The sequence below is a fragment of the Cnephaeus nilssonii genome (assembly GCF_951640355.1).
Source record: "Cnephaeus nilssonii genome assembly, chromosome: 15".
NCBI classification, from domain to species: domain Eukaryota; kingdom Metazoa; phylum Chordata; class Mammalia; order Chiroptera; family Vespertilionidae; genus Cnephaeus; species Cnephaeus nilssonii.
In genome coordinates this window covers 53647711-53717983 of record NC_137086.1, presented here as the reverse complement: position 1 = coordinate 53717983, position 70273 = coordinate 53647711, and the positions used below count along the sequence as shown (strand labels likewise).

Here is a 70273-nt window from a genome sequence, read left to right as displayed (position 1 = left end):
CCCAGCAAGTTGGAGGCAGGAGACAGCAGCCTGGGCTGCAGGCAAGTCCCTCCCCGCGGGCGGAGGCAGGCTCGCCAGCGGCTGGGACCTGCACCACCAGGCCCTTTGGGAGGAGCGCTTCAGGGCCGGGAAGAGAGACCCAAGGGAACCCCACACTCAAGAGACTGGTCAGGGTCTTCCAGGGGTCACCCACACTCTGAGCACGGAACCCTCTGTGGACACAGCTCACATTACTCAGGGCCTGGGCCTCCCACAGCGAAGTCATGGTAACCGCCTTCAGCCTGCCCTTCGCAATCACTGCTCTGCAAATCCAAAAGCTCCGAAGACCAAGCGTGTGTGTCCACGCACGTGTGTCATTTGTGGGGCTAAGTCTGACCTGAACAGAACTCACTTGGTGACTCGAACTGACACTTAATCTTAAGCTGTGCTTATCCCATTTACTGGGACTATTCATACATCGCATGAATGAATATTTATCTCAATGTGTTTGATTACAGGGAACCGCCCACCACCCACCCTACTGGTGGGGAGTTACATAATAAACACCATAGCACTATATTCCTTTTCTAATCACCCTTTAAAAAAAAACAACAACTTAAAAACTTCCTGGCCCCAGGGGTTTCAGATAAAAAGCGATGGATCAATGAAAACCACAAACCAAAAAGACAGAGACAGGAATGTCAGTGGCAATGATTGGGGTGGTTTTTATGCATTCCTAACAGTGACACACCCATCCTGGAGGCCGTCATATTGGGAACAGCTTCTAGATGTAAGAGTGACTTTGGTATTTAAATATATGGATGCTCAGAAAGTCCAAGCCACAGCAATCAGACAAGAAGAAGAAATAAAAGGCATCCAGATTGGAAAGGAAGAAGTAAAACTGTCATTATTTGCCGATGACATGATACCATATAGAGAGAACCCTGAAGATTCCACACAAAAAAACTATTGGAACTTATACGTGAATTCAAAGAAAGTAACAGGACATAAAAATAATATTCAGAAATCAGTTGAATCTTTATACATCAATCACAAACTAGCAGAAAGAAAAATTAGCCCTAGCTGGTTTGACTCAGTGGATAGAGAGTCAGCCTGCAAACTGAAGGGTCCCGGGTTCGATTCCAGTCAAGGGCACATGTCTGGGTTGTGGGTTCAGTCCCCAGTAGGGGTTTTGCAGGAAGCAGCAGATCAATGATTCTCTCTCATCATTGATGTTTCTATCTCTCTCCCTCTTTCTTCATCTCTGAAATCAATAAAAAAATATTTTAAAAGAAAGAGAAATTAAGTAAATAGTCGCATTTACAATTGCATAAAGAAAATACCTAGGAATAAATTTAAGCAAGGAGGTGAAAGACCTGTACTCAGAAAATTATGACATTAAAAAAAAAAAAGAAAATGAAGAAGATACAAATAAATAGAAGCATATACCATGCTCATGGATAGGAAGATTAACATTCTTAAGATGTCTATTCTATCCAAAGCAATCTATAGATTCCATGCAATCCCTATAAAAATACCAGTGGCATTTTCCCCAAAACTAGAACAAATAATTCTAAAGTTTGTATGGCACCACAAAGGACCCGGAATAGGCACAGCCATCTTGAGAAAGAACAAAGTGGGAGGTATTACACTACCTGATATCAAACTATACTACAAGCTGCCGAAGCCGGTTTGGCTCAGTGGATAGAGCGTCGGCCTGCGGACTGAAAGGTCCCAGGTTCGATTCCGGTCAAGGGCATGTACCTTGGTTGCGGGCACATCCCCGGTGGGGGGTGCGCAAGAGGCGGCTGATCGATGTTTCTCTCTCATCGATGTTTCTAACTCTCTATCCCACTCCCTTCCTCTCTGTAAAAGAATCAATAAAATATATTAAAAAAAACTATACTACAAGCTATATTAATCAAAACAGCATGGTGTTTGCATAAAAACAGACACACAGATCAATTGAATAGAAGAGAGAGCCCAGAAATAAATCCATGCCTATATGGTCAATTAAATTGTGACAAAAGAAGCAACAAAACACAGTGAGTATAAAGACAGTCTCTTCAATAAATGGTGTTGGGAAAACTAGACAGTTAAGTGCAAAAAAGTGAAACTAGACCACTTCCTTATACCATATGCAAGAATAAACTCAAAATGGATTAAAAACTTAAATGTAAGACCCCAAACCATAAAACTCCTAGGAAAAAACAGGCAGTAACCTCTCTGACATTGCTCTTAATTATATTTTGTTGGATATGTCTCTTTGGGCAAGGGGGAAAAAACAAACAAATGGGACCACATCAAGCTAAAAAGTTTTTGCACAGCAAAGGAAACCATCACCAAAATAAAAAGACAGCCTACCAAATGGAAGGAGATATTTGCCAATGGTACATCCGATACATCCAAAATATATAAAGAGCTTTTACAACTTAACACCAAAAAAGGAAAACAATCCAATTTAAAATTGGGCAGAGGACTTGAATAGACATTTCTCCAATGAGGACATACAGATGGCCAATGGACATGAAAATATGTTCAAGGTCAAGAATCATCAAAGAAATGCAAATTAAAATCACAAGGAGATATCACCTCACACCTGTCATGAGTGGACCTAGAGGGTGTTATGCTAAGTGAAATAAGTCAGACAGAGAAAAATAAAATACCATATGATTTCACTTACATGTGGAATCTAAAGAGTAAAACAAACAAACAAAACAGAAACAGGCTCATAGGCACAGAGAACAAACTGTTGGTTGCCAAAAGGGAGAGGTTTGGGGGGCTGGTGAAAAGGTAAAGGGATTAAGAAGCACAAATAGGTAATTACCAAATAGTCATGGGGATATAAAGTACAGCATAGGGAATATATATCCTATATAATAAAAGCCTAATATGCTAATTAGACTGAACAGCAGAACGACCATCCGGACGACCTTCCGGACAAAGCTGGGGCTGTGAGGGCCGAGGCAGCTGTGAGGGCTGAGCCCCTTACACGATTTCGTGCATGGGGCCTCTAGTATAGTCAATAAGAGTGTAATAACTGTATGGTGTTAGGTGGGTACTAGACTTATCACGGATCGCTTAAGAAGTGATGTAATTGTCTAACCATTAGGCTATGCGCCTGAAATAAATATAATATTGAATGCCAACTGTAATTGAAAAGTAAAAATAAACGTAAAATCACTTTTTTTAAAAAAAAAAGCATGATGCCAACCAGGCTTGAGAAACATGGAGAGAAGTATAACTGAGTGCTCCTCACCGTCACCAAGGAGAAGGCTTTCTGCGTGCACTGTTGCTGCCCTCCGCGAGGCACCTGTTCCCAGCATAGCCCTCCGACCTGCAGCGCCTCTTCTCCAAGAGAACCGAATCAAACACCTTGCCCGGCACGACCAGATGTTAGATGCCACGTGGAGGATAAAGTGAACGAAGATACAGGAGAGGAGCCGATTCCAGGTTTCTTACGTGTCTGTGGGAATTTTGCAAAACGTATTGGAAAAATCAACCCTGGTGAAAATCCACTGATTAAAAACTTAATCTTCAGCCACAAGATGGAATGAAGCTCTGGCATGGGCTACCACATGTATGAATTTGAAGACAGTATGCTAAGTGAAATAAGCCAGACAAAAGAGGACGAATATTGTATGATGCTACTTGTATGAGGTACCTAGAAAGTAGAAACAGAGACAGAAGGTAATAAAAGCGTAATATGCAAATTGACGGAATGGTGGAATGACCGGTCGCTATGACACGCACTGACCACCAGGAGGCAGATCCTCAACGCAGGAGCTGCCCCCTGGTGGTCAGTGCACTCCCACAGGGGGAGCGCTGCTCAGCCAGAAGCTGGGTTCACGGCTGGCGAGCCCAGTGGGAGCCTCTCCTGCCTCCACTACAGGCAGGAGGTAAGGAGCGAGGGGTCCCAGACTGCGAGAACCCCGGACTGTGAGAGGGATGTCTGACTGCTGGCTTAGGCCCAATCCCCGGCAGGAGGACATCCCCTCGAGAGTTCCCAGACTGTGAGAGGGTGAAGGCCGGGCTGAGGGACCCCCGCTCAGTGCACGAATCTCGTGCACTGGGCCTCTAGTTTGAAAATAAGAGCCCTGAACCAAGGAGACACCCAACCCCAAGACCAGCAGCGTAGAGACAGCACAGTGTGGAGGGCGCAGGGAGCAGCAGGGCTTGGCAGCAGAGGAACCACCAGTTCCCCGTGGGCACCATCTCCTGGCCCGCTGCTCAGCGTCCCCCTCCTCTCCAGTTATTGGTGAGCAGTGACACCAGAATGCTGATGGTCACATAGATTTGAGTCTATATTTGTGGATGGATGTCATGTCCCAATGTAAGGTCACCACACTAAAACAGATTCTTTTGTTGAGTCCTGAGTTTAAACAAGAGGGAGGACCCCTCCTGCTGATGACCTGGGTCAGGTGACCCTTACCACGCTGTCAAGACTGGGATTCTGCTGCTCAGAGAGGGTGCTATCAGGAAACCCCCAGGCCCATCCCTCTTATAGACTTCTGTCCAAGTGAGGCTTGGTTCTGTCTGGATGTGTGACCCGTGACTGTCGTCAGGGAGAAGTGACAGTATTCAACAGCCCATGAGAAGATGGGGTGCGTCCACCTCTGTTCCTGAGGTGGGCAGATCCCAAGAAGGAAGGGACATTGGAGGATGGATGCAGCTCGATGGACGCAGCTCACGGGGAGGAGAGCAGGAGTCAAAGGCAGACCAAAGGCAGCTCTGGTTCTCTGAGGCTGGAGTCAAGAGCTCGTCCCTGCCGAAACCGGTTTGGCTCAGTGGATAGAGCATCGGCCTGTGGACTCAAGGGTCCCAGGTTCGATTCCGGTCAAGGGCATGTACCTTGGTTGCGGGCACATCCCTAGTAGGGGGTGTGCAAGAGGCAGCTGATCCCATGTTTCTCTCTCATCGATGTTTCTAACTCTCTATCCCTCTCTCTTCCTCTCTGTAAAACATCAATAAAATATATTTAAAAATAAATAAATAAATAAAATAAAGAGCTTGTCCCTGTGGTTTGCAGAGTCAGCCCTATGTGCAGGCAGGGAGAGTGGCAACCAGCACGGTGGGACCTCTTGGATGTGGGGGAATCCCCACCACCTGCAACACCCATTAGCCTCACTCTGACAAACTCCTTCGGGGCACGTAACCACTCAGGGACCTGACTAAGGAGGGTAGCACCTGTTAAATGTACGAAGCAACATCTCATTTTGCAGGGTGTATTTGTTAGGACAAAATCTGGCTGTTGTGTTGTGACAGAGATCCAAAGCGTCCCACATTTCATTCTCATCATGGCACACAGAGGAAATGGTAACAACTGTGTAGCTCAGCGGGGTGAAAGCATAGGCTGCGAGTGTGCAAAGGCCGCTGGCCCAGGGTTGGAGGCGATCAGTAGCTTCACACACCGGTAACCCTTTTACACACATCTGGGAGGCCCCACATTGGCTGGGAAGTTCTGGCTTAATTAATACAGATGCTTCTTTTCCTCTCATATGGAAGAGTGATGAGTTGTTAGTTGACTCTGCCCCATGAAGCCATCAAGGGCCCAGACCCCGTCCATGTGGTTGCTCCTGCATCTCTAGCATTTTGTCCTCACCTGCAAGATCCAAGATGACACACCACACATCCACCTTCAATCCAGAGAGAGGGTAAAGGGCAAGGGAAGTCCCCTTCATCCTGTTAAGTTGTCTATTGCTGCACAACAAATTACCCCAAAACTCAGTGGCTTAAACATTTATTATCTCGGTTTCTGTGAGTCAGGAAGTCAGAGGTTGCTGTCAAGATGTCCGTGGGGGCTACAGTCATCTGAAGGCTAGACCGGGCCTAAGGGTTTGCTTCCAAAATGTCACACTCACCTGGCTGTTGGCAGGAAGCCTTAGTTCCTTGCCACATGGGCCTCTCCATAGGGCCGCTTGATTGCCCTCATGACATGGCAGCTGGCTTCCCCAGAGTGGATAACGAGAGAGAAGCCAACTGCTTCTTCTGTCCTAAGCTCAGATGTCACACACAATGACATCATTCTATTCATGAGAAGCAAGTCCCTCAGTGTGGCGTCAACTTAAGGGAGGGGAATTAGGCTTCACCTTCAATGAAAGAAAGGGCGTCCAAGAATCTGTGGACCTATATAAAACCACCACAGTGCATACAGGAAGTTGTACACATCCCTCTTCTGCTTGAACCCCGGTGGCTGGGACTCAGGCACATGACCACATAGTCCACAGAGGACTGGGATATATTGTCTTTACTGTAGTGGCTGTAAACACCCAACTAAAAATCCGTGATCTCTTAGTAGGAGAGAGAAATCGGGAATGAATAAAGTTTCCGCTTTAGAAAAAACAAAAATGAAGATATGCTAGGAGGGAAAATAATCCTGTGGGATATAATTTACATTCTAGGAGAGGAAAAACATGTTTCCCATCACAGGCATCCTTTAAGATACTCATGACATACGGGTGAGTGAAAAACACAGCTGAGTAACAGCATGATCCCATTTAAGACAATGTATGTACACACATCTCAGCGGGTGTGGAGGCAGTGGTGACTGGAAGGGTGTTCGCCAGCACAATAACTGGTTACCTCCAGGTGGCTGAATTACTGGTGATCTTTTCATGCATTTCTATGTCACTTTTCCATATAATCCCCTGTTTTTCCCCAAACAGAAAAAGCTTTAAAAATATTTCTTCCTGATAAAAATTATGAACAACAAATACTTATCTATCAACAAGTGAATCTAAAAATCAAGTGAATAAGAAATCTGATGAACAGAATAAACTGGTGAATATAATAGAATCAGGGGCATAGAAAGGGAGTGGACTGACAATCCTCGGCGGGGGGGGGGAAGGGAGGTTGGGGGTGCGGGAAGAGACTGGACAAAAATCGTACACCTATGGATGAGGACAGTGGGGCGGGGGGGGGGTGTGGGGTAAGGGCAGAGGGTGGGGTGGGAACCGGGTGGAGGGGAGCTATGGGGGGAAAAAAGAGGAACAATTGTAATAATCTGAACAATAAAGATTTATTTTTAAAAATATTTCTTCCTATCCTTTCCAATCAACCCACTTCCCCAAGCTGGGCTAGAGAAGGAGGGTTGGTGAGGAATCCCTGAGCGTCCTACAGTGAGTCTTGCTGGTGAGTCTGTTAGCTCTGAGGCAAGCCAAGGGCAGGGCAGGCAGGAGGGGCAGGGCCAGGGGCCTGGTTAGACAGTCAGGATGTGCCACAACCTCATGGCACGAAGTCACAGCTGGGACCATGGGGGGCGGTCCTGCCAGGAATCATGAGAACAGAAGTCAGAGGCTGGAGAGTCAGGCCAGGAGCGGCCAAGGTGTGGTGCCCGGGGGGATGTGCCAGAGTCTGGACAAAGTCACATCTGGGCTGAGGACAGTGCTCCTGGTTCAAACAAGCCCCAAGGTCGAGGAGGAGGAGAGATTCCAGGAAGTGATGGGAGCCAGTGCGGGTTCAAAGGACCCAGGTGCCCGGCCAGGCACACGGCTGGGCAGGAGAGCCGCCTGACTGCAGCCCCAGTGCAGCCGTGATGCTGCTGGGAAGCACTGCCTCCTGCCCTGGGCGATGGGGCATCTTGCCTGCCGGCTCTGATCGAGTCTTGAGAAAGGCCGAGACTGGGCTGAGGAGGACCCACTGGAGTGATGGGTTAGTGACGCCTGGGTTGTAACCTGAGTGCCATCGTTCCGACTGCTCATCCTTTCCCATAGGCTTCGCTCTCACCTTCCCTGCCTGCCTCCCATCCTAAGAAAGAACTACCCACAATCCCCCCTTTTCTCTTTGGTTGATTCGCTGTTGGCGTTTCTATTTACAGAGAGCCTTTTGATGTAGCTGTCATCAAAACGTGCACCCTAATTGTGAATGCTTTTTCCACTTGGCATGACAGCACCAAGATTTTCTGATGATTGTTTCTAAGTATCTTTTCTTTTTTAAGTAACACCAGTGTATTGTAGAAAACACAGAGAACCAACAGGGGGAAATAACATTAAAACATCTTTAGTTCCAAAACACATGGGGACCCCAGGGCGTGCCAGGCAGTGCAAACCAGTGTGCTCGCTCTGGAGCGACCGCTTCGGAGCCTCCATAAATAGAATTACCTGGGATTTGCTTTTAAGAAATGAAGATGCCCTCTACAAACTCGTAAGGGAAGATCAGCTGTGTCTCCCCCCAGCCCCCGCCCCCCGCAAAAAAAGACCAACACACTTTCACAGAAATAGAAATTCAAGTGGTCCATAAACAAGAAACATGTTCTTCTCTAATTAGTCAGGAAAACGAACCTTGAAACAATGAGAGGCCTTCCCCTCCCGCAGCACACTGGCCAGAATTCAAGTGCGGTGACATCCAGCACAAGTGGGGAAATGGGCATAATTGCTACAACCTCTTGGAAAAATAATCTTGAGAAATAATCTAGAGTTGTTTATTAAAGTTAAAAATACTTGGTATGAACATTTGACAGAACAGCCTGACTTCCAGGATCTACTCTACAAAAATAAAAACACCAGAACATGAAAATGTCCGTACAGGGACATCGATGGGGGAAGCCACTCGTTTGCTCAACGAATATTTGTTGATCGACTCCCATGTGCCCGGGCACTGTTCTAGACACCAGGGAGACAGTGAGCAAAACAACCAAAAACCCCTGACCCCGTGGATCCAGAGGAAGGAGATACTCAGTGAACAAATGGATGTATTTAAAAGACATAGCATGCCAGTGGGTGCTGAGAACTATGGAGAAAAAGAAAGCGAGGAAGAGAGAGAGAGAAAGTGGGGTGGGGTGGGGGTTGCAATTTAAAGGAGAGTCATCAGGGAAGGCCTCACCGAAAAGGTGGCATTTGATCAAAGAACTGAAGGTGAGGACAACTCATGGGGATAGAGCATTCCAGGTGGAGGAACAGCCAATGCAAAGGCCTAGAGGCAGGCTGGGTGTGGGGTGTCCATGAACCACACAGGGGACCGGAGTAGGCAGCGAGGTCAGAGAGATGACGGGGCAAGGGGTGCAGGCCTTGGGGGGTCTTTCTAAGGATGTGGCTTTACTCTGGGTGGGATCCAGCCATCTCTCGGATGCAGACATGCATTTGGAAATCAACAGCCTACAGAGGGCAGGTCACCCTGAGTGAGGAAGGAGAGAGAAGAACAGAGACCCAAGGACCGAGCCCCGGGGCATGTCAACAAGCAGCGGGGGGCGACCAGGGAGACTGAACTCTGGCTCAGGGAGCGGGACGGGCTGGGCCAACTGTGCCCAGAGGTGGAGTCATGGGGACTAGGATGACTGCGGACTTAGCAACATGGCCATCCCGAAGGAGAACGGCTGGAAGCGGCAGCGCTGGGAGGGGAAGGGCTCCGATCCCTGAGGGTGGGCACCTGGACCAGCCCCTCGGGGCGGGAAGTGGGACGACCCCGGAGAGCAAAGGAGGAGCATGCGGGCAGCAGCTGACAGACCGATGAGCAGTTGCAGCCGGCAGCTGGGCTTCCCCGGAGAACAATGGGGTACCCTGTGTCCTTGAGCTCCCCAGGAGGCGCCTGTCACCAGGGCCAGGAGGAAAGCAAGTCCCCACGGTCATTAAGTCTCATCAACAGCAAGGAGGCGCTTGCCAAGCCGATGCCGGCCCTGCCTCTGAGGAAGCGTCCAGGCAGCAGAGACAGCGCTGGCTCCTGGGGAAAGCACGCGGGGGCGGGCGTGGAGGAGGAAATGAGTCCCAACCCAGGGCCTGGCCAGAGGAAGGCCACAGCCCTGGGAGGGGCCCGCGGGCCTGGGGAGAGGACAGGCCAGCTGAGGCCAGTCCTGAGTGAGAAAAGCAGATGGCACGAGATGCCTCTTCCTTCCCCCTGTGGGTGATGCCTAGCCGGGCAGGGCAGCCTCAACATGGTGAATTAAGAGTCAACACTCAGCAGCATTTGCACTCAGCCTGGTGTGAGTGATATTTTCTGGAGAGCTATTGCTATGGAGCTGGACGAGGCTTCAGCCATCCTGTCCTCTAACTGCATAGTTCACAAATGGAGAGACTGAGGCTCAGAGAGGGAGTGATTTACCCTGAGTCACACAGCCAGTGAGTGTCGGGCTGAGCAGCAGCGCCCAGGCCCCTGGCACCCGGGACAGCCCGCATGCCCAGGGCAGCCTGGGGGATGCTGCTGCCGCCTGAATCCACACCCGGAGACACCAGGCTGGGAGGGGAAGCAGGACCCAGGAGGGGCAAGGTGGGCTCGACAGAGGAAGGGAGAGCAGGGGGGCCTGGCTGGGAGGGCAGCGTGGGCTCTGTGGCAGGAAAGAGAGGTCCTGAGAACAGACTGGCCGGGCGGGAGAGGGAGCGGAGCTCTGTGAAGGCAGGTCTCACGGGGCTCTGCTCGGGGAGAGCGGACCGGCGGGGAGGGGTGAGCACCTCCACCTTGTGCTGCAGGGGGCACCTCCACCTCCACCCTGAGCACAGCTTTGGTGGAGAAGCTCAGTGCTCACGGGTTCCCTCCAACTCCCACTTCTTATTCAGTTTACAAACTGCAAACACTCGTCTACTTAATGCCTTTCTCCCTCACCCGAGTCTCCACTGGGCTCTGCAGGACCGCCTCTTGGCTGGGGTGGGACAGGCAGCCCCTCGCCCTGCAGCCCCTCCCCCAGGGCAGAGTGGATGCCTCAGTCCCGGGGGCTGTCCCTGCACCGGGGCCACAGCCAGAGGTGCACAGCCCCCTCCGGAGTGTAGACCGAGCCCGGAAGGTGGGGAGAGGCAGGTACCACCGCCATGAGGGGAGAGAGGGGGTGTCCTGGGAGGCCCACGGTGTATGGAGTTTGGACAAAGGTTAAAGGACCTTTAGTTGAAAGGCAGGTCTGCGTCTGGGGAGGTGGCCTATTCCCAGATTAGAAGGCTGAACACTCATTTATTTACCATTTCTCCAGAGATGCACTGTTGTTTTTGTTTTGTTTGACAACTCCAGAAGGTTTTTGCACCTTCGAATAATTATCTGGCTCAAAAGATAATCCGTAAGGAGGAGACTAAGCCGATCCAGCCAGAGCTGCTTTGGGGAGTTGTAACCTGAGCCCCGAGCCCAGCAAGCAGGCAGGGCAAGGCAGTCTGGGGCCCAGGTTGCAAATCGCTGTGAGGGGTCTTGGAGGTCACAGAGCCACTGTCAAGAGGGGTCACACACAGAGTTGAAGGTCAGGCCAAGCTGGCCCAGGCCTCCAGGTTCCCAGAGGGGCCCATGCTCGCCCCAGTCTCAGGGCTCTGGGCATCTCCCCACTTGCCTGTCCCAAGTCCTCCCCGGGAGAGGAGGGCTGCAGCCAGGCCCTCTGAAACGGGGGTGGGGACCCTGGGGGGCACACACCTCACCCCACTGTCCCCAGCAGGTCTGCTAGAAAGGGGTTTCTGTGGGAAGGGCTGACGGGAAGGGCTGGGAGGGAGGCGGGGGGAGGGTTAGGATGGGGGAGCACAGGTTGGGAACAGCCTGTCCAGATCCCTGGAGGAGGACAGGGCGCACCTGTGGGGCTGCCAGAAGGGGGCCAGGGCCTCTCGGGCAACTGCTCCCCTCAAGCTTGGCTGCTGTCCAGTGCTGTCATCAAAGCCAGGGAAGGCATCCCCGACAGATGTCACCAATACTGAGCTGTCAGTCATCCCCTCGGGGCCCCACAGCACAGCAGGGTCCTGTGTCCTGTGAGGGCTAGAGGCTCGCCCTTGCTTGCCCCCGGGGCAGACCACTGACCACCCCTCCTGGGTACCTTCCAGGTGGCTTCCCCCTCAGGCTTCTGCTTGGAGGCCAAGCAGGCCAGAGCCCTTCTGGCAGTGCCTGGGGCAACTGCCTGGGTAAGAAAATCCTGGCCTATCCCAAATCCAAGCATTTTAGCGGCTCCATACACCAGCGGTCCCCAGACCTGTTCCAGGGACCCTCCTTGGTGGCCCATGAGAGATCCGGGCATGAAATAAAGACTAAGCACCCTCCATCAACAGATGAATGTGCAAACCCAATGTTTATCCACACAATGAAACATTATTCAGCATAAAAATGAGAGCAAAGCTCTGAGACATGCTACACTGTGGCTAGACCTTGAAAGCAATATGCTTAGTGACATAAACCGACAGAGAAGGGAAAATATCGTGTAGAACAGGCAACTTCCTAGAGACAGAAAGTGGAATGGAGGCTACCAGGGGCTGGATGGAGGTGGGAATTTATTTTTTAATGGCTACAGAGTTTTTATTGGGGATAATGAATAGTTCGGGATATAGATAGTGGTGATGGTTACACAACGTTGTGAATGCATTTGATGCCACTGAATTGCATGCTTAAAAATGGTTAAAAGTATAAATGCTATGTTAGGTATACTTTACCACAATAACAATTTTTTTTTTTTTAAAGAATAAGTGCTGAAATAAGTTTGGGAGACAATCAGTTCTCACATTTGAGTGGGCCTTCTTACTGCAGGACTTTTCAGAGCCTTTACAAAAGGGAGATATTATGCGGTGGTCCCTGGTGGAGAGGATCATTGAACCCTTTGTTCTTAGGAGGCCTTCTCCTATTCATCTTAGAGCTCTTTATCACATTGCAATACTTGCCTTCCTAGGCTGCCTCTCACACATGGAAGAGGTATGAAAACTTTGTCAAACCCCTTGCCCTGATTTTTACTTAGAAAATAAAGTTCAGCATAGCTATCCCAAAGTGTACCCCAAAACTTGCTCTTTCGTTCTATTTTCCTCTCCAAAAAATGGAGATTTCTTTCCTGGTATTGGAAACGTTTTGAGTTCTTTATTTAAAAAAAAATAATAATAATAAAAAATAAAAGCCCAACCAGTATGGCTCTGTGGTTGAGCATCGACCTATGAGCCAGGAGGTCGCAGTTCGATTCCCGGTCAGGGCACGTGCCCAGGTTGCAAGGCTCGATCCCCAGGAGGGGACTTGATGGAGGCAGCCAACGATGATTCTCTCTCATCATTGATGTTTCTATCTCTCTCTCCCTTCCTCTATGAAATCAATAAAAATATTAAAAAAAAATAAAACAGAGAACTGGTGTTGCTGTTGTTTTAAAAGTGTGCGTGTAGCATGCATGTGCGTACGCGCAAAGGGAAATTCCCTGGGAACTTCCGGTGTGGAGTTGGGAAAGAAACCCAGAGGGCGAAGGCATGCTGTCTGTGGGCCAGATAGCTTTGAAGGTAGCTTGGGGTATGGGCTTGAAAGGGGCTCAATCAGGGGTCTCGGGGCTGGGGTGATGTGGCTGGTCCAGGGCCTGCGTCTCTCCTCCCTCTGCTGAGGGGGGTGAGTGCCCAGGCAGCTGCCGTGTTTGCTCATGACCTTTCCGGTGGGACCATATGCCACAGTCTCCTGTTTGCAGGCCTGGGTCTGAGGGTGCCCTGGAGTTGGGTAGGGGGTGTTAGAGTGAAAAAAGGAGACTGGACTCAATCCCAGCTATGGGACGACTTCGTGAGTCACAGCCCAGAAATGCAGTGTCAGGGAGTGGAGCCAGAGGGGAGGGTATTTTTAACTGCCGGAAACATGATGAACCTGTCAAAAATACATGAAATCCGCTAAATTAATTGGGAAGAAAATAGCAAGGTCTTATTTGTTTGTTTTGTGTGAGTGTAAACATTGTTTAATGGCCGTGTTCCCTTGAGCTGAAGCATCAGTCATAGGAGGCAGTGGAGAGAGAGATTATGAGTTCAGAGGACCCAAGAGATCAAAGCCAGAGATAAACATGGGGATACCAGCCCCTGAGAGTCCTCAGAGACCCGGGGCAATGCTGGGCTTCTCACTGGGTGGAGGGGGGATGATTTTATTTTGATACTAGAGGCTGGTGCACAAAATTTGTGCATTGGCGGGGGGAGGGTCCTTCAGCCCGGCCTGCACCCTCTCGAAATCCAGGACCCCTCAGGGGATGTCAGGTTGCTGGTTTAGGCCCGATCCTGCAGGGGACCACTGGCTCCTAACCGCTGGCCTGCCTGCCTGATTGCCCCTAACCACTTGCCTGCCTGCTTAATTGCCCCTAACCACCTCTGCCTCAGCTTCTACCACCGTGGCTTCGTCTGGAAGGACGTCTGGAATGATGTCCGGAAGGTCTTTCGGCTGTCTAGTCTAATTAAGATATTACGCTTTTATTATTATTCAATAATAAGAACAAGAGCATGTCGGACAGGAGGACAGGGGGACAGGCACCTGGGCCACCGCTGTTGGGGAAAACAGGGTCTCTGTCTGCCCAGGTTCTGGGCTTGAGAGCACTGGAGTTCCAGGGACACCAGAGGGCCGGGTGGGTGCAATGCAGAGGCAAGTTAGATTAAAAAGGAACCGTTTCTCTTTTTCCTGGTGCCTGGGAGGTAGTCAGCTGCTTCAGAGTGAAGCTGAACATCTTTTTTCCCAGCCTCTGGCTGCCAGAAACTCATTGAAATAGACAACGAACACAAACTTCCTACCTTTTAGGCACAGAAGTTGCAGCTGATGCTCTGGGTGAAGAATGGAAGGGTTATGTGGTTCAAATCAGTGGATCAGTGGTGGGAATGGCACACAAGGTTTCCCCATGAAGCAGGGGTCTTGACCCATGGCCCTGCCTGCCTGCAGCTAAAGGAGCATTTCTGCTATAGACCCAGGAGGACTGGAGAGAGAAAGCGCAAATCTGTTTGGCCGGCGGGGGGGGGGAGGGGGGGGCGGGGAGTGGCATTGTGGATGTCTGTCTCAGTGTTCTCAGTGGTCATTGTGAAAAAAGGGGACAGGGGGAGATGTTCCTGGTTTCCCCAATACCACTGTGCCTCGTCGCCTGGGGCCCAAAAGAACTAGCAGATCCGAAAACTTAGCAATCTCTAAAGAAGATGATGGCCTTGGCCAGTTTGGCTCAGTGGATAGAGCATTGGCCTGCGGACTGAAGGGTCCAGGGTTCGATTCTTGTCAAGGACACATGCCTGAGTTGCAGGCTCGATCTCCAGTAGGGGGCATGCAGGAGGCAGCCGATCCATGATTCTCTCTCATCATTCATGTTTCTCTCTCTCTCTCTCTCCCTTCCTCTCTGAAATCAATAGAAATATATTAAAGAAGAAGAAGAAGAAGAAGAAGAAGAAGAAGAAGAAGAAGAAGAAGAAGCAGCTGTGCGCCAATATGTTGTGAGAAAGCCCCTAAACAAAGAAGGTAAGAATCCTCGGACCAAAGCACCCGACATTCAGCATCCTGTTACTCCACGGGTCCTGCAGTGCAAACCCAAGTTGGTGTAACTTCTCTGAAGAAACAGCATAGTAAGAAGAACAAAGGAAGAGGCCGCAAAATATGCTGAACTTTGGGATAAGAGAATGAAGAGGCCAAAGAAAATTCCAGAAACAGACCAAGGGCCAGAGGCTGTCCTTTCTGAGAGCTTCTCCCTCTCAGCCTGAGTCCAGTCAAAAGTGAGCTTTTCTCAGAGTAACAAATAGATAAGAACAGACACGGGGTGGCGGGGTGGGGGTTGGGGGGAACTCCTTCATTGCAGCAACCAGTAGGGTTCAGAATCTGACTCCGTGGGCAGCCAGAGAAATGGAAACTGGGACATGCCTGAGGAAGGGGGGCTGCTAGGATGTGAGGCTGAGATTCAGCCAGTGCCCCCAGATGGCCAAACTGGAGGTCCCGGAGACTGGAAGGTGCTGAAGACACTGATAAAAGGATGGGACCATCGGCGACAGGTCCGACGGGTGGCTAAGGCGCCTGGACGTTGACCCGGAGGTGTGGGCCCAGGGAAGGGACTTCAGAAATAAACCTCTCTGTCAGCCACAGCGGAGGAAGTGTTGGGCAGGGACGCATGGGGGGCGGGGGGGCAGCTAGGAGGTGGCCACCCAGCCCCGGGAGCAATAATGAAGGGCCCTCCTGACACAGCCTCAGGCACGCCACGGTGGTGCCCAGGAGGTCCGCCTGAGGTGTCCCCACTGCAATTACTCCAGGCAGGGCAGCCCTGAGGCCAGGATGGCAGAGAGAGCGCCTCTTCCATTGATGAAGAGCGGCTGCCTGGAGCCCTGAGAAGAAGAACCGCCCCTGATGGGTGATGTCTGGGGTGGGAGGTGCGGGAGTGAGGCGGCGCTCATTCATATTCACTCTCAAGCACCCAATAAATGTTTACTCAGCACCGGCTACCTGCCAGGCACGGCCGCTTTGAAGCCATCCTCTTTGCAGGGCTCAGTTCTCCAGGGCTCAGCCACAGAAAGAGCAAAACGCCCCCCCCCCCACCCCCCGCCCGCCCAAACTCCGCTTCGCTCTGCACCTTCTCCCTCAGAGCTCCTCAGAGGCCTTGGGAAAGGCCTGTCCCGTTCTTCCAGGGTCTCGAACCAATTAGCTGCTTGGTAGTTATTTGTGGAAGAACATAAATGCATAAATCACCATATTTTCCACCTTTATTCATTAATTTACCAAAGTAACTAACATATACATTTTGCAAGACCTTTCCAAGGATTTGGAGGTGAATTATGCCCAATCTTTGCCCTCTAGGAGGTGCCATCTGAAGATTAAACACGTGCCCAGACACCTGTAAAACCGTCCCACTTTATAAATCCAAACTCCTCGGGGCACCTGGCTTCAGGAAGGCAGACACGCTTGTCTGGGGTCCAGGGGACCAGAGGGAATGTGCACGAGGTGAACACCCATGGGGCAAAGGGTGAGGCCAGCTGCCCCTCCCCCACCCATGCCAGCCCCAGCCCAGGCAGGGCCCTCCATGCTTCCCTGTCCCCCGGAGCCTCGAAACAGAACACAGCTGTGCAGGTGGGGTGGCAGCGAGAGGTCAGAGTGAGAATGGCAACACAGATCCCCTGAAAGGAAACACGCGGAGACGTCCGAGTCCTGCTCTCCAAAGGCCAGGCTCTTTGTCACCCCGGCTGCTGGCACCGCCCCCTTTGTAGCCCAGGAAGCCGCACGGAAGGAGCAGGGCAAGCGCAGTCGAGGCTCCAGCCCCGTCGCCGGCTTCCCATGCTGACCGCACGGCACCTGTCTCAGCCCAGTCCGCTGTGCCCACGGCTCTGTCCTATCGCGGGCACAGAGGGGCTCTGTCGGTTCCCCCAGCTCTGAGCACAGTCCCTGCCCATGGCTGTGCTATCCAGTTCTCAGCCCCGGGACCTGCCCACTCGTGCCTCCCTGGCTTGTGAGAAAGGGGAGATGGTGGTGGTGGTGGTGGTGGTGGGGTAACCAGGAAAAGAAATAGGTTAGCACTTGGAGGACATGGTGAGGTGGAGCGGGGGAGAAGGAGGTCCCAGGGCAGAATGGTGGGCCATGGGGACAGGAAGAAGTAGTGTGGGGAGATGGAATCCACCCAGGGCCCGGGCCAAGCCATGAGCCCCAAAAGGGACCCAAGGACTTATGGAACCCCCTTATCTTTCCTCCTGCCGAGAGGAGGCAGCATGGGTGCTGCAGGAACCAGGCACGCACACAGAAGTGCACACACAGGCCTCTCACGCAGGTCCCCAGGTCCCTGGAGAGGGTCCCCGTGCCCCTGTGGCTGGTGGCTGATGAGCCATCACTGCATTTGGGGCCAGGACCCAGAGCAAACGACAGAGCAAGGAGGGCGAGCAGAAAACAAACCTGCAGGTGGCTCTGGGACCAGGAACCCTCAGCCGGTGTGGGAATCCCTCACAGGGCCCCTGAAGGGTGCTCGTCAGCATGTTTATTTTGGGGAGGGTCTTCTTGTAGGGCTGCTTACAGAAAACTGTCTAGAGGCTGCTGATGAAATATTACCGTCTGTCTGTCTATACAGAAGCATGAGTTCTGTGAAGACAGGCGCTCCGTGGGGTCCATTTCGTTATCACCAGCACTCAGCCTATGGCGGCACGCCGCCGGTGGGCAATAGAGGCTTTGGTGTGAAAGGGAAGTGTGCAGTGAAGGCCATAAACAGGAAAGGAGTGGGCAGTGCAGGCCATGGGCTGTTTCTGGGTGGTAAGGCCGTGGGTCTGGTCCCCTGGCAGTGGGATGGGGGTACTCCCCCCACCCGTTAGTAACAGAGAGAGGGTCCCCTGGTGCCAAGTTTGATGCTGATTGGTCCCATGTCCTGCTTTCCTAGGAAGTGCCACAGGCATTACTCAGAGGTTCAGAGGGGCGGCTGGGTGGGGCTGTGACCTGTGTCTGGAGTCCCAGGGGGACTGACCTTCCTAACTGTGCCCTCTCAGCCCCCATTCCTGCCCACTCTGGCTGGCTGGCTCCCAGGAGCTGATGAAATTTGAATCTATCTGAAATGAAATTCCCTTACCTGGGAAGGTACATAAGTGCACGTACACACAAGAAGGTGTGTGAGTGTGTGTGTGTGTGTGTGTGTGTGTGTGTGTGTGTGTGTGTGTGTTCCGGGGACTCTGAGCAATCTTGGTCCCTGGGTTCTGCCCAGATATTGGTCCTTGCAAGGGGCCACGCAGGGGCCATGAGTGCAGGAGGAGGCTTCTCACCGTGTTTCACCCGCAGACACCCCAGCCCCAGCCCAGAAGCCCCCAGAGCAGACAGGAGAGGGAGACATGGGAGGGACAAGGGACAGAGGTGCATCCTGCATGAGCACAGCCTTCTTCCCTCTTCGCCTCCCTCCCCTTGGGCAGCCCTGCCCCACCCCACAGCCCTTCCACACCGTCCTGTCCTGGTTCTTAGTACCCTCTCCTGTCTGCAATGGGCCCTGATCGCCCTCTTAGGCACGCGTACTGGGATGAGGTGACGTGACAAGGCTACCCAAGGACTTTGAGCTGGGACCGACTGGGGGCTGGAAAGGGGTTAAGAGAATAGGATTTGGAGTGAGGCCACCCTGCTTTGAGAACCAGCTGTCACTGACGAGCCGTGTCTCCACGGGGCCTCAGTTTCCTCAACTATAAAATGGGATTGAAAGTACAGCCCCCACCTCATGCACTTGTGCTTTGGATTAAGTGAGGCACGAAGTGGGGCGAGCTCTCCACTTGTTCCTGCCAGGCCCCTGGTCATTAGTGCAGGCGGAGGCCATGGTGAGTGCCCCTCTGCCCCTTGCGCACGCACACACACGCGCACGCGCGCGCGCACACATACACACACACACACACACACACACACACACACACTGCCCACTTCCTGAAGGGCTCCCAATCTCTAGGCAGAGATCCACCTCTCCCCTCCTCCAGCGCGCCCCCCTCAACTCACCAGTCAGAGCCCTGCTCACCCACAGAGTCCACTCAACACAAGCAAGTGTTTTCTTTACACGTTGGGGCTTTTACTTCAATTTGAAGCAGATGGTTGAGCACAGATATGAACAGCTTTGGCCGTTTGAGCAAAGAAAGGAGAAGGCCTTGGCTTTAAACATGCCCCACTCCCCCACATACTGGCCCGTTCCGCTGGTCCCTTCCTCCCTCTGCCCCCTGCGTAACTAGTAAGAGAACACTGGCCTCCAAGCAGGCGCCATCTCGTTGGCCCGGCCAGGACGGCCGGCCATGGGCAGGGAGTGTTGGCTGGGGAGCAAAGACCCCCCCCCAGGCAGGTCACCTAGAGCAGGTCCCTGGGGTGGGGTATAGGGTGGTCAGTATTGCTTCTCTCCCCCCATTCCCCCTTCCCATGATGCTCAGTGCCCTAGGAGAGAAGCCTGGGCCCAGGAAACATTGAGAATCAGGGTCAGAGGCCTGGGCAGCCGGTTAGAGGGAGAGCAGGGGGCCAGGACCTCAGATCCCACTCCCGACAGGCACCCCAGCCGGCCTCTCACAGCCCCCAGGGGGCTTATCTTGAACCCCACTAGCTCAGGGCTCAGTGTAGAAAGAAGGGTCCAGGTCAGAAGCTCAGGTGCACCCAATGATCACCAAACGTCCATCCTTCCCATGAGTTCTGGTGGAACTGCTGACCCGTCTTTGGCTTGAGCCGGAAGGCGGGCACCAGGAGGGCACAGGACACAGGGCAGCAGTGTGGCTCTTCTCTGTGGGGCTTCCTCACCACGTCTTGTTCAGTGTCTCTGTGGTGTCTTTGGCAATGGATTGCTGCAGCCGGAAGGTGGGCCTCGGGCCCCAGGCAAGAGGGAGGCTGAGCTCTCCCCTCCCCGCCAGGCAGAGGGCAAAGTGCAGTCACTGTGGAGTGGCCAGGCGGGCGGGAGGGTGAGAGGGAGGCAGCGTGTTCCTGTCTGACCCTGAGAGGCAGTGGTCTGAGCATCGGGCGGCACCTTGAAGAAGACGAGGCTGGACTTGGCGAGCTCCCTTCTCCTCAGGCTCGACTGGAAAGAGGGCCCACAGCACGTCCTTGGTCCAGCGCAGGGCCAGTCACTCCTGAAAAAAAACACAGCCAACCGTCAGGAGCTGCCCCTATGCATTCTGACTTGTTTCCAGAGGCCGACCAGGACCAGCCCCCCAGCCCCTGCTCTCACTCAGTCATCACAGCGGCCCTGGTTGGGCCCAGGCAGGGGGCTGCAGAAAGTGGATGAGCCAGCATTTGGAGCCAGGACTGGCTGCCTCCAGGGGCTACATTGTCCCCTTACCCGTCCTCCACCACGGTGTCACCACCACCACCACATCACCACATCCACCATCACCACCACCACCACCATCATCACCACCACCACCACCACCACCATCACCATCAGAACCCCACCACCACCATCACCACCACCACCACCACAACCATCACCATCAGAACACCACCATCACCATCACCACCATCACCACATCCACCATCACCACCACCACCACCACCACCACCACCACCACCACCATCACCATGACCACCACGACCACGTCCACCACAACCACCACCATCACCACCACATCCACCACCACCACCATGACCACCACGACCACGTCCACCACAACCACCACCATCACCACCACATCCACCACCACCACCACCACCATCACCATCAGAACACCACCACCACCACCACAACCATCACCATCAGAACACCACCATCACCATCACCACCATCACCACATCCACCATCACCACCAACACCACCACCACCATCACCATGACCACCACGACCACGTCCACCACAACCACCACCATCACCACCACATCCACCACCACCACCACCATCACCACCACATCCACCACCACCACCACCACCACCATGACCACCACGACCATGTCCACCACAACCACCACATCACCACATCCACCACCACCACCACCACCATCACCACCGTCACCACCCTCACCACCATCACCCCAGCATTTCAGAGCCACTGCTGATTGTGCTGGTTTGGGGGAGTGGGCAAGGCTGCAGGGTTACAGGCAGCTCAGGGACTCCTGGTCCTGAGACCACAATGCCTGGTCACACCTCTGAGGGATGCCAGTCAGGCCTGCCCCCAGGAGGACGGTGTCCCGGCCCTTTCCCTGCCCTGGTCCACAGGAGCACCACACCAAGTGTCAGGGGTGGGCTACTTGCAGCCCCTCCTCCTGCAGCTGGATGACCTGAGATGAGTGACGTAACTCCTGTGAAATGACACAACTGGAACAGGTCGAGAATGTTCAAGCTTTCTCTTAAGCGTTAGAAGTAAGTCTGAGCCGTGGACCCTAACACAGAACACAGATCAACACGGTTCTGCTCTACCTGGAGCATCGGGGGAGGGGGACACATGGGGAGGGGCCCAGAGTCCTACTGCGTTCCCTCCAACACTGCATCCCTGGGCATCTCGAGAGCCTGGGGCGCTGAGGAGCATGACTTGAAAATCCCTAGGTTCGTCCACCTTCAAGGTCCTCACAGCCCTAACCCTCGGAAACTTCTCTGGGACCTGAACGTGGTGTTGCTTGCGAGAAAACTGGCCGGAGGGTGTGTCCTGCTCCCAGGAAAGGCCAGGAGACGGGGAAGGTCATGGGGCTGCTGGGGTTTTAGTGTTGGGGGAGGTCAGAGCTGGTGGGGAAGGCTCTGTGAGGGCCCCAAGTCCACCCCAAACATGCGAACGGGTAACGGTAGTCCCTTAACCCGGCCCAGCACGCCCTGAATAAAGCAGCTCCAAATACTTCTCTCCCGATTTGCAACAACCCTGACCAAACAGCTAAGCACTTCTTTTTGAAGCCAAACATCTGTCAGGCACCTCCAACGTGCCAGGGCACTTCCTCACATCCCCTCTCAGCGCCGGCCAGGCAACCCCGGCTCGGGCTCAGGGAAAGAAGCGCTAGAAGTTGGCAGCATCAGGATTTGAATCCAGATCGGCAGCGTTAATCCTGCCACACAGGGGCTGCTCCTGCTGAAACGGAGGCTCGGGGAGCCGGGAAGGAGCCAAACCACCAGGCTGGAGGGCCTGCAGACCCCAGTCCTGGGGCGCCCCGCTCAGCAGGCAGCCAGGGGGCGAGGCTGGGGCAAGGCTGAAAGTGGGGTCCAAGGAGGGCGAGGGAGCTAGGCCAGCAGGAGGGTGTGTCCTCCAGCAAACAGAGGCCGAGGAGGAGCAGGGGAAAGTGAGAGCGGGGAGCATCTTGATGTGGTGAGTCCTGGCTCACGTCCTCCCAGCCACTGCGGTGCGTGGCTGGCCCCAGCAGGAATCTGCTTTTTGTTACCCAGTCTGAGGAGGAGGATTAAGAAGCAGGAAAGGAAACCCGTGGGGATGGCACTGAGTCTGTGGTCCACGGGGTGATTTACAGCCCACGTCATCCTGGCGCTGGATGCCTGGGCGGGCCCCGCCGAGGACACCGGAGTTCCTTTCTTGTTCGGCTTGCCTGTGGTCTGGGGGAAGTCGTGGGGGGGGGAAGCGTGAAAGGCTGGGTTGGCTGGAATGGCCCCGGTCAGCCGGGGCCCAGCCCCAAGACCTCTACCAGCTCTCAGGCCCTACTGAAGCCAGGGCTGTCTCCCAAGAGCAAGGCAGAAGAGGTTACTCTGGCCAAGACCTGACCTTCAATTCCTGACCCCACCCTTCCCCTCGAGTCTACACCGGACCTGTGTTCCCACCACCCCGCTGGGCCCGGAACCCCAGCACATGCATCATCCGTCCCAGGAAGCCTTACGTCAGTTGGGGCGTGGTGGGAAGACGCCTGGGAGGCCTGAGGTGCCGGGACCTTCCCTGTGATGACCCAGCTGTGTGACCTTGGGGCATGACCTCCCTCTCTGTGCTTTCAGTCCTTCGCTTGTGCAGCAAGGGGGTTGTCTGTGGGTCTGCACTCCCCAGAGGGTGCTCTGTGGCACGCGAGCCAGGTGAGATGGATCTCATGAGTTTGGGAAACATCACAGACCTTGGCCCCTCCCGGAAGTTCCTATGTCCGCTAGCCTATGAAAGGCTCTGTGAAGTCCTGCAGTCGAGAAAGTCCTGTGGCTTTATTTACCCAGTGTTTTCCGAACTCATTCGCTTGATGATGCGATTGCAAGTGCATCATGAGGAGAAACTTACTCAGCCTTCTGGCAAAGTAAAGCTTCTTGAAGCCTACAAAAGGGCCCGGGGAAGTCTCAGGAACGGCAGTAAAGGGCTTGCAAGCCTCAGTCTGCAATCTGTGGGCCTCCCCTCCGGGTGCCCGCCCAGACCAGCACGAGGCCACTTGCGGGGACCTGCTTCTTTCCTGCCTGACTACCCGCTGGCCCAGGCTCTCAGCATCCCAACCCCAAACGCCGAGTAGAGACCTCGATTGGTGCAGCCTCAGTCCGATTTCTTCCCCTGGACCCATCAGCTCTGGCTGAGGAACGGGAGACAAACCTGCCTATGCCATCTCTTCAGAAGGAGCTGGGGGAGGAGGGATGCAGGGGGGTGAGTGTGTGCACATAAGTGAAAATACAGGGGAGTAGGCAGACAAACACTCCCCACTGTGTGACAATGATACCACAGACACCTGGCAGCATCCCCCCACCCGACCCCCGTGGGAGAAGCACAGCCTGGGAGGGCCTCTTCCATCCCTCCCCCTCTGCTGTCTGTGCTGTGGGCCAGGGCTCTGGGTACGGCTGGGTAAAGCTCTTGTCCTACAGAACCCCCTGCACCACAGCCCCTCACCAGGGAAGATGCCCTTCAAACACGGGCTCTGCTGCTGACACAAACTCTGAAAACGAGGCAGCCTCTCCGTCCCTTTCAGCTGGTCTGCCATGCTGAGTCGGACCCAGGCGGTTTGGTCAGTGAGGCAAAGGGGTTGAGTTTATCACACTCAGAAGTCATCTTTTCACTGGCTCGCTCGTTTGCGGTCAGAACATCAGCTCCCCGAGAACAGGGATGAGGTCAGTCGTGTTCGCTGCTGTAGTCTCAGTGCCCAACACACAGCAGCATCTCAATAAATATTTGTGAACAAGTGAAAAAATATTTCTAGTTGCAGGGATTTTATTTACTATAGCCTCCCCTCCTCCCTCCCCGCCCCCCCATTGATTTTTAGGGAGAGTAGAAGGAAGGGAAAGGGGAGAGGGAAAAATCGCTGTGAGAGAGACACATAGATCGGTTGCCTTCTGCACACATCTCGACCCAGGCAGGATCAGGCTTGCAACCCAGGTTGGAATGGCCCGGTCAACCGGGGCCCAGCCCTAAGACCTCTATCGAACCCGGACCCTCCCGTCTGCGGCCCGTAATCGAACCCGGACGCTCCCGTCTGCGGCCGATGCTCTAACCACTGAGCCACTGGTCAGGGCCACTGTAGCTTTTATATACCGCAGGGTGTGTTTCCTATTTCAAATATAACATTTGAGCATTTTTGTCAATGTGCCTGTGCTTTAGGGGAGCTTTTGGTAGTTACTGTGAATCCTGAAATAATTCTGCATCTTTTTTGCTCTTGTTCACTTCCAGTGTTTCGTTCCTGATTACAGCTCCTCTGCTCACTAAGCTTGCCTCTGGCTTTAGGTGGGTTGGTTTCCTCTCTTGATCACTTCAGTGTGCTGCAGGGTAATTTCACCACATTGGGGCATTACATAAAGACAATTATATCTGCTTTCTAAATAACTTTACCTTCTAAATTCATTTTCAGTCACTGGTGTCCACTTTATCTGCTTAACCATTTCCCACTATTTTCAAATTAGACATTTTCCTGTATTTAAGCAATTCGGACACAGCCTTCGACCTGCAAAAAAAGTTATCCAATGGGACTGAAATTCTGAAAGTTTTTTTTTAAATTGGTTTGTCCTAAAAAGAGAAGTCAGGTTTCACGTGTTATTTTAAAACTAAAATATGATAGACAAGCAAAGAGAACAAAGTATTTGTGGAGACCCACACTATAAAGCATTATTTCACCTTTCCCTTTTAAGTACACCAGCATGTGGGCTAGAAAGGGGGGTTCGTGTCCCATTCTGAATGCTGAACGCTGGGGTTTGTTCATCTTGGCCTCAGCGTCAGTGGGCTGTGGGGCCCTGGGCAGCTGGTTAGTCTTTCCAAGCCTCGGTTTCCTCATTGTTATTTTATTTTTTTAAATATGTGTTCATTGATTTCAGAGAGGAAGGGAGGAGGGAGAGATAGAAACATCAATGATGAGAGAGCATCATTGATCGGCTGCCTCCTGCACGCCCCCCACTGGGGACTGAGCTCGCAACCCGGGCATGTGCCCTTGACCGGAATCTAACCTGGACCCTTCAGTCTGCAGGTCGATGCTCTATCCACTGAGCCAAATCGGCTAGGGCTCGGTTTCCTCATTTTTAAATGAGCACAGTAGTAGTACCCACTCCTTCATATACAAAGAATCACGTTGACAATGGAGCTGTGCCCTGTCGGGCCTGGCGTACAGTGGAAGCGCCGGAACGCCCTGGCTTACTTTCCCGCAAAGAGCTGGCTCCTCAGTTTGACTAACTTGTATTTAAAAACATAGAATAGACAGGCTGAAAAGTCTCAAAGCAAGGAACCAGAAACAGTCACTTTGAACCAACTGCCATCTTGAGCGATTTGATGTCAACGTATTCTTTTTAAAAAATAAACACAATTTTAAAAATCGCATTAAGTCACCGATGAATGGATAACCAACGTGTGGTATACCACACAATGGAATATTACTTGGGCATAAAAAGGAAGGAAGTACCAACATACATGACAGAACAAGATAAGCCTTGAAAACAGCATGCTAAGTGAAAGGAGCCAGACACAAGAAACCACCTCTCTTTGATTCCATTCACATAAAACGTCTAGAACAGGGAACTCTACAGATGAGTGGTTGCCTGGGGTTGGGGCTGGGGGAGGAAGGCGGGAGGGAGTGATCGCTAAAGCAAAGGGTTTCTTTTTAGACGGATGAAAACGCTCTGAAATGGACTGCGGCAATAGTTGCACATTCTGTGAAAATACGAAAAACCACTGAATGGTATGTTTTAAATGGGTGAACTAATCTTGATAATAGCTGTTAAAATTTTTTAAATCTGCGTAAGTAGCACATGTTATAGAAAAATTAGAAACTACAGAAGAGTGAACAGAAAAAAAAAAAAATGAAATCACCTCAACCTCCCCATCAAGAGAAAACCACTGACAGCGTCGGGTGCCTCTTTCCCGCTGCGACATCGCCGATGCGGTGTTTTGTGAAAGTAGAATTATGCCGTGCAAACTGCGCCGTAAGCTGGTGTTTATATTCTCCCTAGCAGCCCATGCATCTTTCCATTTGGCAGATCTGCTTCCACATCTCCTCGGAGGGCCCGGCTTCGCTGAGGTTATTCTGGGCACAAGCGCAGGCCGGGGCGTCCAGCCTCCAAACTTCCCAGGGAACTGGAAGCAGGTACGACCAGGCCACCCCCAGCGCCTCCCGCCCCGCCTGGCCTGGGCGCCATGGGTGACAGGCAGGAAATTTATGAGCAGCTGGAGTTGGCTGCTGTGTGCCGAGGGCAGGAACATGGCGTGAATCAAGGATCACACTGTGTCCGGGCTGGGAGGGCCCGCGGAGGTCTCAGGCGTCTGCGAGTTGCGAAGTTATGGCCAGGGCCCCTGCTGAGCCAGGAGAATCTGCCTGGGGACCATGAATTGGGAGAAAAATTCATTTGCTCAACAAAGATTTATTGAGTTCCTCCTGGAAGCCAGCTCTGTGACAGGCACTGGGGCTCTAGTCCCTTTCCAGCGGGCGCTTTCAGCCCGGCTCCAGGGGGAAGCTGCAAACCACTGCTGCTGGTAAATGCTGTCGGGGCGCCCATCCCCCCATCTGTTCCGTTCCTCAGGCCGCTGACCAGCGGTGGCTGAGCTGGTGGGGATCCCGGCCGCCGCCGTGTGGAACAGCGGCCCGAGCTGCTCAGAGGCCTCCCTGCCCCGCACGCCCCAGCTTCCCAGGTTGGGCAGGGGTGGCTCTGGCAGGCCAAACCACTCATTCACTGAGGCCAGTGGGTATGCCCAGACCTCAGGGTCAGTCGATGTCATGCAGAAGGACTTTCCTTCCAGTGAGAAACTGCCACCATCAGACCACGCTGAGGATGATGAGAGCAGGTGACCCCGGGGCCCCTCGTGTGCCAAGGTGCTCGGAGGGAGCTGGGTCTTGGGTTTCCTGTCCGTGCGCAGCACGCACACCCGCACTGTCCTGGAGCCTCGCTTGGGGTTCCTGCCGCCCACTGACCGGAGAGCTCCAGGCGGAAGAGGTTTTGGTGGCTGTGCCCCCGCCGTCTCCCCGTCCAGGGCAGTGAGGGCCGGCTCCAGCCCAGCCTCTTAGCCCCTGGCTCCCACCTCCACGGCAGGTGGAGAAACTCCCCCTACATCCCTCTGTGCCACGAATCATGTGGAGCCACTGCCATCATTCCCTCGCTCACCCCACGGATCTCCAACCAGAGCTCCTGAGGGGTCTTCCACGCCCCTGTCCTCCCCCAGGCCTGGGAACAGCAGCGAGTGGCTCAGTGCTCAGAGCCACCGTCATTCGGGCACGGATCTTGCATTGCCTCCGCCCAACACCACGCTGCACCCCTTCGCACTTGTGGTCGCACACAGTCCCCCGGACGACCACTGCCGCTTTCGTTTTGCAGACTAGGAACTGGGGCCTGAGCGGCTTCCTGCCTCGCCCCAGGCCACCCTGCAGGGATGCAGCAGAGCCAGGCAAACCCGGACCCTGCAGAGTTCAGCTTCTTCACTGGCAAACGGGACTGGCAAGTCCCCAAACCATCCACCCAGCCGCCACCGTCCTGGGTTCTCAGAAAATCTCCGCCGTTGTCCCTTGGAGCCTAAGGGAAGGTGGCTGGCCCTGGGCGTCCTGGCGCTGGCAGGGCTGGGCCAGAGCTCACACGGAGCCCGCTAGGCTGCAAGGGGCCAGGGAGACCGAGGCCCCCGCCGTGCTGACTCCTTCCTGGGCTGCAGGCCACTCTCTCTGGCTGCCAATCTCTGTTCCTCTCCCCATGTTCTGCCTGTATGTCTCTGTGCCAACTCTCTCTTGGCACCTCCTGTGTTTATCTCTCCACGTCCATCAGCCTATCTGTCTTTCCTGGCCCCCCATCCACCCACAGCGCAGGGCACCGTGAGGGTCGAGCTGGCCCAGTGACGCCTGCGGCCCAGCTGCTGCAGCTTCCCATCTGCTTCCCATCCTGTGACGCTGTCCGGCCAATCCCACTTGGCTGCCCGCTGCTCTTCCAGACCCAGAAGCTCAAGGACCCATGACCTTGCCCAGAGCCAGAGGAGGCACCCAGGCTGGAGGGGAGCAGACAGCTGTGCAGACAGGGGGCCCGCCAGGTGAGGAAGGCCTGCTCCCTCCCGCCTCCACACCACACAGACACCCCACCCCCCCAGCCACAGTGTCCAGGGATCCCCATCAGGCCTGCCTCTTCAGGGCGGGGCTGCTCCCCATCACTCTTCTGCCCTCCCCAGGCCTCACCACAGAGTGACAGCAGGAGCGATGGGGCGCCAACCAGACAAGCCATTCATGCCAAAGTGCTGGCCGCCTGGTCTGTGCACAGACCACAGCGTGTCTCCCCAAGAGGAGTCTAGCTCTGGGTATTTCAAGATCAGTGGCGGCAACAATGGGGCGGCTGGGAGAGACCACAGGGTCCCTGGACAGCCCAAATAACATAATGATTTCTGCAAACAGTGTGAAAATGCAGCTTTAAGATGAGAAAAACACCCCCCTTCCCCCCCGCTAGCCCTGCCCATCACCCCTAAGCCCTGCACAGACTGACTCTGGAGCCAGCATGGGATTCAGCAGGAATGGGACGTCTCTGCTCGGGGGCTCTTGACTCACTACCACCCTGACCATTAGCGACAACACGAAAGTAGCTCCCAGATGCATAAGGGAGAGGCCACAACCGGGAAGAGAAACAGTTCTTCCGCCCGCACTCATGCACACACACACACACTCGCCACGCCCATGGGTGTGAGCATACGCAACTCAGCGCAGTGGTTACAGGTACCAGCTATGGCATCAGGCAGCCTCTGAATCCTGACTCCCCCATTCTGCCAGCTGTGTGACTTTGAGCAAGTTGCCTAACCTCTCTGTGCCTCCGTTTCTTGATCTATAAAATGGCAATAATAACCTTACTGCATGAGATAGTAAGCAAGATTAAGGAACACAGTGGCTACAAAGCCTAGCACTCAGCATTAGGCAGCCACATGTCAGAGCACACACGTGTGTGTGTGTGTGTGTCTGTGTTTACATGTGTGTCTCCCCCCCCCACCCCCATTTGCTCCTCAAGGCAGGCACTGTGTCCCACTTCAGAGTGCCAAGGCCCCACTCAGTACAGGGCACAGAGGAGTTGCCCGTTAGCTACTGTGGATGACAACTGGGAAACATTATTTCCTTGAGCTTCCATTATTCCAGGCATTTGGCAAATATCTTCTGAGTGTTTGGACCAAGCCAGGCTCCATTCAAAGCACGGGGGATCCTGCGGCGAGCAGAACACGCGGGGCCCTGGCCTCCCCACGCGGACATCCCAGGGGGAGCAAGTTTCCCTAAGGAAAGGAAGCCTGCCGTTTCCGTGCCAAACAGCGTGGGCAGGTCCTTTCCCAGTGACGGATGCACTTCCCTGCACTCTCCGCCAGATGTTACTGCATGTACTTTAGCTTCCTCTTGACAACTCAGGGTCAAGCCCCGAAGTGTCGGTCTACAGAAGGCTCTCCAGGTCCCTGAGACTTGTGGGGCCCTTTGCCCCGGCGCTCCATGGCCCCGAGTCCCTTGGCTCTTCTCAGCCTCTGGCGTGGCTCCGCGTGTTTTGCTGTTTCTTCCCAGACGATCAGGCCCCTGGCTGCGATTCTGGGTGCTGTCCCTGCACCTGCTCCAGGAGCTGGCCTCCCACGTCAATAGGTCGCGTCTGTTCAGCTGCTCTGACCTGAGACACCAGGGAGTCACGCTTGTAAGCACAGACTGCGAGCAGTAGGTCCCGACGGGCTCTCCTCGCCGGTGCGTCCGTGCTGTGTTCCAAAGGCCGGGGCCTTTGTTTGGTTCTCCAAGGGACCCGGCACCCAGAACACTGCCTGGCACGCAGCAAAAGCTATTAATTCTCAAATAAATGTGCGGGGCCTTCCTGCTTTCTTCACCTTCCTCTGCTCGTGTAACTGAAGAGACTGAACAAGTGACATGGGTGGGCAGTGAGGAGGACGTTAGAGGGGGTGGGTTTGCAGGTACAGCCCTGCAGGCCGCCCACCCTCGTCCTGTGTGTGTGGTGGGGGGGAGGGGGGCGGGGTGGCAGCAGCGTATCGCGGTCATGGAGGGGGCGGGTGGTTCTCAGCAATGCTGTGTAGCTGTGCTCCATCCGGGTGGGCTCACGGGCTGCCCCCATGGGCCCATCTCTAAGTGCTCCTGACCCCGGGGGAGAGGGACAAGCTCCGAACCCCTCGGAGACCTTCAGTCATCACCCAGCGTGCACCCCCTCCCACCTGGATGGGAACTCGGCCCACTGAAGGGGAGGTCCTCCATCGGATCCTGACAGACGGTGCTCACAGACGTGCCAGCACACCTGTGCAGGTATGTAACGCGCCTCTCCCTCCCTCTCTTCTCTCTCTCTCTCTCTCTCTCTCTCTCTCTCTCTCTCTCTCGGCAGACAGCAGAGGGGCAGAGGGGCAGAGTCGGTGTCCTTTGCCTGGCAACGGAATCAAGCCCTTGGTCAGCAGCCAGTCTGGTATTCACTCTCCACGTCTCTGGGTGGCGAAGGGGCATTCGGGGTCCCTCTGCCCACCTTCCCGACGGACCAGCCGTGCCCTCCGGGAAGCCCTCGGCCGGTGCTGCGCTCCTAGCTGACAAGCCCTTGCCTGGCCTGTTTCCTGGAGCCCTCTTCACCCGCAGACACCTTTTCCCGTTTTATGAACAACGTGGAGCTTGCAGCGGGCAAGTGCCTGAGGTTACAAGGCTCCCGGGTGGCTGGGCTGGGAGGCAGACCCAACCATCCCGGCTCCAGGCCCTGGACTGCCAGACACCCCCTGCCGCTCACACCTTCCCCTGCCGGGAGTGGAGGACGGTGAGGGTCTGGATTCAGGAGCCTGCCTGGACCCCATCCAGCCGCCAGCTGTGCGACCTGGGCGATCTGGGTCCCAGCCTGTTCATCTGGCCCCAGGGTCAGTGATGTGGGCCTGAGGAGGCTGCCACGGGAGTCGAGAGAATAACGGGCACGAACGGGCTCTGCAAACGGTGAGTGCTGGGCACAGGCACCAGGCTGCCGGCTCTCCACTGGCACTGGCGTGGCAGGGCTGCCGCGAGGGTGGGCAAGCTCGCGGAGGTGGGCTCTGCCATGGTGACGGAGGCGATGACACAGGGGAGGAAACCGCTTGTCCCGGGTGAGGGTCAACCCTCCAGGGATGAGCCACCTGACTGTGCACCCTGCCGCCTTCCCAGCCGAGAGACCTGCATGTCTTTCTCAGTTTCAGGAGGAGCCCCCGACTTCACGGAAGGTAGGGGATGTCCGGGCAGGACTCGCTGAACTGGTGAGCAGACGTGTTCTCTGCGGTGAGGCCCGCGCCCTGCCTTTGGGCGCCGCGTGAGGAAGAAGTGTGCGGGGCTCTGGCAGCCACTGTGCGGCCGTGAGGTGAGGACCGAGGGCCTGGGCCCAGGAAGCAGCCTCCTCCCTTCAGCCTTCCACGCAGTGAGGAACAGGGGCCCCTGGGAGTTGGAGCTGCAGCTGGAGGGTTTTCTGTGATACATGCAAAGCGTTCCTCACCGAGTCCAGGGAGAAAGGCACCGGCTTCCCGCACAGAGGTCTGGGCGAGCCCTGGCCCTCCTCTGGCTCCGTCCGGAAGCCCCGGGCTCGTCCTTCCCTAGAGTCTTCGCCGTCAGCACAGCACAGTCAGCCCCCACAGTGTGCATTTTAGTTGAAGGAACAGTGTGTGGTTATTTGGGGGCCCTACTGTGTGACGGGAGCTGGGACACAAAGATGAAAAGGCTCCCGGGCCAGCTCGAGAGGCAAGCCCCAGATAACACTGTGTAAGGAACGCAGTGTATTGGCCATAGCCCATCATATATCATGTAACAGGTCACCTACAAATATAATCTAATGTAACGATAGAACATGAACTCTAATGTATCACATAATGGAGTGTCTCATAATAGGACACTTTCTATCATGACTTCATAGTGGGTCATCTGATGCTCTCCTGAATTAGACGGGACACACCCCTGTGGGAAGCGCAGTGAGGGGGCCGTGCCATGGGGCCCCGGGAGGAGGCTGCGGTAGGGGTCAGGGAGGGCTTCCAGGAGCTGAGCCTTCCAGAATGAGCAGGAGTCAGCCAGACAGGGGAGAAGGCATGCCAGGCGGCAGGGGTGGCATGAGCACAGAGGTCATAAATAGCCCCTTTGCGCGAGGAGTTCCGTGTTGCTGGGGTGTAAATTGGGACACAGGGAATGACCGGCTGGAGCCAGGTCACTTGAGGAGGCGGGTCAGGTGTCCTATAAGGAAGTCCGGCCTCCACCCTCGGCCTGTGAGGAGCCCCTGAGGGTCCTGAGCAGGCCAGTGAGGCGGTGAGACCTGGCTCTCAGCAGAGCTTCTGGGAGGGCTCAGGTGGGGGCAGACGGGCAGAGGAGCACTGGGCACTGGGCCAGGCCCCGGGGGGCTGCAAATTCTGGGCGGAGCGTGGAGGGCCTTGATGGGGGAATGGGTCCTACTTTGCTTTCTAAAATATTTGTACCAGGAGCTGAGGAAGGCAAGGATTTGTACTTCCCCTAGAACCAGCTTTCTGGTTCACCGGGGCAGGTAGAAAGGGGACAACCTGCTCCCGGACAGGCGGGAGCCAGGACCTGCCGACGCCCCTGTCCCACGCCTCCCACTGTGCTGGGCCCAGCGGCTAAGGCCAGGCAGTGGGCAGGGCAGGCCCAATCACCCCTGTCTTCCTGCCCCCCCCCCCCATTTTCCTCTTGAACAGTGGTCCCCAACCTTTTTTTGGCCACGCCCCACCTAAGCATCTCTAAAATCCTGATGCCGCCCTTCCCCCGTGACGTATAATTCTTATTGTATTCAAAAAGTGAACTCCTATCCACGTGGAGGAAGCCTAGAAGGCCATTAGTGTGTCTAAACAAGCTTCCAAAGAACATGGCATCCATGAAAGAGAAGAACAAAAGAACAAAAGGACAGTGGAAGTACTGAGGAAGAAATCACTAACAGGTTGCTAAAAATAATAATAATATGAAGTGATAAGAAAAATAGCAAAGTTTCACCCAAAACATATAATAGAAAACTGAAATGCATAAATATGTCACAATATATATTTATATACTGTATGAGACCCCTAGAACCATAAGAAATGCAAAAAACAACTCATTCTCGAATTGCCCGCCCGCCCTTAAAAAATCAAACTGCCCCCCTGTGGGGCGTGTGCCCCACGTTGGGAACCACTGATCTAGAAGCAATTTCTGGCCACAGGGCCAACTCCACATCATCGCCAGGGGCCTGGGCCGGTGGCCACGCCTCTCCCCCAGGTCTTCCTCACCGTGGGCCCCACCAAGAACAGCTTCGCAGGCAGGAGACATGGGAGGGAGGGTGGAGTTCACAAAATAATTTCACGTTCTTTTTGTGCCATGGATCCCTCTAGCGATCGGGAGGCTGGGTGGGCACCTCCCAGATAACACCCTGGAGCAAGACCACCCAGCCACACAGCCGAGGCTCGCTGCAGAGTCCGGACCCAGACACCTGCCCGGCGAGGCCACAGTGGGGAGGAGGGGACTCATCGGCCTGCACTGAGCCCTTCAGATTAATGGCCCCGAAACGGCGATACACATAAACATCGGGTCCTGCTGGAGCGGCCACCTCTCCTACTAAAACGGGAGGAGAGCAGAGAGGACTGCAAGGAGAATGAAGTCCGGGGCCCGAGCACAGTGTGGATGAAATGCACAAATACCCTGCAAAGCCCAGAATTTTTGCTTGTGAAAACCTGGCCACCCACAGCAGCATGGATGACAGGCTTTTTCCACTGCCGGGGTGGGGGGCTGCCGGAGCTTCTGGGTCTGATGCAACTGTGGGGGTAGGGGGGAGGCAGGCAGTGTGAAAGGGGTACAGGGACTTGAGAAAGTAAAGGGGAAACCTCCAGTGCCCTGGCCCTGACCTGTGCGCCCTCCCCCCCCCCGCCCGCCCCGCATCACATCACCTCCATCTGACACCTGGGAGGTGCCTCCTCACCTCCACCGGGCAGCCAGGCCACCGCTCCGCTCCTCCTCCAGGACCCGGGGGGCGAGGAAGGCGGCCAGGCCTTGGCCTCTCCTGTCCTCCCCACGGCTGGCCTCCCGGCTGCCAGCACAGCCGCAGCACCCCATGGGCCCCCAACAGGCTACCGGGGACCGCTCCCAGGAGGCGCCCAGATCCCAGGCAAACATCTCCCAGAAGTGTTGGCAGTGGTGGCAGCCAGTTCTTTAAAAAGGTCCCATGTCACTCTGCAATCAGCTGGGCGACCCAGGACCCGGGGTGTGTATTAACACCGCCGTTCTCCCAACGCGCCCCGTGGTCTCTCTGATGAGCTGATGGGGGGTCTCCCTGCTGTCTCTGCCCCACCCTCCCTCCACACGGACGCTCTTCGCATCTGTGTGTTCGGTGTACGGCGGTGCTCACTTTCTGCTGAACACGTTGACGGCCTGGGCCCTGCCCACGCTGTGTCCTCCCAGGCCCCCCTTTCTCTCCTGTCCCCTCAAGCTGAGGTTTTACAAAAACAGTCACTTCCAACCATCCCCGATTTTAACAGCTTTGAGAAGAAGGGAAAAAAAAAAAAAGCTCAGCAGCACCCAGGGTAACTAATTAGGTGGCCTTCGGGCACCTCGGGGGGAGAAGGAAAGTCACAGTGGTGTAAGAAGAGGAAGAAACAACATTAAAAGAAAACACGGGGGAGCAAAATAAAAACCAGAGATAAAAAGTCCAGAGAAAACAGCGGCGCCTGAGAAACAAGAGTTCCAGCCGCCAACTTTTACGGCGTCCAGCCCTGTTATTCATAAGCGAGTTTCCTCTCTCACAAAGGACCTTTTGCACGGTTCTCCCGCTGCCTCCAAACCAGCTGCTCGCGCTGTTGTATCCTGAGTGATGATGAGGCTCTGAAAGGGTGTTTTGGGAACAGATGGCCAGGGGAGAGCTGGGGAATGTGCCAGCAGAGGGCCGGGCGGGCTGCCAAGGCCCGCGGTGACTGAGTGCTTGGGCTTCCAGCTCGCGTGCTTTCCCTGCCCTCTGCCCTCCGTGGCGCCAGCAGGCCTTCCCAGCGAGAGCTCGGAACATCTGGAGTCTGGGGCTGCCAGGAGGGGGGGCCGCAGCGGCGGCGGGCGGGGGACCCTCTGTTCCAGCGGAGCTCCCATGGACTCACCACCAGGCCCGCCTCGCAGAACAGCTAATCAAAACCACAGCGCCCGAATGGGAACCAGGCGCGCTCCCAGCTGCAGCCAGAGGCCGCCAGGCGGCTTAACCCGGTGTCAGGCCTCGCTGGCGGCACAGCGCAGGGCCGGGGACACCCCCGGCCCACCCCACCCCGTACCACCCCCAGCGCCGCCACCAGTGGGGTACTGGCTCCCCGCAGCTTAATGAAGCCTCCACGTGCTGCCGCCTGGCTGCTTACATAAGACCGCTGCTCTGGCGAGGCCCGCACCCGGCCTTTGCTGGGCGCCACCTGGGCGCAGGCCACCCGGCGGGGCTGTGCGTCCGCTCCAGGGCCGGACAGGCCTCAGGAGCTGAAGAGCTCGGGCTTTGGAACCAAGAGTCAGACTTGTAACAGCTCCACCACTTCTAGCCACATGGCCTCAGTTTCCCCCCTGTGCTATGGGGTACCATAGAGATCACGTATGCGAGGTGCCTGGCACCGCGGGTCCTTACCACACAGTCAGTGTGATGGGTGGGGGTAATCTGTCTATTGGCATTATTTCTGCGTGAAACCATCGCCATGCATGTTCTTTTGCTGTGTGTCCGTGAACTTCAGAAGCCGAGGGATTTCTGGTTTGGCTGCACGCTGGCCCCCCTTTACGGTGCAGGAGCAGGAGTTTAGCCTAAAGTGCTAAAGAGGGAAGAACCCCCGCTCAGAACTGCTTGCCCTCACCTGCGCTTTGGCTGGTCAGTCACTCATCCAGCCCTGGGGACTGCCCTTTTCTGAGATGCTCCTCCCTGGGGTTCCACATAACGTTATCTTGTAGCTGTAAATTCATGAGATTTCCTTTCTGGCACTCACAGAAAATGCCAGCCCTTTCTCACAAGGGAGGGATCTTGTTTCATCCTTCTAGCAAGGTGGCACAGAAAGCACGTAGGCTCTCACTTTAGGGGTGAGAGAATGGGGGTCAGAGAGGTTAGGTGACATGCCCAAGGACACACAGCTAGGAAGTGCCACGATCAGGACTCCAATGCAGGTCTCCAGCCCCAAATCTCTACACGTCACCTACTTCACGGTCTTAGCAAGGGTCTCCCTGTTGTGTGCCTTAATGTTAAATGACAGCACCACAGGGAACTGAAAAGAACTGCAGTGTTCTCTCGACCTGACCTCCATCTACACAGACACCTTCCTCCAGGTTCCAGGAGGGAGGGAACAGCCTCTGCGGGGGCTTCCAGAGGGGCGCCCCGGGGCCTCCCAGGGGGCTCTCTGATGAGTCTGCATTCCAAAGGCTGATCACTGAGAGCCTTAAAGGGGGCCTCCCATGTCCCCTGATGGTTAGTTCTTACTCACTACTAGAGGCCCGATGCACGAAATTTGTGCAAGGGGCTTGGCCCCTGGCTGCCTCTGCCTGGCCCCCTCCCACCCGCCGTGGCGGCTGCCTCAGCCCTCCCAGCCCCGGCTTCATCCAGAAGGTCGTCCGGAAGGATGTCCGGAAGGACGTCCGGTCTGATTAGCATATTACACTTTTATTTTTATAGATACCCGAGACCCCATGTTTTCATTCATACACAGCACGTTAGGGATCTGTGAGTCCATGTCAGGAGGGGAGCGGTTTGAAAAAGGAGAGAGGAGGGGGGTGAAAGGGGAGAGGAAAGCAGCGCCCCCAGCCCCTACCCCCACCGTGGGACCACCCAGGGAACGTCGGAGGGCAGCGGGAAGCGGCTCTGAGCTCACCTGGGAGGCTCCCGCCAGTGATCCCTCCAGCCAGCCCCTGCCAGGCTTGTGGGCTCACGGTGTCAAATTGAGAGGAGAAACAGCAGCTGAGAGAACACTCCGTGTTAGAACAAACAGCTGGTGACAAACGTCTATGTAATTGGAATGCCAGAAAAAATAAACTGCATCCATTTTTATGACAAGAAGGAAATTTGATGGTGATTTCCCACCCACCCCCCGTTTTCCCAGCATAGACGGGCTCTGTGGGCTTTGAAAGCAAATGGTATTTAACTCAACAGCTTGGCCGGCGGACTTGGAAACACAGCCTCCTCTCACCCAGCGCACTTCCACTGGGGCGGGCAGGCCAGGAAGCGGCGAGAGCCGGACACCTCTCTCACCGGGTGACCCTGGGCCAGTTCCTGGGGCCCGCGCCTGGCTGTCATTCTCTGTGCGGTGGGGCACGCCCGCACCGAGGCTGCAGGGCTGGCAGGAGGAGCCAGTGGGGGGAGTGTCGGAAGCAGTAAGCACCACGCCTGGCACGGAACCCAGGCTCTGAGGGCATCAGGTGAGCTCAGCGTTCTGGGGCGCGTGGCACTGGGGTCTCCACAGTCTCTGGGGGGGACTTTGCTGTCCTGTGACGGGCAGAGGGGCACGTGAGTAACACATTTCATCACGTGGACAGCAAAAGGGGCTGCGGAGACCTCAGCTCAGAAGTCTACCTGGAAAGGGCCTTAGAAATCACTTCCAGCAACAACTCACCCGACAGAAGGGGAGACGGAGGCCCTAAGGAGGTGACTATGTGCACGGCAGGTGGGGACGGAGCCAGGACAGGGGCGCGCTGGGGGCACAAGAGGCCCTGCACACGGAGGGGGTGGGTGCTCTGGAGACTCTGCTCGCACACTCAGGGGCTCGGGAACAGCCCTCTGGCGGGCTGGGCTCAGCCACCCAGACAGTAAGCAGCCCTTCGAAACACTCGAACCCCGAGCCCCACACCAACCTGCCACCTCAGCTTGATCCCAGGCCTGAAGCTACAGACGTCGGCACCCGAGACATTCTTCCCAAGAGGAGCCAGGCCACTCTCACACTTGCCCAGAGCACGAAGGGCCTCCCCCGCCCAGAGGTCGGCAGGAAGAGGAAGGCAGGAGCAGCAGAGGCGGCGGGAGCCACGGGAGCAGCAGGGGGGGCGGGAGCAGCGGGAGCAGCAGGCGCTGCCCGGCATCAGGCCTCCTCGGGCCCCGGGTCGCCCACAGCGTGAGGAGCATCCTCAGGCCCCGCAGAGCCAGCCTTCCCCCGACGGTGCCGGCTACAGTCACACGGCCCGGGGACCCTAATCACTGTCCAGGCCTCTGCCCAAGCCCTTCATTCAAGGCATCAGGATTCCTCTCCTCTCTCCCCATCTCCAACCTGGGGCCTGAGAGCAACTTGAGTGCAGGGACTTACTGGCCTACACTATGCCATCCATGCTAGTAGCTGTCGTCGTTAGTACTCAGTGGCTTAACATCGCTGGAAGGGGTGCCCTGGACTGTTGGGAGAGACTGAGGGAGACAGAGACAGAGAAACATCAATGTGAGAGAGAAGCATCAACAGGTTGCCTCCCCCAGGCTCCTGGACCGGGATCAAACGCGAAACCTGGGTATGTGCTCTGACCAGGAATTGAAGCCGCCACCTTCTGGTGCATGGGATAATGCTCCGGCCAACTAAGTCACACAGGCCAGGACCCCTCCTCTCCTTCCCCTCACCACCTCTTCCCCCCGCCCCCCGCCTGCCCTTCTTCCTCCTCCTCCTTCTCCTCCTCCTTCTCCTCTTTCTTCTCCTCCTGCTTTTCCCTCCTCCTCCTCCTCCTCCTTCTTCTCCTCCTTTTCCCCCCTCCTCCTCCTCCTTCCCCTCACCACCTCTCCCCTCCCCCCTCCTCCTCTTCCTCCTCCTCTTTCTCCTCTTTCTTCATCTCCTCCTTTTCCCCCCTCCTCCTCCTCCTTCCCCTCACCACCTCTCCCCTCCCCCCTCCTCCTCTTCCTCCTCCTCTTTCTCCTCTTTCTTCATCTCCTCCTTTTCCCTCCTCCTCCTCCTTCTCCTCCTCCTCTTTTCCCCTCCTCCTGCTGCTACTCTTCCTCCTCCTCCTCCTCTCCTCCTCCTCCTGCTTCTCTTCTTCCTCAGTTCCCAGGAGTTGCTGCTTTAAAAACAGGAGCTGCAGAAACATGGCCCAGAGCCAGGTGCTTAAAGTGCATTATCTCTGGCTGCAGCCGGAGTCAGAACTGAGCTCTCCAGGGCCCTTCAACTCCTCCCGCCTGTCTCTCTACTGGGCGGCCTCTGACATGGGCCTCTGCACTACTGGGGCTTCCGCACGGAGCTCTGAATCCCCAAAAGCACATCCTGCGAAGACCAAAGATGAAAGACTCACCGACCAAGGGATGCGGTCCCCGAAACCGATAGGAAAGGTCTGGGATGGGGAAAAGGATGCGCCTGCGGCTCAGGGGCGAGCCGGGTTCACTTTAAATTCCATTCTTAACACACGACTGGAGGGACGGCAACCGTCAGAACTGCAAGGGATTGCAGGGGACCTGAGCGCCACCTCTCCGGGAGGCAACCCGAGAGGATGGCCCAGACTTTCGGGCACAGCAGCTGTGAGGGAGCGTCCTCAAGTGGAACAGCTCAAGTCTCCACCAACCGCCTCAGAAATCATCACCATCCAGCTGCCATTTATCCAGGACTTTGTTTGAGCCCATCACTTACATCGACACGTCTTCCAGTTTCTTCCTATCTTTGCTTTCGCTCTACCTCATGAGGATGTAAGCCAGGCTCCTTCCCATGTCCAAACCCTCAGTGGCTGCAGGGGAGGGGGTAACAGGCCTTGATCTGAGCCCTAAATCCATACCCTCTGTCTACAGGGACTATGGAGGGTAAAGCCCGCTCTGCCCATCACAGTGCCCACGTGCTCAGCATAGAATTCCCCAGTGTGCAACTTGTTGTAGGTGCTCAATAAACACTGAATGAATGAATGAATGAATGAGTGAATCTCTAGAGACACCATACCCCTTGATTTGGTTAACAAAACAGAGGCCTACTCCAGCCACTCAGGTCCACTGGGCAGGTCACCTGGGAACTCACACACCTGCATGGTGACAGAGACGCAGGAAGGCGCAGCGGCAGGAGTGGGGGAGTCCAGTGAGCCCCCAACCTGCGGGGACAGAATGCTGGGCCTGAGAAGCCCTAGGAGGTCTCACAGCGCCGGGACCCTGTCCTGTCCTCCCATCTAAGTCCTCTTGGCAGTGGTGTCTGCCCAGGCCCAGCACTTGGGAGACGGCAGCCCCAGGACAGCCTGCCTGGTGGGAGGGTGATGCAGATTGCACGCTGCTCAGTGCCCTTCAGAGGTGAGGCACGACCTCCTCTTGGAGAGTCAGACCGGAAAGGACCTTAGAAATCGCTGATGATTTATCATCCCTGTTCCTATTTATCGACAAGAAAACTGAGGCTCAAAATGGTGAAGAAATGGGTCTAAGATGCCACAGCTGGCAGGTGGCAAGCCAGGACTTTGAAGTCAGAGCTGTTGGATGCTCTTAACCACAATCTTCCACCTCAGTCTCCCAATCTGGACAATGGGGAGGTTGGACCCGATGGTCTTTAATGTGGCTTAGATTTGAGGTGATTTCAGGGGAAACCAAAAGTTCTTCTCCCCTGGGCTTCTTCACCCCACCCTCCCTTCTTTCCTCACCTTCCAGCGTTGGCCTCCTCCCCAGCCCAGGACACTGCTCCAAGCTAGGAACAGGGAAGGGAGGGGCTGAGAGGGGAGGAATTGGGGGCGGAGGGTGGGGAACAGGAGCAGAGATGGAGAAAAGATGCCTGCCCACTTTGTCCCTCCAGCCCCCAAGACTGGCGAGTGCCAGGGGAAGTTCACAGACAGTTTACAAACCTCCTTTGTCACAGGGCGCTGCATGGAGCCATCCATCACGCCCTTCATTTACCCGCGTCCCTTTCCAGTGGGAAGCCGCGCTGGGGGCAGCCTAGCCACTGGCACTTCCTCTCTCACCCACTTGCTGAAGATTCCATCTAATTGGTCCGTGCTAATCACTCCCAGGAATGCAATGTGCAATTATCTCAGCAGCATGGCTGGCTGCGAGGACATGCCGTGACCTCCCCGTGTAGGCAGGAGGGTCCAGGAGGGCCCCTAGCTATGGGGCTCAGGGCCCTCTGGGAAACCTGGAGAACCCCCAGGGAGGACGTGCTGGGAAGGGGGAGGGGGAGTGATGGTCAGGGATAGGGGGAGGGCAGGCCAGGAAGGAAGGAACCATGGAGGGTGCCAGTTACAGCTCCCCACCCTCCTCACGGATGTAGACTCTCCCTCTAGCCTCGTGGGAACAGAGTCCGGAGGGTTTCCATAAACCTTGCTTGGCACTGCCTGGCCCTGGCCCCCAACTGGAAATGCTGGAAGCACAGGCCATCTGGGAACCAGTTATGCCCAACACCGTTCCTCCAGCACAAGTTTCTCCAAACACCAGGCTTTGTGCAGGCTGTTCCCTCTGCCTCATCCGCCTGGTGGCCTCCTGGTTGTCCTGCTGGTCCCAGCTCAAACACCACTTACACTGAGATGCCCTTTCAACGCCCTTGGGCAGGAGAGGTACCTGTCCCTCCTCCGCCTGGCCTTCCACAGCCGCTAGCACAGGCCCTCACCGCACTGCCCTGCCCTGCTCCACCGGCCGGAGGGGCTAACCATCCCGTGAGGTGCGTACGGGCTGGGACCATCTGTTTATCATCTTTATGGTCCTGCCCAGCATACTCAGACTGGGGCTCAGCAACCCCCTCCAGAAGGAATGAGTGAGAGAGTGAATGAATATGATCTGCCTTCATGCACAGCCTCAGATAACCCACAGGCCAAGTCCGTTTCCCAAAACATGCCCAAGGGTTCTCGGGGCTCTCCTCTGCTCAGGGGACCCCATCCTGATGCAGCTTCCATCAGGGCCCACGTGGGGACTCAGCACCAGAGCACAGAGGCTGAAAAGGGCTTCAGAGACAAACCGCCCTCTTTTCGGTGATAAGCAGACGCAGGCCCAGAGGCCCGGGGTGGCTGTCCAAGGTCCCCAGCAGCCCATTACCAGGAGTGGGGTCACGTGCCAATCCCAGGGCCGTGAGGAGCTCTGAAGCTGGGGCGACCCCAGCAAAGCTCCCAGAGGCGGATCTCACTGGCCCTTTGGAAGCCTGGGTGAGTGTGGGCACCCCAAGCTCCTGTCCCCCCACCCTTAGCCTCTCCCAGAGGCTGCTGCCCGAGCGGTGGCACGTACCTTGCGCTTCTTGGCACGCCCCTCGGCCTGCAGGGTGCGGGTGCAGCGCTGCACACACTCGGAGAAGCTGAGGTTGCTGCGGTCGGCGCTGTAGTCGAGGTCAGCCAGCCGGGCCAGGGACAGGATGTAGTTACAGGCGATCCTCAGGATGGCCAGTTTGGATAGCTTCTGCCCATACGAGTAACACGGCACCTGGTGGGCGAGAAGGCGTCAGGAGGAGCTGCCGGGGCCTCTGTGGAGCACGACCCCGTGGGGCAGCCGGCCAGGCAGGCATGGGGCTGCTCACAGTAACATCTGCACCACCTGCGAGGGACGGCTGGACAGCGGAGGCGGCCTGTCTAAGCCCTCGACCCGGGTTTTGGTCTCTGTTCTAAGCACCCGCACACACATCTCAGCTCAGCCACTCACACACTCGGGGAAGTGTACACGAGAAACTGAGGCTCAGCTCATGCCCGAGAGCCGGTCTGAATGAAGCACAGTGTGTTCCCACCACGACAGAGCTCTGTCCCAACCTCCCCGAGAGGGATCTCTCCGAGAGAACAGACACTTCTTATCAGCTCTGATATTCCTTCCATTCATTCATTCATTCATTCATTCATTCAGTGAGGCTGGTTTTGCTAGGCACTTGAGGTTCTGACAATGAATAATGTGATTCCTACCTTCAAAACAGAGTCAGGGACTCTGGGAACGTACGAGAAGGAAACGTGACAGACAGTGCTCAGCAGGGAGGGCACACACACATGGTGGGCTTTCTTTTTCTTCTCTCCTTTTCTCTGTGCCCTCTGAACCTGAGACGCTGCTGGGCATACAACACGCGCATAATAAATACTTACAGCCCCAACCAGACCTGACACGTTTATCAGTGACTCACCACCAACGAGACACTCACTAACGGCAGCGGGATGTGTACCAGGTGAAGAGATGGAGCCTCTGATTTTTTGACACTGTCACCAGCGTTTGGGCTGCACGAGCAGACACCTACGAGGCCTGCAGCAAGGCCTGTGTTGTGATGTGGGAAGGTCACCACGCGTCGCCAGACAGGGCGCATCATCAGAGCCACCGCTGCCACGAGGCATCCTTCACCTGGACGGCCCCCGTGCTCGCCCAGCCACCAAGGCTCCGGGTGTCCTCCCCTCTCTGGGCGCCAGGATCTATACGCAGCAGGTCTATCTGCCCCTGGTATCTGGTCCCGATACCCTCATCCCACAGAGAGGGGCCCCCGTGGCACGTCCATTCAACAAGTATTTAGTGAGCACACACACACACACCCATGCCAGCTACTGTTCTAGGTCAGTGGATCTCTGCCGGGGACAATTGTGTCCCTTGGGGGACAGTGAGCAATGCCTGCAGACATTCTTGATTATCACTACTGGGGAGCAAGGGGGGGTTGCTACTGGCCTGTTGTGGGTAGAGGCTAATCATCCTACCATGCACAGGATCCTGCGATGCCCCCACAGCAAGGAGCTACCCGGACCAAATGTCAGCAGTGCTGAAGTGAGAGACCTTGTTCTAGGTCCTGGGGCTAAAGTATGAACAAGATGGGCACCTCAGAGGGGGACCCTAAACGTAACATCCACTCTGATCTCACTTTAAACCTCACTTTGTCCAGGAGCTTTCTCTGACTGCCCCCCCCCCCGCCCCGCCCAACCATGAGGCTGAAGGTAAGGTGGGGAGGGGGTACGCCTGCCCTTGATAGTACTCCAATAGCGCCCCATCTGTCCTTCACTCCTCATTTAATGATCAGTCTCCCTGTAAGTGGTGGGGGAAGCCCCTGTCTGCAGAGCCCAGCGCAGGTCCTGCCCATAACAGGCACCTGAAAGGGTTTGTTGAATGAGAAAATGAATGAGCTCCCTCCATATTCACCAGGTGACTCCAGGATGTATAGAACTGGGCTCCAAAACCTTTCCTCATGCTGACGATGAGGATTTAGCTGTTAGGCCCAGAGCTTAAGCACACAGACCTCTTGGTCACCTGGTTCAGCTCCTGGCTCTAGCTCTTCCTGGCTATGGGGCCCTGGGCGAGTGGCAGAATCTCCCTGAGCTTTGGCGTCCTCGTCACCTTGCCAGCAGGACTGACCTCACAGCGTGGTAGGGAGTCAATGCGACGGCACATGCACTGCCCAGAGGAGGGCTGGATACAGCTCAGCGGAACAGCACAGTCTCCAAAGAGAGGCTCCAGAGGGGGCGGGAGGCAGGAGACCTGCAGCCAGGACACAGCACCTGCTTGCCCCCACACCAGAAGCAAGGTTCGCTGTCACCTTTTAAAAGGCTCCAGCAGCCGAGGAGTCGCCCCTCACCAGACTAGGAAACCCGGGGAGGGGCAGGGAGGTGACAGAGAGAGCGCCAACTCCCATGCATTTCCCCTTCCTACCTCCCACTCCCAGCCTGGCCGCAGCTCCAAACCCATCCAAGAAAAGCCGGCAGAACAATGCACTTTGCCTGTTCCCGACCAGAGGCCAGAGAATCCTGCTTTATCAACACGAACAAATAAACAGGCCTGTGGGACAGAAAGGTGCCTGAGAGTCCTGAGACAGGGCAGGCACCCCAGGGAGGGCGTGCCCGCCCCGCGGCCCCGGACAGGTCTGTGACACAGGCCCTCGCGCTGTGTCCATCGGAGGCCATGCTGGGAGTGATTCAGCTCTGTGAGCCCTTGGCCCTTGAACAGCTGGCTGCCCTGCCAGTTGGGAGCAGGGATCTCAGGAGGGCTCTGCACGTGGGATCCAGGGTGACTGCGCGAATACAGAGCAGCAGATAAGGTCAAGGCCGACCTAGGGGCTCCTGTGCCAGGTTCTGGGCCAGGTTTGTCTCAGATTTGCCACTCTGTCCCACTGCTTCTGTCAAAGTCCACGTCCAACAGGAAAACTACCTATTGAGCCCTGGTTGCATAGCTGGCACTGAGGTAGCTATTGATAAGGAGTTTTATCCCACTTAAAACCTTCCTCCCAGCCCGAGCTGGTCTGGCTCTGTGGATAGAGCGTTGGCCTGTGGACTGAAGGGTTGCAGGTTCGATTCCAGTCAAGGGCACATACCTCAGTTGCGGGCTCCATCCCCGGTACATGCAGGAGACAATCAATCAATGTGCCAGTGTTTCTCTCCCTCTGTCTCCCCCCACCCTCTCTAAAAATCAATGGAAATATATCCTCAGGTGAGGATTAACAAAAACAAAACTTTAAAAATAAGTAAATAAATAATGCGCCCCCCCCCCCCCCAAAAAAAGATTATTATCCCATCTGCACTTAAGGAAGCAGAGAGGTGACATATTGAGCCCCAGGTCACACGGCTAAGACCTGGTTGGAAACACACGCTTATCTGGTGCCCAAGGAAGGCACATGGCCACCGGGCTCTCCCGGCTCCCACCACCAGAGGTGGCCATCTATTGAGGCACCAAAGGCAACTTCTGGCCACATCACTCCTCCTCCACCCCCTGCCCCGGTGGGGAGGGGGCAGGGTGCTCCTCAGCTGACCTGGCTAATTCCAGATCTTCCTGGTGTCTGATCTGCAGGATGAAGCACCTGGGCCCTGACAGCCCAGCCCGGAGGCGCCCCAGCCTGGGCAGCGACTGCAGAGTGAGAACCAATGGCAGGTTCTAGTTCTGGGAGGCCAAGGTCGGGAGGAAGAGCTGGTCTGACTGCCGGGCACTTACCAGCAGCGTGACTCAGAGCAAGTGCCTCAGTTTCCTCATCTGTAGAGGGGGGCTGGCAACCTCTGCCTACCCTCCATGCCCCCTTGGACCAGGCCACCCCTTGCTGTTTATTGTGTTCTACTAAGGCAGGCAGAGAGCTGAGGATCTTGAACACAATGCCTACGTTCATCTTAAAACAGCCCCAAGCGATAGAAAGCATCACTTCCGCTTTACAGGAGCATTGGGTAGTAGAGGACCCTTAGGGGTGGGAGACTTTTTGGGTTTTGAACTCCCACCTCAGCTGGGCTTTTTCCAATGAGCCAGAAGGACCTGCTTGGAGGTTTGGATGGGCATCTACAGCATAAGGTGGGAGGTGGGCAGGTCACCCTTCCAAGCTGCAGACGGAGAGTTCTGGGCTGGTCCCATGGGACCCCAGCCTTTGAGCATCCACAGTGAGCCCAGAGCCCAGCTACCCCGCCGCCTGCAGAGAGCCCCAGGGCAGCGGTCTGCCCACTCTGGCCGGAGGACACAGGACAAAGGAGGCAGCAGGGTGGCTTGGCTCCAACTCCCGAGACTGCCCAACTTCCGGGAAAGTAACGGGACTGCCTTGTGCTCACTCCACAATAACTTTCCAGCTTCAGAGGAGCAAATTTGGGGGTTTTCATGAGGTCCCATATGCCCTCAGAACATTCCACCCACCCACCCCAAGCTGGGCCCTCTCCAGGCTCCAGGAAGCAGGAGAAAGTGAAAAGGGCACTGGCCTGGACGCCTGAGGACCTGGCTCTACCCCTGGCCGTCCACGTGACCTTAGGCAGGTCCATAACCTCAGGGGACCTCCGTTTCCTCACGGATAAGAAGGGCACCGGAATACCTGCGACCTCAGAATGGAATCGCTGTGGGCAAAGGCGGGAAGGTGCCACAGAGAAGTCAAGCCGAGAACCTACCCCATTCAGGAGGGGCCTGGAAGCCCTCCGCCTCTGTGCCAGCTCCTGCCCCCTTCACCCAGCCCAAGACCCCCTCCTGGAAGCCCACCAAGACTCCTGACCCTACAGAGCTCCAACATGGCGCACAGAACACAGCGTAGCAGCCGATTTCATTTGAAATCACTGTGTCAGTTGAGTGCAGACTTCCTGACACAAAGCCCCTCTAAACAGAGCGAGGTCCCTGTCAAGTTCTACTGAGAAAGGTCCTTTAAAATCCCAACTCTCTGCACAGCAACGAGGCTAGACCCTGAGCATTTGAGTCTCAGTAATTAAGTCACGGCCCCAGGGCCAGATAGGCCCAGGTACAAATCCCGTCCTTGCTTAACCTCTCTGTAAGTGTCCTCGTCGGCAGCATGGGGAGGTAGCACCGCAGATGCCCAGCCACAGGCCCAATGCAACGAGGCTCCGAAGCCGCCGCCCTGGTGACTGTGGTCATGGCTGGAGGGGTCTGACCCTGAGAGGTGCAGGGGTGAGGGCACCATCCCCACAGCCCATCCTGGGCCACCCTGAGCCCCCTTGGGTGAGGATCCACGGGGAGACCCTAGGGGCAGCAGAGGAGGGGACCCAGGCCCCACCTACGTGGCGCCTCCTTCATGAAGAGGCACCTCGGCAAGTCCTGAGGGCTCGTCACTGATGCCTCAGGCCTCGGCCTGCCATTCCTCCGCCAAGGCTGAGGGGCTGCCTACTTTCGGGGGGCACAAGCAGTCCGCACACACGCCAGATGCCCCAAGGGGTGAGCACAGTCTGTGAGCCAGAAGGTTCTGCCCCTCCCCTCACCCACCCCGCCAGGCCAAGCTTCCCCTTTGAGCCCCTCCCACCTGGCCCTGGAGCAGCCCTGCACATGGGCCAGGCCCAGCTGTGCACACATGGCCTTCACATGAGGCGCGGGGAGGGCCCTACGCAGCTGGGCCGGTGGCATGTGCGGAGGCCTGACCATCTGCCCCGCACACCCTCCATCTCGGCCTCGCTGTCACGCACCCCCCAGACCAGAGGGCCCGGCCCCCATCTGCACCGCGACGGCTGAGCAGCCAGTCCCCCGCGCTCCCTTCCGGGTTGAGTGGGGTGGACAAAACAGGATGGCGTCCTCGTGCGGAGGGTGGGAGCTCTCGGGCAGTCAACAGCCTGAGGAGCAGGGCTGTCAAGAGCCTGGGCACTGGAGTGACTCGCTGACACCGACTCAGAGTCGGGCTCTGCAATGGCAGCGGCACAGGCTGTGCAGGCTGCGGCTGCTCCGGGCCACGGAGGCACCAGCACCCTGGCGGCCAGTGAACGGCATGCCAAGGAGGCGTGCAGTGCAAAACCTGCGAGGCTCCCCTCACCTGGCATAAGCTCTCTGAACCCCCGTCTCGCCACCCCTAAAATAGTGTCTTCACTCTGAAAGCGGAGGCCCGCGGGAGAGAAAGGGCCCTGAACTGGCCGTCAAAGGACCTACGTGCCAGCCCTGCCCTGCTACCCACCAGCTGTGCTGCTCTGGGCAGGCGGCCCCCCCAGTCTGGGAAGCAAGGTGAGCAGGTGGACAGCCTTCTGTCATCCTTCTGTCCTGAGAGGTGGGTTGCAGGACTCTAGGCCGCCGCCCTCCCTTGTCATTCAGAGGCAGGCTACTGACTGACGGTGGTAGGACTGAACGGTCCACCGGGCCCACTGCCCAGGGTCCCAACTGGCATGTGGCTCAGCCTGGTCTGGGTCAGCTACTTGACCCCACCCCCCACCCCAATTCACTGAGCAAACATCTTACCCAAATCCGGGCGTGACACTTTGGCTCAATAGTCACGGGGGCTTTTCCCCCCCAGCAGTTCACTTCCCTTCCCGCGGATGGACACAGGCACCACTGGCCGCCCCACCCACAGAAGGAAGAACAGAGTGCGGTCCAAAAAGAAGATCATGTTTTCTGAACTGTTTTGTTGCTGGCGAAAGCCCAGAGAGGTTGAGTAACTTCCCTGGAGTCACACAGGAAGTCAGCTGCTGAGCAAGAAAAAAACCTGGCTACTCAAACCATCCACCCCTGCCCTTCCCCATTCCCTGTGCAGGTGGGAGCAGGGGGTTACTAACCACCTCTTCTTAGATCTCCCTTCTCTCTAAGAAGATGAGAAGCCTAGAACCAGAGGGTAATCTTGTCTAAAAAGTGGAATTGTAAAACTGCCCTTCCCCACCCATCCGCTGCAAAAGACACTGTGGGGTGAGAGCAACCCCCACCATCCCCAAACTGAGAAGTCCCTGACCTACCGCAGAACTAGGCTCTGAAGGTCCCCCAACGAACCAGTCCCTCAGCAGAACTGCCTGCCTCACCGGAGAATGGGGGGCAGCGGTGGAGGGGATCCCCTGGGAAGGCCCTCACCAGCCAATTCTTGAGGCCGCCCCTGGGGCGAGGGAGCAGGCTTGTAGCCTGCGGCATTAAGGACACCAGGGCAAGGGGTGCAGAGCACAAAAGCAACCTGAGTGTAGGGGCGTCCCTACTGGGAGATAGGGGCTGAAGAGGGAATGCGGGACCCTTCTATTCCGGCAACCCCAGGACCTCCCTTCTCAGCGTTCTGGGCCTCCCGGGCACTCACCCACCCACCCGGGCAGTCTTCCCCGACCATCTCAAAAGCCTGAAGAGGTCTTCTCCCCTTCCCCGACCGAGACAGATTCCCACATTCCCCCTTTCCACTCCCCACCGCTCCCAAGGAACTCCGGAGACACATCCTCGCTGTCATAAAAGTTAACTACGAGTGCTGAAGTCTGACGCGCAGGCAGGGTCACCCCGCGGGGAGGGGAGGGGAGGGGCGGGGCGGGGACGACCAGAGCATGCCTTAGGGGGACCTTCACCCCCCACTTTGCAAACTAAGAAACGTACCAACGCTGTAGCAAAGGTCACTACTCCAGGAGGACCCAAACCTGTCTGGGTCCTGGGGCCCCCCGGGCGGGGACAACTTGCCCCTCACAAACACCCCTACCCTCCGTAAGTCCCCCGGGCACTCACCCACCCACTCGGGCACTCTTCCCCGGGCGCAGGGAGAATGTGCGGCTGCGAGCCGGTACCTGCTTCCGCAGCGCCTCGAAGGCTGCGCTGATGGTGTGCACCCGCGTCCGCTCCCGGGCGTTCGCCAGGAGCCTCCGGGTCTGCTGCAGGGCTTTGATCTCCGAGGAGGCGGCCGTGGCTTCGCCGGGCCGTTTCCTAGGCGACGCGGAGGAATCCGGATGGTTATTGTAAATTACGTGTGAAATTGACGAGTAGGAACTTTCCCCGGGGCGCGTGGGGGGCGCAGGGCGCACTGAGGTCTCCGGGGGCGCAGGGGGCGCGGAAGGCATTGGGCGGGCAGGCGGTGCGCACAGCAAGATGCGGGGACGCAGGCCAGGTTCCCGGAAAGGCTGTACCTCCGGACCCCCAGGTACCTGGCCCTGGGGTGCTGGAGGCGGCGGCGGCGGCGGCGGCGTGGGGAGTCCTGGACCCACAGCGCCCAGGGAGAAGCCGCGTTTCCGCGCGTCCAAGACCTCTGGCGCCCGGGCGCCCCCGCGCTCCCCAGCAGAGTCCGGGCCTCCACCTGAGGGAACGGCCGGCGCCACTGGGGCTGGCACCGGGGTCGGGACCGGCTGCAGCCGCTGGGTCCTGTCCCGCAGCCCGTTGGTGGCAGTGGCGCCTAGCTCGGGCACTTCCAAGTCCAATCGGAAAGTTTTATAGCCATTCGCGCGCCGCGCCGGCTCCTTGCCTTTCCGCTTGAGCTTCTTGAGGCCGTTCAGCTCCTTCACGCACACGGTCTTCCACGGCCCGTCCTCGAGAACTGGGATGTGCTTCATGGCGCGGGCAACGCGCGAGGCAGAGGCGTGGGGCTGCCCGGGACGCGCGCCCGCCGCGCTCGCTCTGCACGCGGCGCCCGGCTTTGCCCGGCGGCCGTCGCTCTCGGCGCCTCGGAGGCTCGCGCTCTCCCCTGCTCTCACCCCCCTCCCTCCCGCCCGCCCTCTCTCTCTCTCTCTCTCTCTCTCTCTCTCTCTCTCTCTCTCTCTCTCTCTCTCTCCTCTCTCCCCCGCGCGCGGGGCAGCTGCGCCGCCGGCTCCGCGAAGCTGCCGGGCAGTCCGTTCCCGGAGCGCTCAGAGTGTCCTCTGAAGTCGCGGCCGCAGTGCCAGCATTTCTGGAGCACGCCCGCTGCGCTCCATCTGTGTTTGTTTAGCCTCAGTTTACACAGAAGCCCGGTTCGCGAGATCAGTCAGCGCCGCCGCCCGGAGAGCAGGCAGCTCCCGCCGCCACCGCCTCCCAGCCCGGCCGCCCGAGCCGCGAGCGCCTTTAAAGAAACAGGAAGCATTTTTCAAAACAGCTGGGCTGCCGGCCGCCTCCTTTGTCCGCGTCCTCTCTACCTCCCCCCCACCCCCACCCCTTCTGCCCAGAATCGGCCTCCCCGGGCTCTCCCTGCCCACTGCCTCCTCCACTTGGGAGCGCTGCTCTGTTCCCGAGGATGGTCAGCTCTCAGCAGAACTGCCCGAGCACGTGGTGTCGGGGCCCTCCGGCCCTTCCCCAAATCAGAGCTGGGCCTTCTCCACCCTGCCCTTCGACTTCTCGGGGATGCAGCATCGAACTTCCGCACCTAGCACCTCACGGTCCACCCCTCCACCCTAACTCTAACCCCGGCAAGGAAAAAAAAAACGGAACAGCAGCTTCTCCTGGAGTGGGTGGGGGCGAGGGGGATGGTCGATGGGGGGAGGGAAGGGCTCTGGAGTGTCCTGAGACCCGCACTCGCGCGGCAGCGCGACCTCTGTCTGCGACTTACTGGGGCAAGAAGGCCAGGGGCAGAAGGCTTAGGTGGTAGGGAAACTGAGGCTCTGAAAAGCAGTGTGCTTTCCCATATTCACCATAGTCACACAGCAAGTCCAACAGGCCTTCCAAAGCCGAATTGGGTGCAAGCTTCGGATTTAACCAGGCCTAGCTTCTGTGAGAATCTGCAGTTACCTCACCCCCAGCAACCCGCCAGGCGGGGATCTGCTCACCTACGAAATGTGGAGAGCATCAATGCCTAAGCCACTGCCTTACTGCGAGGAACTAAGTACTTGGCACCAAGGAGATAGTGGTCAAATGGTAGCTTTGGTTAATATTATTCATAAGAGGCAGACTAGCTCCGAGGGGCAAGTTTTCTGGGCTCAAAACCCAGCTCTGTTACTTACAAACTGAGTGACCTTGGGCAAGTTACCGACCCTCTCTGTGCCTCTAAGGCTACCTTCCTCCCGAGTGCTTGTGAGGCTTCATTGAACACGGGTGTGCAAACCACTCGGAGCAGTGCCCGCTGTTATTGGGCCAGACAACTCCCCAGGCCCTCAGTTCTTTATGCCATTCCACTGGAGATCCCGGAAAGAAGAGGTCAAACGAGCAGGCTCTCCTCCCAGACCCACATCCCACGGCTGCCCTACAGAGCCAGCACAGGGCTTCACTCCTCCGGGGACCCTTCTGTGGCGGCTCCTCCTCAGCACGGCGGTGGTTGTTCAACGCAGTTTGGAAAGAGAAGATGGACCCTTGACCTGGCCTTGGGCTCTGGCCTCTGCAGCCACTGGGATCTTCATCTTTGTGGTTTCAGCCCTGCACTCCCACCCCCAGACCGGGTGGCAGTTTTCCTGTGAAAATGCAGGGCCCACACACTGTCGAGAGTCCAGGGGAGAACCAGAGCATGTCTTAGGGGGACCTTCACCCCCACTTTGCAAACTATGATGCCTACCAACGCAGTGGCAAAGGTCACTGCTCCAGAGGGTCCCAAGCCTGCCTGTGGCATACAGAATCCTGGGAGGTAGGATGGGGTCTGGGCAGAAGGTTCGGGGGCAGGAGCATAGAGCCGGGACTGGGAACCCGAGAGGGGTCGTGGCTTTTCAACCATTGAGCCCCATGACCCTGGGCCAGACATTCCATCCCACGGGGGTTCTTGTTTTCTCATCTGTCCTTGAGAATATTTCTGTCCAGCCAACCTCTCAGAGTAGTTGGGCCAGTGAAAGGAGATCATGGATGTAAAAGGACTTCGACATGAGGCTTCAAACGTACACGCACACATCCACATCCCCACAGGGACACACGCGGAGGAGGCATGCAGTTTTCTGATGATAGTAAATGCAAAACCTCATTTTTTCCACTGAGATGGGTTCCAGCATCATCGTGCGTTTGCTCCTCGAGGCCCCTCCTTCCCTGGACACACAGTGTCTTCCTGCACTTTATGTCCTGAAGGCCCGAGACCCTCATGCACGGCCTCTGCTCAAAGATCTCCCACACTCCCCTCTGCGGGGCACGCTGTTCCTCACCGTTTGGTGACAGTTCCATTCCCCGCCCCCCGCCCCTCCTGTAAGCCTTGGCTGATCACCAGAGCCCCCTGTGGCCCCTGCTGGCCTCTGCACATGCTCACTCACAGGTATTGCTGCCACTTATCCTCCAGCGGGGGACCTGTCTGAGCTCCCGGGCTTGTAAGCTCCTGAAAGGCCTGCTGTTTCCTTCCTGTCTGCCCCCAGGGTCGGTGCCCAGGATACCTTTGCTGAAAGACAACCAGCCTGCATGCCCGTTACATTCTCCAGATCCCAAGCAGAGGCCCAGAGCCCAGCCTGCCCACTCCTCATGCATCCAGCCAGCCAGTGGCAGAGATGGGAGGCAGCCAAGCCTCCTCTCCACCTGCTAAGGTACTCTCCGAACCTCAGTTTCCCCCTCTGTAAAATGGAGACGATAGTAGTGTGCCTCACAGGGCTGACATGAGGGTTAAATGAGGCTGCATGTAGCACGGGGCACAAAGTAGAATGAATGGTGGCCTTCAGCACTCTTGTGGCACCAGGCGGTCTCACTCCGTAGCACAGATGCCCAGGCTCCGTCTAGCCCAGCCCCTGCCCCAGACTTTGGGTGCAGTTGCAAGCTGGGGTGTCCATGGCTTGGGGGAGGGGGCGTGTAGAAGTCTCTGGCAAAACTGAAAATCGTCCCTGAAGAGACTAGGCTACGTGCCAGGAAAATCACATGTCTTGGTTGAGTATTGAGGTCTTCTCATGCTTATCCAGAGCCCCTCACCCACTGCCCCAAAAGAGGAGGTGCTCCCTGAGTCCCATCCATGGGGTCTCAGGAGGGGAAGGGAGAGGGTGGGAGTGGCCAGCTGTGCTGGGTGGAGGTAGAGTGGGATGCAGACCCGGCTCCAGTCTCCAGGGCATGCTTCTCCCCCCTTACCTTTCAGCCTCTCCTGCTGGCCAGATGTTGGCATCAGGCAGCCTAGGAGGAATCTGCTTTGCCACTTACCAGGTGTGTGGCCTTCAGCAAGCAGCCCCTTCTCGAACTCTCTGAGCCCCGACTTGTTATCTGGGCATTATCCCTTAGTCATCAGATGGAATGGCATTTAGGGGAACAGGAGGCAATCTGTACTGGGCCCGAGTGATGTGAAGAGTCCCTGTTGCCAATCCCAGCCTGCCAGGTGGCAGACCTTCAAAGTCGGGTCTACCTGTCCACAGCCCCCTAGTCTGAGCTTCAAACCTGGGGCTTCCCATTCTGCCTCCTTGAGAAGTGGGAAGAGAGCCCAGCCAGGCAGCGCCCCCTGGTGGTATGACACTGCCGGGCCTGCACACAACATTGTGGTCTCCGGCAAGGAACTGCTTGCTGGCTGTGGAGCCAGGTTCGTGGCCCTGCAAGGACAGTAATATGGATTTCGTGAATTCATAGAGTTGCCAGGATGAAAAGGCTCCCATGGTTCCAGGTGGTCTCACTCCCTGCTTGGTTTGGGATAATGCAGACCCCCCAAGAAAACATACACCCTACATCAGTGATGGCAAACCTATGACACGCGTGTCAGCACTGACACGCGTAGCCATTTCTGATGACACGCGGCCGCTGAGGCGGCCGCATGCCGAGGATGAAACATTTGCAAAATAATGTTTTTTCCTCAAAGTGACACACTACCCAAGTTATGCTCAGTTTTTTGGCGAAGTTTGACACACCAAGCTCAAAAGGTTGCCCATCACTGCCCTACGTTAAAAACATCCCCCACTGAATCAACGGTTCGAGGCTAGCATGATGGTGCCACTGGGAGGTTCCACAGCCCCGGAATGGCTGGCCCAGGGGACAGTAAGAAAACTAAAGAGGGAAGGGCAGGCAGTGGCTTCGGGCTTAAGCCGCTGGGAGCAAATGCTAGAAAGCCAGGCCGTAATAGTGACTGCCACACAGGGAGAGATTTCACCAAATTCTTAGGACAACCCAAGGAGGTAAACCCATCCTGCAGGTAGGGGATGGAGCTCCTAGAGGGGAAGCCTTGCCAACAGAAAGGAAATAACGGAAGTGGCATTTGAACCCAAGCCAAATAGCTCCAAAACCTAAGCTTCGAACCCTGTGCTTCACTGCCACTAGCGGGGGGGAGGGGGCGTACCCGGGCCACATATAGGCCTGGCCTGTTCGGCAGCCTGGCTGTCCCTGCGTGTGCTGTGTGCTGCCAGCCTGGGTGAGCTCTCTGCTGCCCACCTCTCCACCGAAGCCGCTGGCCTCCCTTGGACCAGCCGGTGCCCCTCCAGCTCCTTCCAGGAAAAGGTCTCTGGACATTCAAGAGTCTCAGGCATATGGATCCCAGATCTTGGCATCCAGGCTGGTGCCACCGAATGGCCCCTTCTGAGTATACATTTTTAAAATATATTTTATTGATTTTTTTACAGAGAGGAAGGGAGAGGGATAGAGAGCTAGAAACATCAATGAGAGAGAAACATCAACCAGCTTCCTCCTGCACACCCCCCACCGGGGATGTGCCCGCAACCAAGGTACATGCCCTTGACCGGAATCGAACCTGGGACCCTTCAGTCCGCATACCGACGCTCTATCCACTGAGCCAAACCGGTTTCGGCAAGAACGAACGGCACCTTCTTGGCCAGGTGAGATGAAGCTCTCCATCCCTGAATCCGGGGTCCCTATTTCTGATGTTCAGGTGGTTCCAAAGTGGGTGTGTCGCCCATGCGAGGCAGGGAGAATGAATAGAAAGTAGACCGGCAGAAGGAAACAGAAGGCATGTGATTGGCGCCCCCTGGAGGTGTACTCACAGCAGCCCTGGACAGGACCACCCACGGGAGGGAGCAGAAAGCAGAATACCGTCCGCCTGGTGGCCCCCAAGTGAGAGTACCCACACTGCACCATTAACCATCAGGATGTTGGATCCAGAGGTGGTGCTGAGGCATCCAGGCCGAAGCTCCTCTGGAAGCTCCTATGCTCCAATCTTCACTCTACCTTCCGCTATCCGTGTGGCCATGCCAAGTGCCAATTATGGAAAACGGAGAGTCTTTGGGGCCGGGACAGAGGCCGGATGAGGGCGCTACAGAAGGGAGAGAGGGAGGCCTCAGCACGCCTCTGAGACCTGCGCGGTGCCCCTTCTCAGCAGTGCGCATGTTCTCTGCTGTGAATGGGGCAGGCTCCCTGCAGAACGCATGTCTGCGGTGAGGGGCCGGGGGGAAGACGGTGCTCAGTAAGCAACAGGAGGAGCCTGGCGTGATGAGCAGACAGGTGCCAGGTTTCCACACAGTTGGCCAGGTATCCTGTTAAAATACAGGACATGTCATGTCATTCCTCTGCTCCAAACCTCCCAGGGACTTGCTACTTTTTCTCAGATGGGTTAGGAGATACCATCCATTTCTATTCTCCCAGCATCCCAGGGAGGTGGCGTCTATGCCTCCACCCCCGTGATCTGGGCTGACTAGCAACTACTTTGGCTAATGGAGCCGGCAGAAGTGGAAGCAATGCTGTGCTTTTCGGGGACTGGCTGATTCCTGCCACTTGGAGCCCTTAGTCACCGCACGAGAAGTGCCGGTTACTATGCTGGAAAGAGAGGCCACCTGGAGAACTCTATGGCGCCAGACCGGTGGGTGGAGCCTTCAGATACCTCCGGCCCCAGCCTCTATCTGGCGGCAACCACGTGGGAGAACCAGAGCAAGAACCACCCAGCGGAGCCCAGTGAACCCACAGAACCATGGGAACAAATACTAAATTGCGTATTAAGCCACTGCAGTGTGGGGTGGTTTGTTACGCAGCAGAGGCAAACGGGAACATTGGAATGGGAGCCAAAGTTGACCACTGGTCCCCCATTCCTCTCTGACCTCATCCCCTCTGCTCTTTCCCACCCCCACCCCCACCCATCGCTCTGCTCCCACCACACTGTGCTCCTTTCCATGCCTCAGACCTACCCAGCAATTCCTCCTGCCTCAGGGCCTTTGCGCTGGCAGTTCCCTTTGCTAGAATGCGCTACACCAGGTAGCCTCATGGCTCACTGCCTCACCCACGTCTGGTGTTTCTATGTTACCTTCTCAGTAAGGCCGTCCCTCCCTGAACGCCCCACATAAAATTTGTACCCTCCCTCTTCAGTATTTTCTACGTCTTCCCTGTTTTAATTTTTCAAGCACTAACCACCATCATCTAACTATCCTGTATAATAAAGAGGTAATATGCAAATTGACCATCACTCCAACACACAAGATGGCCGCCCCCATGTGGACACAAGATGGCCGGCAGGGGAGGGCAGTTGTGGGAGATCAGGCCAACAGAGGAGGGCAGTTGCGGGGGACCAGGCCTGCAGGGAAGGGCAGTTGGGAGCAACCATGCCTGCAAGGGAAAGCAGTTTGGGGCAACTGGGCCAGCAGGGGAGGGCAGTTGGGGGTGACCAGGCCGGCAGGGGAGGGCAGTTAGGGCAATTGGGCCAGCAGGGGAGCAGTTAGGTGTCAATCAGGCTGGCAGGGGAGTGGTTAGGGGGTGATCAGGCTGGCAGGCAGAACCGATTAGGGGCAATCAGGGAGGCAGGCAGGCAGGCGAGCAGTTGGGGACCAGCAGTCCTGGGTTGTGAGAGGGCAGTTGGACATCCCTTGAGGGGTCCCAGATTGGAGAGGGTGCAGGCTGGGCTGAGGGACACCCCCTGCCATGCACAAATTTCGTGCACCGGGCCTCTAATATATATATATATATATATATATATATATATATATATATATATATATATATATATATATATATATAGTGTATGTGTTCATTTGTTTGTCTCCCCATTAGAATGTCAGCTCCATGAGGGCAGGGATATTTGCTTGCCTTGCTCAATGCTTTACCCTGGCCTCCAGTCCCTAGTACACAGTAGGCACTCAATAAGTACTTACTAAGTGAAGGAAGGCCCACTGCTTGATTTAGATCAGGTAGGTCTTGCTCAGCTATTCAACCAGCCGCTCTGGTAGAAGAAACCAGTGGATCCAGAGACAGTTAAATTGCGTCACAAGAACAGCTGCTCTGACCACCGAGAACTGGTGGCCGTATTGAATTCACTCTCTTGTCTCTGACTTTGGGTCTCCCTGGCTGATCAATGGAGTGGAGCCAATAAGTGCTAATCAATAGCCGTTCGTTCATTTGACAGATCTTAGGCTGAGCCTTACATGGGACTGAGGCAGAAAAACCAGGTGTCTCCTGTCAGGAGCTCAGCGCTGAGGAAGATGATTCCCATCCCCAACTGGGTCCGCTTCTGCCAGTTCAGTGCGCATGTGTAGAACGCCACTGAGGCTGGGGGTGCAGCCGTGGGTGAGCACGAAGCTGCCCCTGGGAGCTGAGACTCGAGGGAGGAGACGCGGTGCCCCCACGCCGGGTCCAGGAGAAAGACAATTCAAGTCAGACCAGGACAGGGTGGTGCACGCCGCAGGGGGCACTGGGGGAATTCTGAGTGTGGAGCTCTGAGTGTGGAGACTTCTGGAAGAAGGGCATTTGAATGAGGCTAGGAGGACAGTAGGATTTGGCCAGACACTTCCCTGACAGATGCCTGACAGATGCCTGGCTTGTCCCCCGCCCCCCACCTCAAGCCTCTGCTGCTATGTCACCTCCTCGCCGAGACCTCCCCTAAACGCCCATTTACAACAGAACCGCCAGGCCTTTGCATCAGGCCATGGTCCATGTTGCCACCCAAAGGAGGTGGGGAGTGCAGGGAGAAGCCGTTGTCAGGTAAGACGGCAGGAGAGAGGAGCGGGCGCATGGCGCTGCCCGCGCTGTCGAAGGTTTGCTAAGAAGCGACAGGATGCCTCAGGAAGACCTGTCCATGGAGGCACACTGCAAGCCAGGTGGTGCTGGGCAAACTCCCCCTAAGGAGGTAGGGAGGGCTGCCCAGAACCAGCCACGTCTCAAAGCCTCTGCTGACCACCACCCGACTTTCCCTGCCTTCTCCCCCTGACACTAACTGCCCCCCACATTCCTTCCTTCCGGTGGCTTCTGACCGGAGGCCCAGAGCCTCTGCTGTTCTTCTCTGCTCCTCTTCCAGGCCCCGCGGGCTCTGTTTCAGCAAAACCGTGTTATCCATCATATGAACTTAATGTTGTTCGTGTGAATTTCATCACCTTTGTGGTTTTGTTTATTAATTTATTCATTTGTTTTGAGTTGCAGTCACATCAAAATTAAAAGTCGAAGGCATAAGAGCATAATTATGTCCTAGGGACGGGGACAATGTGTTGCCTGTTAAGACAGGGGCACATATCACTCCGGCTCGAGGAGCTTGGCAAACACTCGCGGGATTTTCCTGCAGCTTGGACTCGCTGGTCTGGGTGTGAGAAATGCCTCCTCTTCCCGGGACCCGTTACGTTCCCTTCCCTCTGGTCCCTGCTTCCCTCCCAGCCCCTGCAAGCCTCAGTTTCTTCATCTGTAAAATGGGGAGAGTGAGGAGCAAGTGAAGCCTACGTACCTCAGGCCCCTCCCATCCCTGGCCTCTTAGCATCTGTCTGTCCCTTCAAAATCCAGAGCACAGTGGGAAAAGGCACATCCCCTCTGAGGAAGAAAGCTCTCCTCCAGGTCTTGCCTCCCCTGCAGGCAGGACAAGCTCTCTCATGGAGCCAGCAAGCCCACTGGACCAGGGAAGCGGGCCCAGCCAGGGGGCGGGTGGGGAGCAAGGGGCTCATTTGGGCTTTGTTCATCAGGACCCAGTTGTCACCCAGCAACCTAATGAGACCAGGTTTAAGCCGTGATCTCCCGGGAGCCGTTACCCAGCCTCACAGACGCGCTCTGCGGCTCCATGTGAAACCAGCGTGTGATAACTTCTTCTTTATTTTATTTTAAGGAAAACAACTTTCAGTTCCCCAAGGAGCACATTCCTTCGCTGTGAAGTATTCCCTACCCATCTCTCCCATTCCCTCAGAAAAGAAAGGGAACAAAAAGGCTTGGCTGCCTCCTCTGTGCAGGCTCCTCAAAAAAAACTATTTTTACGGCTCTTGAAAAAGTCCCCGCTGATGGCGGCCGCCGGAGAACAGGAGGGGGCAGGACGGAGCTGACGCAATGCACATTTATTAGCAGTGAGGAAAATTAATAAGGCACCGCTCAGCCCTGGCCCCGCTCAGGGGCAGCTCGGCGGACCTGGGGAGCCTCAGGGACAGCTGGCGACCTGGTGGTCTGTCTCCCGAGACACCCAATCAGTTGCAATTCTGAATCGGCACAGCTGGAGGGCCGCTTGGAGATCACCGATTGCCGAGAGGACAAATGCTTTTTATGACACGTGCCAAATCGAATTGATTGGTAGGGGCTGCGGGAAGCCCTGGGTTGAACAGGATTCCGAGGCTGCATCTGGGTCCCACGGAGATGAGCGGTAATTGATTAGCAATGTCCGCTGTGGATGGAAGAGCCAGGGCGGCAGTATTCACGCCAGGTGTTTGCTGCTGCTGGTCTAGTCCAATCCTCCCATTTTACAGAGGGGGTAGACTGAGTCCCAGATCCCATTGCTGGCAGGGTTTTTCCCAGCCTTCCTAGGGATCTGGCTGTTGTTGGTGAGTGGCAGGTGGCCCGTCTCCTGAGAACCAAAGATGTCAGATCCCGTTTGTCTCTGAAAAGCCAAAACAGTTCATGGGTTTGGCGAAGCCAGGAGATTGCCTGGTTCCTGGAAATAATTTGGTACAAATCAGTTGTCTCATGGACTTGGGGAGTCAGTTCAGCCAATACAGATGATCGGGGCAGGTGGCCCCACGCCAGTGTTTACCTGTCCCTAGTGGTAGTTAGGTAAAAACGGAACCGGTGGGTGAGACTAACCAACTGTTGAGCCTCAGGACCATAAAGTCCCCAAGTGGCCAACGGAGCTGTTCCTATCAGACAGATTCCTGTCCCTCTGAGCTCTGCGGGACAAGCGTGGGCCTCACCGCCTGACCAGGACGCCCCCTCCCTCGCCCCATCTGCTCCCGAGCCTGTGCCGGACCCCGCTTCTTGGGGCAAAGGATCCTTCTGCCGTGGGGGGACAGTAAGGCGAGCTCCTCTCACCCAACACCTGCCTACCCAGCCGGCCGTCGTAGGTTCTTGCCTTCGGCCCGTGACAGCTCGAAGGCCATCCTGGCTACTCCCCATTTTAGAGCGGAGGAGACAGACCTGAGCGGGGTAACCACTCGCCGGACGTCCCTGGGAAGGAGTGGCAGCTCCGGGTCTCCTGACTCCAAATCCAAGGTCGTGCTGGTTGCCCTGAGCAAATCCATCCGGTCGGTTCCCCTCTCGTCCACTGCTCAGAGCAGCGCGGACAACTTCTGAGGACCCCCAAGTGGGCAGCCCCAGAGCGAACATCTGGGTGGGAAGAACGGGGCAGCGGAGGGGGATGCTGGGGCGTGCGGGAGGGACGTGGGCCCCTGGCGAGGTGATCCAGGCTGTAGGAGAGGCCTGGCTTGGTGTGAAACGGGCAGGGTCCTCTCGGATCTCCAAGCACTTCCCACACTGCCCTCTGGAAAATCTGCCTTCGCATCTTAGATCCCCCACCTTGAATTGAACAGTTCTCTTTCCAGGAACAAAAAAAAAACTTTAAAAAAATAAAAAAACAAAAGCAGGCCCTTCACCAGGGAAGTTGGCTAAGTGGGAAAGGACCCTCAGTGGAGAGGAAAGTCAGGCAGCCTGAACTTAACTGAGGGTCACTACTTACAAGCTGGGCACTTGGTCAAATTCCCTAATCTCTCTGGGCCTCCGTTTCTCAGTTTCCTCATTTTCAAAGTTTCAAAAAAGATAGAGCCACGGCCAGTGTGCTAAGTGTTTAGAGCGTTGCTCCCTCCCCTCTTCCCCCCACCACCACCACCACCACACACCCCCACCCCCACCCCACCCCCCACCCCCGCTCCCTGCATCAAAGGGTCACGGTTTTGATTCCTGGTCAAGGGGACATTCTTGGGTTGCAGGTTCAATCCCTGCCCAGGTTGAGGCTCATGCTAGAGGCAACCAATTGATGTGTCTCTCTAACATCAAGGTGTCTCTCTCTCTCTCTCCTCTGTCTCTTTCCCCCTCTCTCCCTCCTTTCCTCTCTCTGGAAAGCAATGGGGAACATACCCTTGGGTGAGGATTAACAAACACACAAAAAGGAAGATTCCGGACCCTGGTAGGTAGGGTTGGTGGGAGGATTAAAGGAGATCATCCAAGTCAAGGGCTTACACGGGGCCTGGCACATGGTAGCGACTAATAGTTCTCTCCTTTCAAAGCAACGCTTCATGCTTCAGGGCTCGGACCCTGAGCCGCCTCCAGAAAGTCTTCCCTCCACTGAACTGGGCCCTGCACTGGGAGCCTTGTTTCTCCAAAGAGCCCATGAGTCTCTGGGGGCCGAGCTGGTTTGCAGCTCTCCTTGCTCCCAAGAGCCCCCGCTCCGGGCTGAGAACACAATGGATGTGGATAAAGTGGCTGCCCTGATCCTGGCACCCTCCCCTCACCCCCGCCCACTTAATCTCGCCAGTCCCCCTGATTTTCCAGCCCCCTGTCTAGTTTCTTCCTAATGCTTCTGTCTCCACGTCCCCAGGGCTCTGTTTGCAGGAGGGGAAAGACGCCTGCGCGCACACACACAGCCCAGAAAGCATCCAGTTGCTCCCGGGCAGGCTGCCAGCAATTGAGTGACCTGCAGCTTCCCCCCCAAATCACATTCCACTGGCACGGATCTTGCCCCGCCTGACGCCAGCCTCCGAACTCGCCCCCAGAGCAAACATTTCCAGTTGGCAGCTCGGCCTTGTTTTTCTGAGGCCCAGATTCAGGCTCCCTTGTAGAAAACAGAAAACAAAATGCTTGGGACCAAAAATGAACTAAAATAAAATCTGAAAGGAGGGGGTGAGATGGGGAGGCCCATGGAAAACTCGCTTGGGGAGAGGCACTGAGTTGCTAAGAAGCAAACTTAGAGGCTTTGAGGCGCCGGTCAATTCATTCAGGCTGCTGCCTCCTGCTAAAAGCCACTCTGTTCCCATTCACAGCTGCTGGGCGGACAGGCTAGAGGGTGGTCGCTGGTACAGGACTGGTGTTTGTTCTAAAGGGGAAAGGAGAGGAAGGAAAATAAACACGGCCAGCCGGATTTTCACGCCCGTGCGTGAGGCATCGGGGCAAAGCCATGTGTGTGTGTGTGTGTGTGTGTGTGTGTGTGTGTGTGTGTGTGTGTGTGTTTTGTGTGCATGTGTGTGTGTGCATTAGCGTGTGCAGATGCCTAGGGGCACCACCGTGTTTGCCTTCTCAAAATAAGAGTCACTGGGTGGAAAGATGTCATAACCCAGGCTCAGGCGGCAGGGGGGACAGGCCAGCCAGGGAGGGCCGAGGCTGGTGCCCAGGCCTGCCCATGGGGTCAGGCAAAGGCCAGGTTTCAGAACAGGGGAGCTCAGCCAGGGCCCATTAGTCATGGGTTGGGCGTGCAGGGACCAGGCTCCGAAGGTCAGCCCCAAACTGGGCGCTCAGTCCCCAGGGAGGAGGTGGGCTGAGGAGGGAGGAGGAGGGAGGAGGTGGGCTGAGGAGGGAGGAGGTGGGCTGAGGAGGGCTGAGGTGGGCTGAGGAGGGAGGAGGTGGGCTGAGGAGGGAGGAGGTGGGCTGAGGAGGGAGGAGGTGGGCTGAGGAGGGAGGGGGTGGGCTGAGGAGCATTGCTGGGGAAGGGTGGGCTCAGGCTTGGACTACGGGTGCTCTTCTCTGCAGGAGAGAGCCTTGGAGCCAGGCCCCAGGGAGGGAGGGACAGTTAGAAGCCCAAGGGACAGCAGGGGCCGGGGAGGTGGGAGAGAGGACAGCGAGGGCAGTCAGCAGGCTCTGGAGGGAAGGCAGAGCAGCCACCCACCTGGCTGAGCACAGAGCTGCTCAGCAGGGCTGCAAAGAACCTCCTGCCCGGGGAGAAGGGCCGCACGAGGGCCCCGGTGAGGAGAGAAGGATCCAGGACCGAGGACACCTCAGGGCCTGGGCTGAGAGGGAGGGTCCCAGGCTTAGCCGAGCCCGAGAACTGCAGTCAAGCGTCAGGAGCCAGGCGTGAGGGGGCCGTCACCCAAAAAGCTGGGCATGTCAGGACGGGGTGGGGAAAGCCGTGAGAGAGGGTGAGGGCAGGCAGCTCAGAGCTCACACGGGGTCCCTACTCCGTGGTGCCAGCTTCCCCACGCAGGGAAGGGCATGGCATCTTAAAGGGACCTGGCGTAGTAAAGAGGTCCCAGGGCCAGGAGCCCGGTGACGTTTGCAGAGGCTGGAAGGGCTCAGCTGTGACAGTCCAGCACAGCTGGGGCAGGAAGTCACACAGGGCCATCGGGGAGATCCAGGAGCCCCGGCCCAGTCTCCCCCAGAAACAACATGTGTCTGACTCCCCTGGGCTGTGTGATAAAATGCACATTTCTGTCCTTCCCACCTGCTGGATCAGACTCCATCTGACTGGGCAACTGAGGAGCTGAACTTTGGATGGCCAGCCCAGGGGGTTCTCCTGCCCCCGGGATGTTGACAAGCTCTTTGCCCCTCCCCGCCCATCCTCTCTAGCTATAACCCTAGCCATCCAGACCCCCGGAGCCATAGGACTTTCCATTTTCCCTCTGTCACCATTTGTGAGAAAAGTAGTTAGCAAGTCTTTCCCAAAGTCTTTGTACTTTCCCTTTGATTCAGGACAATCTTAACCCAAAGGACTGAATCTCTAATGGTGGCATTGAGGCCTGAAGAGAACCAGGAGGAAGTTGGGGGAGTACAGGGGAAGCCTCCCAACTAGCCCCCAAACTCACTGAATCATTGGGAGGCCCCAACGTTAGCTTTTCAAAGACGTTTTGCCCTTTATCTTTTAGTTCTCTGAATAGTTAGTTTTCTCTCAGCGCCCTTCCAAATGTCTTTTTTTTTTTAAATTGTCATGTGAACCTCTGTATTTTTTAAATATTTGATGTGTTTCAACTCATTGCAGTGTTTGTTTTTTGTTTTTAATACATTTTTATTGATTTCAGAGAGGAAGGGAGAAGGAGAGAGAGATAGAAACATCAAGGATGACAGAGAATCATTGACCGGCTGCCTCCTGCACACCCTACACTGGAGATCGAGCCCATAACCCAGGCATGTGCCCTGACCCGGAATCGAACTGTGACCTGGTTCATAGGTCGACGCTCAGCCACATGCCGGCCGGGTTGACTGTAGGGTTTTTATTTGTTTGTTTAGTTTTGGTTTTGATGCACAAATGATCCCCTTCTGTTTGGTATGATGCCTTCAAGTTGGCACCTGAGTCCTTCGGACGTGCCCGTAGTGGCGGGTAGTGCTCTTGCCTTCTGGGACCAGATGCTCTGGGCTCCTCTTGTACGTTTGTGCTCCGGAACTGGAAACAGCCAATTCTCCAAGAAGCCTTGGTTCCTTTCGGTGAGAAAAGGTGTGTGGCGACCACAATTCGGTCACTCTCTGTGCTCAATCAAACACAGCTTATTTTCTTTCAGTCTCTTAATCTTCGCCAACAAGGACTTGAGTCTGGGCCCAAGAGCATCTGGAAGGTATGACATCCTGCCCCAATGAGTGCGTTTCTCCTGGGTCCCAGGCTGCTTCCTCCTCAGAGGTAAGCTGTCTACTCACCGGAGGCAGCCTCCACCCTTCCGCTCTCCTCCCCAAAGATTAACCTCCATCCGCCAGGGAAGACCCTTCAGCCCTCCAACCCTCCTCACCATTCTCCTGGGCCAGTGGTCGGCAAACTCATTAGTCAACAGAGCCAAATATCAACAGTACAACGATTGAAATTTCTTTTGAGAGCCAAATTTTTTAAACTTAAACGTCTTCTATCGCCACTTCTTCAAAATAGACTCGCCCAGGCCGTGGTATTTTGTGGAAGAGCCACACTCAAGGGGCCAAAGAGCCGCATGTGGCTCGCGAGCCGCAGTTTGCCGACCACGGTCCTGGGCCATGCTATAACGTATGAGCACAGTCATGAAGTCAGGCCCCGAGGGAACTGCTCTTACCTCTCTATGCCATAGCTTCTTCGTTCGCAAAGTGAGGTTGAAAGTATTTTGATTTTTTAAAATCCTCACCTGAGGATATGTGTTGTTGTTTTAAATTGATTTTAGAAAGAGAGGGAGGGGGAGAGAGAGCGAAACATCCACATGAGAGAGAAACGTCAATCGGTTGTTGCCTCCCGTACATGCCCTGACTGGGGATCGAACCTGTCACCTTCTGGTGTACTGGATGGCGCTCCAATCAACCGAGCCACCCAACCAGGGCGAAAGTATTTTATTTTATTTTTATTTTTATTTTTTTTTAATTTTTTTATTAAGGGAAAGTATTTTATTTTTTTTTAATATCTTTTTATTGATTTCAGAGAGGAAGGAGGAGGGAGAGATAGAAACATCAATGATGACAGAGAATCATCAATCGGCTGCCTTATTGGAGCCCACAATCCGGACATGTGCCCTGACAGGGAATCAAACCGTGACCTCCTGGTTCATAGGTTGATGCTCAACCACTGAGCCACACCAGCCTGGCTGGTGAAAGTATTTTAAATGGCAGAGTCCAGACAAAGGTCTTAGCACAGTGCTTGGCTAAAAAATAAAAAAATAAACACAGAAACCAAAAAACAAACAACAACAAAAAACTAAAATACGAAAGCACTACAAAACTTTATGGATTTGTTCTCTTACCTGCCAGGTTAGTCTTGGTGTGTGCAAATAGAGTTTCCAGCAGTCTTCGCTGACATTCCCGAGGCAGGGGGGCCTGTAGATCCTTGTTATAAAAAAGAGACCCAAAGATGATTTGTCCTGGCTTTACGCTTTTGACGGAGGAAGTTTCCAGTTGAGAAAGGAGCATTTAAAGGAAATAAGACATCATGGATGGCCCTGGCTGGTGTGGCTCTGTTGGTTGTGTTGGTTGAACATCATCCTGTGCACTGAAAAGGTTGCCAGTTCGATTCCCAGTCAGGGTGCGTCCCCAGGTTGCTCACCTCTCTCTATGCCATAGCTTCTTCATTCGCAGGTTTGGTCCCCAATCTGTGGGAGGCAATTGATTGATGTTTTTCTCACATCAGAGTCTCTCTCTCTCTCCCCCTCTCCCTCTAAAATAAATACAAACATTTGTTTTTACAGAAGTCATGGAGGGACGTCTTAAGTTGCAAGAAATAAGCAAATGTGTGTGTAGAGGGTGGTGGTTATTGCAAGGCATGCGTGGGGCAATGAGAATAGTGAAGATTTTGTGTGCGTATAAACCAGGACCATGGTGGGGCGGGGCCTCATGAAACCTGGACCCGTGGCATCTGAGGCAGCTCTAGGGTCTAGCTCCCCTCTCTGTGGACATCGGCAGGGCTGGTCACAGATATTCCCGTTTCTCCTCTTTCTGTGCACACCAGCATTGCATGGCTCTTCTACCTTTAAATTAGGCACGGCCATGACACTTGCTTTAGCCAATAAATTGCAAGCAGAAGGGACACGTGTCACCTCTGGATAGAAGCCTTAATAGCTGAGGAGCAACGGGCAGAATGTCCTTCCCCTGCCTCGGCAATGGTGGACGCCTGTGTCCAGGTGTACAGAGTCTTCCTTGATGGCCGGTGATGGACAGGCCATGTGTGGTCAAGAGTAAACTCTTGTTGGGTTGAGCCACTGAGATATAGCAGTTGTTTGTATCCTAATTGATCTCCATCTCCTGAGGGCGCACGCCCTCTCTCAGGAAGCCTGTTCTCTCTGTGAGTCGGCTCCATCCCTTCTCACTGGCAGTGAGCTTAGTCTCCCCCTGGACTCTGGGACAGTTCTTTCCTTGGAGCCTCCTGCTCCTCCTTTCTGCTCCTGCAGGACTTTTGCTTGCTTCACATTCTCCCATGGCCCCATCCTGCTTCCTTCAGGATGTCTTAGTTCAGAGAGACAAAGACAGGCTCTGCTTGCCCCAGATCATCTCTTTGTGCCAGGCCACATATGCGTTGTTGCCCAGCCTCCTCACTGGCTCTCTAGGACCAATCTTTGCCCCAAAAAGTGGAGGAAGGGGACAAGTAGGGATTGGTGAAGGGGGATAACATGACACCATGATATGAAACAGGGCACCTGCCTGAGGATTCGGGTGGGGCATGGCTACCTGGAAGGGACTATGAGTGGGCAGGCACCCGACGGGGTGAGGGAGAAGGAGGGAAGGGTGTTTGCTTTTAAGCATTAAATCATGTTAACCTTCCATCTACAAGATACTCAACATCTGGCTGAAACGAGCACACACTTTAATGGAAACATCTGGATACTCTGCACAGTGCGAAGCAGCTGGATCCTTGGCAGCATCTGTGTGAGTAAGCGATGTGGGGTCTCCTCTGTGTGTTTAACATCACAGTTGTGCTTTCCTTTGCCTGTAACAGAAAACCAGACTGAAACTGGTTTAAATTGTTAAAAGGGAAATTCTTAGCTCACTAGGCTGCAAAGTCCAGAGACGAGGCTGGCTGCGAGTAGGCGTTAATCTAGCAGCTGCACAATATCGCCAAGGCCCCAGTTTCCTTGTATCCTGCTAGCAACTGTATCCCCAAACTGCCTCCCCTCACAGGTCCCGAAAAGGCTGGCAGAAGTCCTCAGAGTGACACTGACCTTGTTCAACCACAAGAGTGGAGTCATGCCTGTCCCAGCATCTCTAACAAAAGGCTTGACATCTACTCTGGTGGGACAAGACTGAGTCCCAGGCCACACTGATCCCATCACTGTGACCTAAGGGTACTGGAACGTACTGATGGGCTTTGTCACATGCCCCCACCCCCACCCCCTTTGGAACAAGAGATGGAACCAGCTTCTTCAGAACCCCAAGGACCCCCACATGCAAGCTGGGAAATGGAAAAGGGATCGAGGTTTATGTCCTGCTAGACGCAGGGTTGGGACAAGGGTGAGTCAAGGGAGGAACCTAGGGCACAAAATTTAAGGAGGTGCTCACCCTCAGGGTTGGCCCTCAAATATTATGCCCTGGGGTCCTCTCTGGTTTCACCCTAGTCCCAGTCCTGGCTGCATAACAAATTACACCAAAATTTGGTGGCCACAAACAATAAACATTGATTATGTCATGGTTTCAGTGAGTCAGGACTTTGAAAGTGGTTTAGCTGGGGGGTCCTGGCTTGGGGTCTCTCATGAGGTGACAGTCGAGGTGGCGGCCAGGCCTGCGGTCCTCTGGGAACTTGACTGGGGCTGAAAGATCCCCTTCAAAAACAACTCTCTCACATGGTGGGCAGAAGGGCTCAGTTCCTCCCCACATGGATGTCTCTGCAGGGCTGCTGTCCTCCCTCAAAGCAAATGATTTAAAAGAGAGCAGGGCAACACCTAGTGTCAAAGGTTGCACACCTTCACTTCTGCCATTTTCTATTCACTGGAAAGGAATTACTCCACCCAGACCACACTCAACGGGAGAGGAATTCGCTGCAACGCTCTGAAGGAAGGGCTGTCAAAGAATGTGTAGGCATATTTAAAGGCACCACCTGAAGCAGTGACAAGGTGACTGGCTCACTGAAGATGCCTGAATTGTGATTTTCTCCCTACCCATTATCTAAGACCAAGATGGCACATACGCTTTATCTCCTGTGCCAATGCCGTTTGACTGGTTAGGCCCCTGTGAGAAGGAGAGCCATAACTGGTTAGTAATGTCTGTCCTAGACCTAACCCACAGCCACGGCTCCCTGTTTATCTGAAAACAGAATTTGTCTTTGCTCAGGATCCAGCTGCACTGTGCTCAGAGAAGGTGGTCCCAGGTGATGAATCATCACTGGTCTAACCCAACCACACCATGGAGGGTGCTCCCATTCCCCCTCGCCTAACCCTAACCCTAACCCTAACCCTAACCCTAACCCTAACCCTAACTCTAACACTAACCCTAACCCCTAACCCTAACCCGGAGAGACAGAGAGATAACCCAGCCCAGCCAGGAGAAGGGGAATTCTGAGGGGGAGGTTCTCCCAGGTAAGTGACAGGGTGAGAAGAAGACTTCCTTCCTTTAGGCAATTTTAGGAGGACCAGCTACCATCTCACAACCAAAAGAAAAAGTTATGAGAATTTCTGAGAAGTGGAACATCACGGAGCTGTTGAATGAATCCATCCTGGAACTGCCTCCTCTGGATCTCTTATTTCGAGCGATAATAAGTATTCTTATTGAGCACTGTGGTTGGGTTTCCTGTGACCCAAAGCCACCCAACTGATGTATGAGATGACCCCCTGCTTTATGTACCTGAACAGACCTTGAAGACAACTG

General features: G+C 55.7%; 1 protein-coding gene and 1 pseudogene across 2 annotated transcripts; one reads left to right on the top strand and one right to left on the bottom strand.

The window, feature by feature from the left end:
• Positions 1 to 14304: 14304 nt before the first annotated feature.
• On the top strand, positions 14305 to 15321 carry LOC307111571 (small ribosomal subunit protein eS6-like; annotated as a pseudogene). Its single transcript has 2 exons — positions 14305 to 14756; positions 15025 to 15321. The product of its transcript is annotated as a small ribosomal subunit protein eS6-like (transcript).
• Positions 15322 to 19963: 4642 nt separating this feature from the next.
• ATOH8 (atonal bHLH transcription factor 8) lies at positions 19964 to 50847 on the bottom strand. The gene is made up of 3 exons (XM_079792452.1): positions 49981 to 50847; positions 42359 to 42550; positions 19964 to 20132 (listed from the first exon to the last, which is right to left on the bottom strand). The coding sequence occupies exons 1-3, from the start codon at positions 50734 to 50736 to the stop codon at positions 20127 to 20129; spliced, it is 954 nt and encodes a 317-aa protein (XP_079648578.1). The 5' UTR covers positions 50737 to 50847; the 3' UTR covers positions 19964 to 20126.
• Positions 50848 to 70273: the final 19426 nt, after the last annotated feature.

What these genes read in the sequence shown, in the direction of transcription:
- ATOH8 (XM_079792452.1), bottom strand. Translation starts at nt 50,736, where the DNA reads ATGAAGCACATCCCAGTTCTCGAGGACGGGCCGTGGAAGACCGTGTGC. An exon ending in TCGAGGCGCTGCGGAAGCAG is followed by an intron (nt 42,551 to 49,980) that starts GTACCGGCTCGC and finishes CTCGCCCACCAG; the next exon opens with GTGCCGTGTTACTCGTATGG.